General features: G+C 43.4%; 2 protein-coding genes across 4 annotated transcripts in view; both read right to left on the bottom strand.

Annotated features, from left to right (window-relative positions):
- Positions 1–6,448, bottom strand: part of LOC127675400 (uncharacterized) — a 22,300-nt gene extending 15,852 nt beyond the window's left edge. The window contains exons 1-4 of one of the 3 annotated variants that reach the window (XR_007975476.1): positions 6,129–6,448; positions 5,791–5,901; positions 5,384–5,588; positions 4,481–4,600 (exon numbers count right to left, since the gene is read on the bottom strand). Coding sequence is in view for 1 of the 3 variants with exons in the window: in XM_052171523.1 (XP_052027483.1) it covers positions 5,415–5,588; positions 5,791–5,901; positions 6,129–6,350 (507 nt within the window). In the remaining 2 variants the exon portion in view is untranslated. Of the gene's footprint in view, positions 1–2,884; positions 4,601–5,383; positions 5,589–5,790 lie in introns of those variants that run through there. The other 2 variants (XM_052171523.1, XR_007975477.1) reach the window with 2 other exon arrangements.
- Positions 6,449–16,889: 10,441 nt separating this feature from the next.
- Znf449 (zinc finger protein 449) lies at positions 16,890–39,704 on the bottom strand. Its single transcript, XM_052171585.1, has 5 exons — positions 39,668–39,704; positions 37,562–38,007; positions 32,361–32,565; positions 21,832–21,945; positions 16,890–19,825 (listed from the first exon to the last, which is right to left on the bottom strand). Exons 2-5 carry the CDS (start codon positions 37,913–37,915, stop codon positions 18,942–18,944), a joined length of 1,557 nt encoding a protein of 518 aa, XP_052027545.1. The 5' UTR covers positions 37,916–38,007; positions 39,668–39,704; the 3' UTR covers positions 16,890–18,941.
- Between the last annotated feature and the right edge of the window lie 32,385 nt (positions 39,705–72,089).

Genomic DNA, 72,089 nt, shown 5'->3' with positions numbered 1-72,089 from the left:
CTGTTTCTGACCCCAGAGTGTTCCTAAGGGATGACTTGCATTCTCACCATGTGTCAGACAGAGGGGTGAGGATGCAATGAGCTAGACTTGTCTACTGAGTAAGTCCAAGCTGACACCAGTGGCCGGACATTAGTTCCCATTAAATAATGATGGAAAAGGACACCCCATTTCCAATTTTTAAAAACATATTGCTTAAAAATATTAAAAAGAACATTACTGCTTGTGCCAGGGCAGTAGTGGCACATGCCTTTAATCTCAGCATTGGAGCGGCAGAGGCAGGTGCATCTCTGAGTTGGAGGCCAGCTGAGAGAGAGAGAGAGAGAGAGAGAGAGAGAGAGAGAGAGAGAGAGAGAGAGAGAGAGAACTGTACCTAGCCTGAGGCGATGAAAAGCAGTAGCATTCTTTTCTTTTTGGGGGGAGGGAGGGGTGGTTTCCAGACAGGGTGTCTCTGTGTAGCCCTGGCTGCTGTCCTGAAACTCACTCTGTAGACCAGGTTGGCCTCGAAGTGAAGTTATCCCTCTGCCTCTGCCTCCCAAGTGCTGGTGTGTGTGTGTTTGGGGGGGATACAGGTGTGCATCACCACTGCCCACCTGGCTGTAACATTCTTTAAAAAATATTGTGACTCAGAATTATCACCCTTTTCTCATAAATGATTCTCATCCCTAGCTCAGCCAAGGAAAGGAAGTTGGTATCCCAATGCTGGAAGTAAACAGAACACCCAGGCATGCCTGTCTTGGCCTTTCATCCACACCTAAAAGCATAGATTTAGAAACTGGTCATGCATATGCCACATATTTATCCTTGATGACAGCTGTCCTTTCACTGTCTATAAAATTGTATAACAACAAGTAAACAAAAATTATACCCCTCCAAAAAACCTAAAACCCCAAACCAAAAAGCTATGAAGAACACAGAGGAAAATGACAAAACACCTAGAAGCATCTAATACCTTCACACACGGAGCTGGAGCAGCTCTGCATGCAGACACTAACTCAATAATATGGAGTAGTAACAAGTGGGCAGAATGAGGTGCTCAGTTTTACATTCTGTCCCTGGCCCACCCCATTCATTCAAGCCTCCGCAGCTTGGACTACGTACTCTGGTGGGCGCAAAGTAGGGTAGAGGGGGATAAAACTTTGTTTGCTCTTCATCCTTCTCCCTTTCTTCAGACACTTGCTCTGTTTTCCCCAGCGCTGCCTGATTGCTGCCAACTTGTTATCCCCTGACTCAGTCACTTAGATTGGAAGATTCTGGAGGTGGTATGGAGAGATGATGTCCCATCTCAGCATGGCCCCAGCTGCACCCCATAAGGACTTTCACTAGGAGCAGGCCTGTTTGCCAAGACCCAGGCTTTCTTCTCTGAGTCCTAGACACAACACAGAGAGATCCTCTCAGCTTCGCTGTTCCAGGATTTTGCAACTCGCCTTTCAATTCCTACACAGGAACAAGGGTCAGGACATGTGCTTTCGCTTCATGATCTTCTAGATCCTTGCCCCCCTTTTGAACACAGGACAACAGTTGGGTGTGTAGAGAACTGTGCTGAAATTTAGAATGCTAAGCATGTGGCACAGTGTTATATCCCCACACACAAGATCACCCTGGGTGTCAGCTCCCATCAGGTGGTGCCTTTTACTCCTAGTCACAAGGCTGCCCCATGACCTGATGACAACTGTCAAAGCACACAAAGATTACTTAATGAATTAATGCAAGCTGTGTGTGGTAAGATCTCTGCTGTACCACAGATCACACACAACCGCGGAAGAGAGCTTGGCTCAGGCTTTCCAGTATCCCTTATCCCCACTGCAGCTCCACCCTGCCCTCTGTAGCCCGAGGTGGCCTTCTCTCATTACCATACCGGGGATCCTGGCTCTGGGCTGGGTATTCCACTCCTCCGTTTGCTGGGCCACGTGATCTGAGAGTGCTAGTACCATCAGCACCCTAAGGACGTAAGCAGGATGAAGAGAGCAGAGATGAGGGACTTGAGTCTGTGCATCTGGCGGATGCTACATGGACCAAGACGCAGCGGTGTTGGGAGTCCTCTCTGTTCATATTATGGTTCTCTGAGCAGTTGGGAGCCCTTGCAGACATGCAGTGAGTGTAGCCGGAGCCCCTTAACCCAGGCAGACAGTAGCCTTGAGTTCCCCCTTCCAGTCTGTGGCTGCCTCCCTATCCTGCCCTTGATCCCCACTCCCTCTCTTATCCTCCCCCACCTTCTTTTTATTTGGGGATGGTGTTTGAGAGATATGCCTGCTTCTGCCTACCAAGTGCTGGGACTAAAGGCACGAGCCACCACCACCTGGCTTCCCCAACTTAACCTCATCTAGTTCTTTTGAGATCTTCATCTGCATCCCTGACTCTGAGTGGGCAGTTGGGCCACTCCTTCCCCAACTTAATCTCATCTAGTTTTTTGATTGCTTGCCAAACCAGGAACCCTAGCAGTTTCTGGTTTCTCTGGGGGCAGCCCAAGACAGTGTTACTCTGAGTGGACAAATGTCAGATCCTAAGGCTAAGAGAAAACTTGCATGGAGCATCAATGTTATGCATGGTTTATCTTTTCAGAAGTCTCCTAGATGCAAAGGGGCCAGTGAATCACTTTTTTTTTAACATCAGTCTCTAGAAGCAAAGAGACGATCTATGCTTCTTAATCAACTAGAACCTTCTGGGCCTGGCTCCAATATTACTCATTTGGCCCATGAGGGTGGGGGGAGCAGAGTGTTCTGGTCCTGTCAAGGGTGATCTGGAAAGAGTTTCTGAAGGAGAGGGGTTTCCCTGCTCAGCTCTGGATTGCCCTCTTGGCTTGGACTTTGCTGCCCCATGTCCCACCCACTTCCCCACCAAGGGTATGATATGGCACTCAGCAGAAACAGGAGGGAGCCAGGCAGAGTTCAGTGTACAGATTTTCTTTGACCTTTGGGAGAGAGCAACATGTGACAACTTCAGAAACCACATCTCTGACCGGACAGTGCTGGCCATGCAGAGACCCATCACACATGGAAATGTAAACACAGGAATGTAAGGTCATCCGGGTTAATCTCTGAATTCGTTGAAGCCTCACTGCCTGCAATACAGACTGCAAATAAAGGGCACCGTGATATACAGCGAGGGTACCATGGAAGAACAGAAGTAGCCAAGGGGACAGGAAGAGCAGAAACTCACAGACTAACAGGGCCAGAATGGGACATGAACTCAATGCTGAGTCCTAGCTCTGCCCCTCTCCTGGCTGGCACCACTGGGCCCAAAGTCTAGCCTAGTCTCAGTGCCTCTGATCTCACACCATAGCCCATGCCTGAGCATGGGCAGGGACGGGCTTCCCTGTAGTGTGAGGTCTAAGAGGAAAGGGCCTCGGACTTCACACTCAAGTCTCCCAGTAGTCCATGTGATCCTTACTGTACCTGGAAAACAGGGGACTGTCAGGAGCTCCTCTCCCTACCCAATGGCTCCACCCCCATCACACACATTTCCATACAAGCTCGCACACACATGCACCCAAACACACATACGTGGACTATTAGTGAAACTCGGGAGAAGGAAGCCATCCGTCCTGCCCTATGGTGAGTAGCAGAGGCCATGTGGCAGCCACCTTTCAGTTTGTGCCCTTTGGGTGAGACAAACTGAGATCTTCATCTGTGTTCCTGACTCTGAGTGGGCAGTTGGGACACTCAGTCCCTGGGGCTGGTGGGTATGCTGAAGGTTTCCTTATCAAGAATGGAATAAATAGACCTTGAGATACCAGTGCCCGAGGAGCTGGGCGAGTGTGGGATATGTAGTAAAAGTATCCCTTGGGCCATTCTCGGGCATTTAGAGATCCAACTTCTAGCCTACATAGGGCCTCCTGGACAGGCTGTCCCCATCTTATCTGGATGAGACTGCCCATGTGATGCCAGGGATGGGCTGCAAGCCTGGGAACAGAGAAACAGGGCATACCATGGGTCTCAGCCCAAATGTCCTCAACTATCCAGTGACATCATGACCCTATAAACCACAATGCTGTTATCACTGCAGTCCACTAGCACACAAGTGCTCAGGAGCCCTTGGTCAAGCACCAGAGAAGTGGGGGGCTTGGTTCTGGTGGGGGACTAGACATTTTACAACATCCTTGAGCCTCCTCTGTTTATGAAATCAACTGTTCACCTGTCTTTCATACCACTCCAAGGAAATGCAGGTGCCTAGCTCCCCTATCTCATGGCCTCTCTTTCTCCCTAGCTCCCTTGGTAGCTCTCCACAACTTTCCAACCCCAGAGTCCTGCCAGGTCATGAAGAAAGTGCAGAAAGGGTGAAGGATTGACGGTCAGGGGCAGGCTGAGCTCTCTTCTCTGTGTAACAAGGGCAAATCCCAGTCCCTCCCTTGAGCCCATCGAGTTCATGAGGTGGGAGAACGCATATGCCTCACAGTGTTGCCAGGAGATATCAGTGTCCAAGGGTTCACACTTTTCTGTGGAGGGACCAGGAGACCTGAGCCACCTCACCCCTCTGGGCTCACCAGAAAGGCCCTTCTTCTAGGCAGGCTCTTCACACAGCTGCTCCCCAGAAACAGTGGCACCTCTAGGATGGAGTTGGAATGTTCAGTGAAGGTCTGAGCCACCACCCAGAAGACCGATGCCTGAAAAACAAAAGAGACTTCAGAGTTGACCTCCTGGCCATTCCCCTTCTCTGCCCTATCCTGAGAGCAGCTGCCTGCCCCTGGGGTCCTTCCCTCTTGTCCACATCCTGTGGCACACAGCAGCCATGCCTGTCATGTCTGGTAGATGGGCTTCTGGGTCTCCAGAGTGTCGTTGCAGGTCCTTCAGGGAGCCTGGGCAGACAGGAAGGGTGGGAGAAGCAGCTTGTGGGGGAAGAGATGGCTAGAACCAAGTATTTCCTGATCTTCCCTGTCTGCAGATGCAGAGCCTCAGGAATGCCTTCAGACAGGGTTAGGTGAGCAAGAGAGGGAGAGTCCAGTCCCCTGCCCCATCCCCAACAGTGCTGGAGGTAATTTGGGAAGGGCTGTGCACAGTTGCAGAGAATATCCTTGGGCCTCCCTGCCAAGAAGGGGACTGACCTGTGTGCAGATTGGGACTGACCTGTGTGCAGATTGGGACTGACCTGTGTGCAGATTGGGACTGACCTGTGTGCAGATTGGGACTGCCCCGTGTGCAGATTGGGACTGACCTGTGTGCAGATTGGGACTGCCCCGTGTGCAGATTGGGACTGACCTGTGTGCAGATTGGGACTGCCCTGTGTGCAGACTGGGACTGACCTGTGTGCAGATTGGGACTGACCTGTGTGCAGATTGGGACTGACCCGTGTGCAGATCGGGACTGACCCGTGTGCAGATCGGGACTGATCTGTGTGCAGATTGGGACTGCCCTGTGTGCAGATTGGGACTGACATTTTATCAGCTCACCTGACTTAGGTAGAGATGGATGGATAAACCTTTACTGTGTAGGGCCTTCCTGGGAGCTCACTGGCCCAATCCTCTTCCATTCGGAGTTCAGGTGACATCTCATGAGTCCTCTGCATGAAAAGGGACTGGATGCCTGCAGGGTGGGTGGGTGGGTCTCCCAGTCTGTGTGCTGGTGATGAGCTGAGTCTCCAAGAAGCTCCTCACCCTGTCAAGGAATCACACTATCAGGGAACATGGAACACTATCAGGGAACATGGGAGAGCCTCACCTACCTTTCTAGTTTCCCAGCTTGGCTGGGCAGCAGGTGTGCCCGGCTGTATTCTCTCTCCCCACAAACCATGTGTCTGGGCATGTAGATGCCATGGCCACATACCCACCTGCCCCCATTCCGACCTGTGGTCGCCTACCTTCAGGCATGGGGCCTGGTAAATCAAGTCCTGTGGTAGCATCCCTTCTTTTGGGTTCTTCTGCTTTCCGCCAAGGGGGAGGCAACAGGTTTGGCAGACTCTGGTGATTCTCTGGATGCAGAGGAAAAGGACCGGGCTGTGAAGGTTTTTGCGGTATGGGATGCGGTTCCTCAGGCCCTCCGCAGAGACCTAATATGGAGGGTCCGGGCCGTGCCGCCTGCGCCCCCCGCCGCAGTCTGTGCGGCCCCGCGGTCCTTCCTGCGGCCGCCAGGGTGGCGTGGAAGGCGCGGGTGGCCCTCTCCGCTGCGGCGGAGGGCGTCTGCTCACTCGATCCGCACCTGCAGGCGGACGTTGAGCATCACCGAGGCCACCATGTAGAAGTAGGGGAAGTTCACGCGCAGGCGCCAGGCCAGGTCGAAGAAGGTGAGTAGCGTGCGCGTGAGCCCCTTGCAGAAGGCACCGTAGGAGCTGCGCGTCGCCGCCCACCGCGACAGTCGCACGGCCAAGCCAGACAGGGCCGCCGCCGCCGCTGCAGCAGAGAGGGCCGCGGTCACCGCCATTGGCCTGGGTCACCGCTCACCTGCTGCAGAACCAGCTCAGTGCGCCGCGCCACGACACCCCACTCAGTCCGCAGCCCCGCCCGAGGACTCTGGGGTCCTTGCGGCGTCCAGTGCTCCACCCCCAGCACCGCCGCCTTTGTAGCTCTCCGCCCTCTCTCCAGACCTGCGGCTGCTCAGCTCCGCCCCCTCGCTGCAGGCTGGAGGCAGAAGCCCTTCTGCTAGCTCAGCAGGTATCTTTAACTCGTCCAGGGTCCTGCTGCTGCAGAATGGCTGTAGTGCTAAGACCAGACTTGCTTCACCCGACTGACACAGTCCCACGGGTAGGAACCCTCTCCACGAAGTCCCAAACCTTCCAAGTGCTTGTCCCACCTGTTTAGCTTGGTCTTTCTTCCTAGTGTGTACAAAGACAGGGTGGCCTGGCTTCTAGGATTCGCTGGGGAAATCAGCTAGGCTGGGGGAGTTAAGGGCTGGGGGAATTAAGGGCTAGCTCTTGGGGACTATTGCTATTTCGATAGGAAACTATATGCAGAAATTCTCTCCTATGTACGCTAACACCCTCCACTGTCTCCTCAGGAAGCCAGGTCAAAGGACTCACTGCACTTCTCTTTATTCTCATAGTGTCCTGTCCCACACAGTGCCATCAAATCATGGCATTTTGTTCGTGTTCTGTTGTATTTGCTGGTCGCTCTTTCATGTTAATATCTAATCTTTATATCAACAGGTTCAACCAAATCCAATCCAAAGCCAGATCATCTCTGGAGATGCAGGGCACTGTTCAGGCACCTCTGCAAAATTGAGGGCAAAACAGCCAAGATTCCACATTGCACTGTGATGCTCAACTGCTGTGTTCACTAGGTTAGGCACAGTAAGTGCAGTTTTGTTTTAGGATGTTTTCAACTTACAATTGGTCTGGCTAGATATAAGTAGGATAAATCAAAGGTTATTTGTATACATTGATATGGAGTGACCCCTCTGTTCTCATTTTTATTGTATAGCATGTTTTTAGTTATTCTTGAGGTTGTGTGTATCCATATAATTTAAAAATCAATGTGTCTGTGAATGCAAAAAGGCATTGCTGGAAAGTATGTTACATAAATAGACCAGTTTGAAAGAGAGACAAACACCATTTCTATGCTGATTGAACTAAGTCATGAGCAGAATCTTTGTTCATTAAGATTTTTTTTTATTTCTTTTATTGGCATTGAGATCCTTTACACAGTTGTTAAATGTACTGTAAGATACTAATTTTCTTTGAAGACATTATAAATGATTTTGGACTTGTGATCTCAGTTTCCATATGCTTGCCCATTATTAGTATATAGAAATATATTATGTGTGTATGCATGTATATGTATTCATGTGTGGTTACACAGGCATATGTAGGCATTCATGCATGTCTATATGTACAGGCAAGAGGACAAACAAGGAAGGCTATCCACTGTGTTTTATGGATAGTCTCTTAATGGCCAGGGCCCCTCCAAGTGGACCAGAAGGCCAGAGAGCCCCAGGGATCTGCCTGTCTTTGCCTTCTCAAGGTCTGGGATTAAAAACATATGCCACTTCCCAGTGTAATGGCACACGCCTTTGATCCTAGGCACTAGGGAGGCAAGGACAGGCAGACCTCTGCAAGCTTCCAGCCAGCCTGGTCTATATAACAAGTCCCAGGCCAGGCACGTCTGCCTGGTGAGGCTGTCTACAACAAAACCTCCAACAAACCAAAAAAAAACAAGCAAGCAAGCAACACCCCCCCCCCATCCCTCCATGCCTGACTTTTTACATGTGTCTGTGGATGTGAGTCAGGCCTTCTCCCTTTGTGCTTCACTTTCTGAGCCATCCTGCCATTGCAAAATAAATTTCTGTGTGTTTATCTTGTGTCCAATAAAGGAGTTAAACTCTTCCTTTGGATCTATGGATTTTTTCCCTCAGCACTGAGAAACTTTGCAACTTGAATATCATATCACATACAAATTAGGGCAGTTCTTTTTGTCCTTTCTAATCTTTATATCTATTCCTTGTCTCATTGCAGTGGCTAGAATTCACAGTCAGTGCTAGGCAGAATGATAAGACTTAGCTGCCCTAATGGAGGTGTAGCAGCAAATACATTTCCCAAGTCACTGATGCTGAATATCTTTAAAATTATTATTATAATAAACTTTCATATATCTAACTTTTTGATTCAGAGTCTCAATCTGTAACTCAGAGTTGCCTGGAACTCATTGTATAATCTAGTCTTGTGTGTTACTATTTTAAGTGACAGTATCTCATGTCAAATACACACAAAATATTTGAGTGTATATACATGCATCCTTGCAGGGGCACATGTGTATGTGTGTGTGTGTGTGTGTGAAAAGAGAGAGAGAAGAGAGAGAGAGAGAGAGAGAGAGAGAGAGAGAGAGAGAGAGAGAGAGAGAAAGAGAGATTGTATTTGCAGAGGCTGGAAGAACTTGTCAGGATCTGAGCACTAGAACTACTTACAGGTGTTGTCTAGACACCTGGATTGTTCTCTTTTCTTGGGATCTGATCTCCATTTTTCATTATTGACATCTTCATGATTGCACATCAAGTGCTTTTAACTGCTAAGCCAACTAGCTCTCCAGTTCCTAGTGAAAGTATTTGCATGTGAAGTAAAACTTAACCTCAACTCATTACAATTTCAGACTTTTCAATCTACAACACTAGTTTCAGATATTAGTACCTAGGCATGAAAATATAAAACACTCAAAGATACATGAATTGGTGTCATGGTTGTAGTTTAAAAAAAAAAACAAAAAACTTCAGTTGGACATGGTGGTGCATGCCTTTAGTCTCAGCACTCAGGAGGCAGAGGCAGGCAGATCTACTTGAGTTATGAGTTCAAGGTCAGTCTGATCTACAAAGCAAGTTCCAGGACAGCCAAAGCTACACAGAAAAACCCTGTCTCAAACACCCATCCCCAGAAAAAAATCAAACAAGCCATATATTTAAAGGAAGTAAGCAGAAAAGGTAGGCATGGTAGTACATACTTACAATCCCAGAATTTAAGAGACTGAGTTCGAACAAAGTCCAGCCTGCACCACATAGTAACACCTGAGGTTTAGACTGCTAATGAAGACACTTGCTAAGTTCTTCAAGGTTAGTTTCTTTGAATATTAGAAAATCAACCCTTGGATTACAAGAGTCAGTTAACTGAAATATAAATGTTTTGGGTATATTGTCCTTCCTGTTAGATTGGCACCTTTATTATAAAACTTACTTCAAATAGCCCTATTGAGATAAAATTTTCTATTGGGCGACCTCAACGTTTGGTCCAACACAACCCAACTTATAAGTGGGATCTTTCAAGGAGCTACTGAATAGATCAAATAATAACTGACTGTGAGACTTAAGCTTTCTATAAGTTTCCCTCCATTTGGCAACTCTGAGACTGCTGGGCTAGTGTTTGCAACCTAAATGTGGGCTGTTACTTCCTCAGACTGTGCTGGAAGTAGAGAGTGGGAGATAGAAGGAAGTATAAACGCCATAACAATTGCCGTTCATTTCCTGAGACACACAAGCCTTTTGTGGTCTTAAAAATGCTAATTTCAATGATTAGCCAATATCAAAATCTTATTGATATTTTGGAGAAGAGAAATTTTTGTGCTTTTACTCTGCCATTTTTATCTTGTTATGTTTTGATGAAAAATGAACACTTTAAATAATACTGTCCCTCTTGGACATACTGTTCTTCTTGCTTATTTGTTGAAGTAATTGACTAGACTATTTTAAGAACATTGATTTTCTTGTAACGCAAAGTAATGAGTAAATACTTTCTATAATATTAGAACAATTTAGTGATTATATAACATTGGAAAATGACATTTGGATTACTAGGACATACAAGTAACATTATACAGACCAAGATTATATTTAGGAATATATATGTAAATATACACACATATATGCATGCAGCAACAATTAATAAAGAAAAGAGGTCATGACTTTCAAAGAGAGCAAGGAGAGGTTAAGAGAGGAGGAAAGGGAAGGAAGAAATTATGTAATTGTATTATCTGAAAAAGAAATGAAAAGAAAAATAAAACATATATTATTCATGACATGAATATAGCAGTTCCAGCTTTCTTTTGGGTACCGTCTGGCATGCTTTTATTAAATATATTTTTGAATAGTATACAGTAATTATGTATTTGAAGGGATATATGTGATAATTCAGTATATTTTCCCAAACCTTTAAGTTTACCTTTTTGAGCATTGTGGACTTGACTACTTACCACTGCATTCACATTGTTTTCATTTCTTGTCCTCCCCTCTCAAGTCCATGGCCTTGTTTGAAATTGACATCGACACACACACACACACACACACACACACACACATGCATATTTAAAACCTATTGCTTTCTATACTTCTACTTTCTAAGTTATTTTGTGTTTAAATTTCAAGTGTGGCTCTTATTGACATTATTTGGTTGGATCATGCTTTTAAAAAAAATCCACTAAGGGGATTTTTTTTAAGCTAGAGATATGGTTAAGAGCACTGGCTGCTCTTCCAGAGGTCACAGGTTTAACTCCCAGCACTCCTATGGAAGCTCACGACTCTCTAACTCCAGTCCTAAGAGATCTCTTTACTGGCCTCTGTGGCCACTGCACACATGTGGTGTACCGACATATATGCAGGTAAAATCCCTATACATGTAACATCTTTAAAGAAGAAAATCCATTCAGCTAGTGTTTACATTTTCTTTCCTTTATTGTTTTTTTTTCCACAGCAGAGTTTCTCTGTGTAACCCCTGGGTGTCATGGAACTTTGTAGACTAGACTGGCCTTAGACTCAGAGATTCGCCTGTCTCTGCTCCGAGTGCTAGGATTAATAGGTGTGCACCACCGCCTGGATACATTTTCACTATTTAGCCCATTGAAATAGAATGTTATTGCGACCAGGGTAAGGTTCAGTTGTTTAAAGCCCTTCAAGAGGATTCTGGTTTGAGTCCCAGTATCCACATGGTGACTCACAGGTAGGTGATCTTGAGCTCTCTTCTGACGTCCTCAGGCAACAGACATGTACTTAGTACACAGACTAGACAGATATACTCAGGCAAAAGCCATTCCCATATTTTTTTTTAGTTAAATTAATGTGACTACTAATAAGATAGGGTTACAGTGGCCATTTTGCTATTTTCTGTATATTATATTGTTTGTGTCCTAAGTTCTTAATATTTATTTTGTTTCCTATTTTCTTGCCTTTTATTTGAAATAGATGCTTTTCTGGCACACAATTTCACTTTGTGTGTGTGTGTGTGTGGGGCATGTAAATATATGTGGGTGAGTGTGCTTGTCTGCACATGTGTATGTGGAGGCCAGAGATTGACATGGGATATCTTCCTCTCATGTCTTTCCTCTAATTTTTTGAGAAAAGGTCTCAATAGTGAAATTAGAGCTTGCTGATTCTTGGCTAGATTGGCTGCCAGCTAATGGCCCTTCCATGATCCACTTGTCCCCAACCACCCCACCTGATCTCCTGGTGCCTGGCTTACAAGTATGCCACCATGTCCAGCTTTTTACACAGGTGCTGGGGGTCTGAACTCAGGTCTTCATTCTTGTTCAGCAAACACTTTACCCACTCAGTCATCTTCCCAGCCTGCACCTTATGTTTTTGAAACTGGGTCACTCACTTGTCGGAGCTCAGTGAATATGCTAGGCATGCTCGCCTGTGAGCCCTGGAGATTGTCCTGTCTTTGCCTTCCTAGTGTGAATGTCATCAGCATGCCTGTGAGTCAGGCTTTTTACACTGGGTTCTAGGGATTCAATTCATGCTCTTAAGCAAACACTTTCCTCAAGGAGCGACTTCCCTGATCCCTTGCTATTTTCGTTTATTACATTATTTTTAGATGGGGGGGGTCTCACTACGTAGCATGAGTGCAAGCACGTGCACCCCCTTACTCAACCTGTTGAGTCCATTTGGTGTTGCTTGTCATGTACATGTGTTTGGGGCTAGTCACTTGGGATTGGATCACCTATAAGAGGGCTTATCCCAGCCGGGCAGTAGTGGTGCACGCCTGTAATCCCAGCACTCTGGGAGGCTTGAGTCCATTTGGTGTTGCTTGTCATGTACATGTGTTTGGGGCTAGTCACTTGGGATTGGATCACCTATAAGAGGGCTTATCCCAGCCGGGCAGTAGTGGTGCACGCCTGTAATCCCAGCACTCTGGGAGGCAGAGGCAGGCAGATTTTTGAGTTCGAGGCCAGCCTGCTCTACAGAATGCGTTCTAGGATAAGCAGGGCTATACAGAGAAACCCTGTCTTGGAAAAACAAAACAAGAGAGAGAGAGGGAGAGAGGGGGGGGGAATCCATGTTGGCATATCAACTGGTATTGTCATTCTGCAGGACTCTGGTCCAGCTTTGTGTTGGGTCTGGAAGCAGGTGCCATGGTCTTCTGGCTCTTAAAATAGTCCCTCCCTCTCTTTTGAGATGTTTCTTGAGCCTTACGTTTAGCAGTTGCATTGGAGGTTTAATAACTGGGCTTGAGATCCCCATGATTGACACTTGCTCACTGCATTTTGATCAGGTATAGATTTAAAAAAAAAACAAACCAAAACTGTCAGACGGTGGTGGCGCACACCTGTAATCCCAGCACTCTGGGAGGCAGAGGCAGGCAGATTTCTGAGTTCGAGGCCAGCCTGGTCTGCAGAGTGAGTTCCAGGACAGTCAGGGCTACACAGAGAAACCCTGTCACCAAAAAAAAAAAAAAAAAAAAAAAAAAAAAAAAAAAAAAAAAAAAAAAGAAAGAAAGAAACTGTAGTTTTTAGGCCAATTTCTCAGTACTAATCCTGGTGATTATAATTAATGTCAATTTAGAAGAATTGAGTTTAATTTGTATTGTAATTTCACAGCATGGTATTTTTTTTTCTTACTTTACGGCTATCCAGGAGTCTGTAATGTGCCCTCTTCATAATGCTGGTATTTAGTAAGACCTGTAACTTGGGATCCAAGTTTCTAATCGGTAAGTGTGTAAAGCTGTAATGTCTCCTTTGACCTCCTCTCAGAACACAACATCCTATCAAACACTTTCCTTCTGTAGCCATCTCAAACATGCTGAAATTCAAAGACAAAGGATATGTTGATGGAAACATAGCAAATAATTTGTAGAAATGCTTTGTAACTGTCACAACAGGTTAAGAACTCAAGTTGCTAGGTGGTAGTGACGAAAACCTTTTATCCCAGCACTTGGGAGGCAGTGGCAGGCAGCAGCAGCTCTGTGAGCTGGAGGCTAGCCTGGTCTACAGAATGAGTTCCAGGACAGCCAGAGCTACATAAAATCCAACCAACCAACCAACCAACCAACCAACTAATCAACCAACCAACCAACCAACCAACCAACCAACCAACCAACCAACCAACCAACCAAAAAATCAAGCCTTGGAGCCTTTGCTAAGGTTGTTTGTTTGATAAACATAGAACTTAAAACTAATCAAAACATTTGTTTCATGTGTTGGTGTGGGGATACCAGGGGTAGAGGGAATCCACCCTCTCACAGGACAAGGGACTGTGTGAAGAGGGGGTCTGGGAGAGGGGGTCAGCAATTGATATGTAAAATGTCTATGTGCGTCTGTGTGTGTCTGTGTATCTCTGTGTATGTTTCTGTGTTTGTCTATGTGCGTGTCTGTGTGTCTATGTGTGTCTGTGCCTGTGTCTATCTGTGTCTATGTGTGTGTCGGTGTGCCTGTGTCTGTGTGTCTGTGTGTGCGTGTATGTATGTGTGTATGTCTGTATGTGCCTGTATGTGTGTCTATTATGTATTTGTATGTATGTCTATGTCTCTGTGTGTCTGCATGTCTCTGTGTGTCTGTATATCTCTGTGTATGTGTCTGTGTGTCTGTGTCTATGTGTGTCTGTGTGTCTGTGTGTCTGTGTATCTGTGTCTACGTGTGTGTGTGCCTGTGTATGTCTGTGTGTCTATGTGTGTATGTCTGTGTCTATGTGTCTGTGTTTATGTGTCTGTATTTCTGTGTGTGCCTGTGTGTCTATGTGTGTTTGTGTGCATGTCTGTGTGTCTACGTGTCTGTATATCTCTGTGTATGTGTCTGTGTTTGTCTATGTGTGTGTCTGTGTGTATCTGTGTGTGCCTATGTGTCTGCATGTGTGTGTATGCCTGTATTTGTGTGTGTGTGTACATGCCTGTGTGTGTGTGTGTCCATCCATGTAAATAGCATTTTAGAATGAGAGACTCCAACTTTCCCAGGATAAGTTGTGTCTGGAGACAATGCAAACGTTTCCTTTCAGTCCAGATCAAGATGAAGGGCCTTGGTTTCTTCTCCTTTTACAATTACATAGGAAGGGAATCTAAGAGGGAATATATAGACAAAAATATGTAGAATGTATTTTTAAAATATGAGTAAATAGCTTTCATTTTAGGGTTAAGGTATGTTGTGATAGTCAGAAAGAGCTTCAAAAGAGCTGGAGAAGGTAACCTATATCGCTGAGTGGAGAAGGAAATCTAGTGCCTCACAGAAACTGGAGTGGTAAAGTACCTCAACTGGGGTCTAAGAAAAGAGATTATCAAGGCTGCAAGATTGAATTCCCTTCCCATCCCATTACACAGATGCTACAGATGACTACAGATGGTGATGGGCAGAAGGAGGGCAAGCCCTGACATAGGGAACGGACTGCAGCTTGTGCAGTTTCCTGGAAGAGTCCAGCACTGGCACCCTTCAGAATGCTATGGGGACTGCAGTGCAAGGGCGCCAGTATGCAGTGCTTCTTCTGCCACCTTTAGTGAGCCGCCAAGGGCCTGACTTCACTATTGTAGTCTTTGGATGAACAAACTTGGCATGCAAGGAAGCAAGCCCTGCTGATTCAGGAGGAAAGAGCTGTGGGAAATCTTAAAGGGACTCCTGTGGGTTCTGTCTGCTCTCAGGAGAGGCAAGGATCAGATCTTGGGGTGAATATGCAAAGCCTGCCTTGAGGAAGCACTGTTACATGTAGTCGGTTTGGCCTCCTCTGTTTACTCAGACAGTATTCAAATTGTAATATATAATTTCATAGAACATTAAAAAAAAGTCTCTTAACCAAGGGGAAGTAACATTCAAAGAGACCAAATTGGGAACAACCCAATCTCTATGTTCTGGATCTGTGACAAGAAAGATAACAAAGCCAGTAAAGCAACTGAGCGGCCAGGGCTCTACATGTTAGGTCCATACATGACATTCCTATATTCTATAGCTTTTAGGATGCATGCCAAATTTTATAAATTCATGTCATTTAAAAATGATGTTTAAGCTGGGCGGTCGTGGCACACGCCTGTAATCCCAGAGGCAGGTGGATTTCTGAGTTCGAGGCCAGCATGGTCTACAGAGTGAGTTCCAGGACAGCCAGGGCTACACAGAGAAGCCCTGTCTTGAAAACAAAAAACAAACAAACAAAAGTGATATTTAAGTTAAGCCCAGCAGTGGTGGCACACACTTTAATCCCAGCACTCAGGAGGCAGAGGCAGGTGAATCTCTGAGTTCAAAGTTATCCTGGTCTACAGAGCGAGTTCCAGGACAGCCAGGGCTATGTAGCGAAATGCTGTCTTTAAAACAAACAAACAAACAAACAAAAAGAAGTTTTAAAGTAGCAATAGAATGAAAACTATTTTTCAATTATAATACATCAAAACCAAAAATTAAAACTGAAAATGGTAAAAATAAAACTGAAAGTGGCTAAAAGGGGAAAAACTATCATAACAATTTTATAATCAAGAAAATTATGTATAAAAATTATAGACTGTGATCAAAACCATATTTAAGAGAAAATTCATAAACTCCAGTGTTTTTATTATTACACTAAAAAGAAATAAAGTACAATGCTGATACTGTGTAGGACCTGAATAAAATATATTTCATTTAAACTTTCTGATACTTACGAGGTGAGCCCTGCTTATTACCCTTTATGATAGGAGGTAAATCCTGCATATGCGGCAATTAGGCATGTGTATGTGATGTACTACCAATGTAGCCTGCATCCAAGAATTACTTCATATGCTTTTTGATTTAATGCCAAGAGTGGTTATTAATGGTTATTATTCTATACAGGGCATATTAAATAACAAAGGGATGAATATAAGATATTTTCTACCAAGCCAGGCATGGTGGCGCATGCCTGAAATCCCAGCACTCCGGAGGCAGAGGCAGGCAGAGTTCTGAGTTCGAGGCCAGCCTGGTCTACAGAGTGAGTTCCAGGACAGCCAGGGCTATATAGAGAAAACCTGTCTCAGAACAACAACACAACAACAACAAAAGCTGTTTTCTACCCTGTATAAATGTACTCATGATATAGAAGAGGGGAGGGATACAGTTCATATTATGCTTGCCACTAATCAGGTCAGGCTAGCTAAAGATGACCTTGTGAAAAGCTAGAGTAATGTCTTCCCACACTACTAGGGTTGCAGTCTGAAGAGTGATTCCAACTTGGGGTGGCCACATAGATGTCTATTGGGGTGCTTGTTGCCATGATTAGGGAAGTAGCTCTAATTTGTCCAAATAATTATTTAATGCAAGAGAATCAGAAAGAGCGTATATACATTTTCACTTTATTAAAATCGTGTATAAATACAGAGCAGTTGGGCACATCCATCCTAAGGCACTGTTCTGGTTTGAATGCAATTCCACAAGAGAGAAAGAGAAGCTATTACATTCTGTATTTTTAATCTCTACATTCAGACTCCTCCCATATTACTGGGGTCTAATTTTAATCCCAGAATTATTAGCAGCATCATACAGGGACCCGGATGCCAAGAAAAAAAGACACATCCTGGCTCTGGCACTTTCTATGATTTGGCACTTCGTCACAAGCTCTCTCTTGTATTGGTCTCCATTTGTTTCCCAACTCTTGTTTAAGTAGAGATATTATAAACTCTTTATGAGCCTTACATATGAATTATGTTTTGTTACTACTTTCCATTAAGACTAGGACAGGACAAGTTAGGCACATAATACATACCCGCCAAATACTTATAGATCACTCCCAAGAACTTCCTTAGTTCTACTTTACAGATGACTGTGTATCTTCATAAAGGGAATATACTTGAATGTCCCATTTCTTGTATCTAATAACAAGGACTAAGCTCAACGAGGATTTTCACGTGTCAACAGTTTTAATTGATAATGAGATTTTCTCCCTTACTATGAGATTTGAGTTGTTACTATGATTACACAAGAACACTTACATAAGTATCAACTCTGTGTGTGTGTGTGTGTGTGTGTGTATGTGTGTTTGTGTGTGAGACTATAAGTAAAATTCAAAAAGGTTAAGAATCACTACATAATTCATAAATTAAGTGAATTACTGATCTTCACCTCCTTAAAATGTGTGTGTCTACATATAATTAAAACTCAGAGGCTACAAATCACTAAGTAACCCATAAATTTTGTGAATTAGTGATTTTAACGTCTTTGAAATGATATGTGTATAATACAAAATATGTAAATCTTCAAATATTTTTTTCATAAAATCATTGAAACTAGAAATAACTAGGTTTAGAGCAACAGGTCTACACTGCTAGCTATAGATATACTGGGTTAAGGCAGTGTTTCCCAAGGGATACTTGCAGAATTCTACTGCAAGTTATTACTATGTGTACATGAAAACTGTTCTAGGGTCAAATAAGTTTGGAAAGCATTGAGCTGCAAGAGGTGCTTCCTTTCTAAACAAAGACCTGCCCAGGGGCCTCACATGCTCATGAGCACCAGGATTCTAGGAAGGACAAACAGCTAGAAGCAATTCCCAAAATTATTTGCAGAACATCTTGCAGAACAAAGTATTCTATGACACATACTTAGAAAAACACTGACTTAGAGAATGGATAAAATTTTAAAAGCACTGAAATAAACTGGAGAGAATCCCGAAGCAGAATGAAAATCCATGCAGACTTGTTCTTCAGTCCATCTAAATACAGTCAGATTCTACTTGTACAACATCAACTGCAAGTTACTTCTGCTAGACCTAGCATACAGTTATAAAGAGAACACTCCACTCTAGTCACCATCACCACCACAGACAGCCAACTAAGTCGACCAGCAAACTCCACAAAATTCCAAACTTAACATCCCAACTTCTCTAAGCATAAAACTGTAAATGGGAACAAGCCTGTTCCTTAGGCCAGTGACATCCTCTTCACCTAATCCCCCGACACAATTTTTTAATGTGTTGACAAAATTCATTGCCTCATTTCTTACCACTTGAGGCACATCTATCTACTGCTACTTTCATAATTACACAGGAAAACAAGTGTGGTAGGATTGTCACCGACACCAGTACTCATCCATTGATCGGTCCTACCTATAAGCGACTGCCACCGTTTATATGCTTTGTGCTTATGCTTATCATGGTTGCCTTGGAAGCAAACATTTCCACTGCAATTAAACACAAAAAGACAGAAGATATTAAATTCAGAGAAACTGCGAGAATAAGTGGACACTCTAGAACTCATCTACCTTGAAAGATGGTTTTTGAAAATAGCACCCCTCAAAGCTGCACTTATGTTCAGACAAAAGGCTTCTAAGACAAACAGCTACTGCAGCCTACACTGTTTCTGAGCTAGTGTTAAGGTAGATAGAAACTGTTCCAGGAAGTTAGCAGTTCTTAAAGAAGTCCTCTAAAGTGTGTTACCTGGTGCATAATGAGCCCCGCTCTCTGCCTGAAACTTTTAGAACATTGAGTGCACTTGTATGGCTTTTCCCCTGTATGGATTCTTAGATGAATTACAAGGCTTGGTCTCTGTCTAAAGCTCTTCCCACAATAACTACATTTAAAAGGTCTCTCTTCTGTGTGTGTTCTCTGGTGTAAAGTAAGTGCCGTCAGGCGACTAAAACTTTTCCCGCAATTATGACATCTGTGAGGCTTTTCACCTGTATGAGTCTTTAGATGTCTTTTAAGACTCGATCCATGACAAAAGGTTTTTCCACACTCAAGACATTTATATGTTTCTTCTTCAGAATGGGTTCTCTGGTGCCCGAGAAGGTGTGAGCGCCTAGTGAATCGCTTTTTACATACAGTGCATTCATAGGGTCTCTCTCCTGTGTGAAGCCGTTGGTGCCTGTAAAGGTCAGAGCTACGCAGGAACCTTTTTCCACATTCGGGGCATTTGTGAGGTTCCTCTCCTGAATGAATTCGCTGGTGCCCAGTAAGTTGTGACTTCCGAGCGAAACATTTGCCACACTGGGGACATCGGTGAGGTTTGTCCCCAGGACTCTTTTTCTTTGGAGGCTTCGGGTTGAGAGGTTCTTCCAGGTTGGGGCTCTCAGGTGTCTCTCCTGGAGTGGGGTTCTGAGGATCTACAAGTTTTGTTAAATCTGTCTGTAAATCCTCGGGGGATGTTTCCCACTGATTTTCTAACTGCACATAGTCTTTCTGCAGAATGGGACCATGGAGAGCATTCCCTTCTAAAGTTACAACAAATGGGTACAAATTTTCCAGTTTTTTCTGTTTTGAAGTATCGTCTTCATTTTCTATTCCCACCTCAAAACCTGGGAAGAAATGGAAACTGAAGATATCACTGTGTGTGGGGATAGGGAAGATGTCACTGTGTGGGGGAGGGAAGATGTCACTGTGTGGGGGTAAGGAAGATGTCACTATGTGGGGTAGGGAAGATGTCACTGTGTGGGGAGAGGGAAGATGTCACTGTGGGGGGGAGGGAAGATGTCACTGTGTGGGGGGAGGGAAGATGTCACTGTGTGGGAGGAGGGAAGATGTCACTGTGTGGGGAGAGGGAAGATGTCACTGTGGGGGGGAGGGAAGATGTCACTGTGTGGGGGGAGGGAAGATGTCACTGTGTGGGAGGAGGGAAGATGTCACCCTGTGGGAGGAGGGAAGATGTCACTGTGTGGGGTAGGGAAGATGTCACTGTGTGGGAGGAGGGAAGATGTCACTGTGTGGGAGGAGGGAAGATGTCACTGTGTGGGAGGAGGGAAGATGTCACTGTGTGGGAGGAGGGAAGATGTGGGGTAGGGAAGATGTCACCCTGTGGGTGGAGGGAAGATGTCACTGTGTGGGAGGAGGGAAGATATCACTGTGTGGGAGGAGGGAAGATGTCACCCTGTGGGAGGAGGGAAGATGTCACTGTGTGGGGTAGGGAAGATGTCACTGTGTGGGGTAGGGAAGATGTCACCCTGTGGGAGGGGGGAAGATGTCACTGTGTGTGGGAGGAGGGAAGATGTCACTGTGTGGGAGGAGGGAAGATGTCACCCTGTGGGAGGAGGGAAGATGTCACTGTGTGGGGTAGGGAAGATGTCACCGTGTGGGAGGAGGGAAGATGTCACTGTGTGTGGGGGAGGGAAGATGTCACTGTGTGGGGGTAGGGAAGATGTCACTGTGTGTGGGAGGAGGGAAGATGTCACTGTGTGTGGGAGGAGGGAAGATGTCACTGTGTGTGGGGGAGGGAAGATGTCACTGTGTGGGGGTAGGGAAGATGTCACTGTGTGTGGGAGGAGGGAAGATGTCACTGTGTGTGGGGGAGGGAAGATGTCACTGTGTGGGGGTAGGGAAGATGTCACTGTGTGTGGGAGGAGGGAAGATGTCACTGTGTGGGGTAGGGAAGATGTCACTGTGTGTGGGGGAGGGAAGATGTCACTGTGTGGGGGTAGGGAAGATGTCACTGTGTGTGGGAGGAGGGAAGATGTCACTGTGTGTGGGGGAGGGAAGATGTCACTGTGTGGGGGTAGGGAAGATGTCACTGTGTGTGGGAGGAGGGAAGATGTCACTGTGTGGGGTAGGGAAGATGTCACTGTGTGTGGGGGAGGGAAGATGTCACTGTGTGGGGGTAGGGAAGATGTCACTGTGTGGGAGGAGGGAAGATGTCACTGTGTGTGGGGGAGGGAAGATGTCACTGTGTGTGGGAGGAGGGAAGATGTCACTGTGTGTGGGGGAGGGAAGATGTCACTGTGTGGGAGGAGGGAAGATGTCACTGTGTGGGGTAGGGAAGATATCACTGTGTGTGGGAGGAGGGAAGATGTCACTGTGTGGGGTAGGGAAGATGTCACTGTGTGTGGGGGAGGGAAGATGTCACTGTGTGGGGGTAGGGAAGATGTCACTGTGTGTGGGAGGAGGGAAGATGTCACTGTGTGTGGGAGGAGGGAAGATGTCACTGTGTGTGGGAGGAGGGAAGATGTCACTGTGTGTGGGAGGAGGGAAGATGTCACTGTGTGTGGGAGGAGGGAAGATGTCACTGTGTGGGGTAGGGAAGATGTCACTGTGTGTGGGGGAGGGAAGATGTCACTGTGTGGGGGTAGGGAAGATGTCACTGTGTGTGGGAGGAGGGAAGATGTCACTGTGTGTGGGGGAGGGAAGATGTCACTGTGTGGGGTAGGGAAGATGTCACTGTGTGGGAGGAGGGAAGATGTCACTGTGTGGGGGTAGGGAAGGGAAGGTGCTCAGGAGTGAGAGGAGAGGCTCCTGAGCACAGCTCTGAGCTTCGCTCTTGGTTCCTGTTGACTCTTCCCCACCGTCCCAAGAATAGACATGAATCATTACTTACCAATCTTGGAATCAAGTAACTGTTTCATGTCTTTGGGATCCTCTAAGTCTTTTACCCACGGCTCTTCTCTATGATCCAATGGGAAGTTCATGTCAAGCTTTGGTAACTGATAACCTGGTCACAGAAGCAATAGGGAAGAAGCATGACAAGGTGCTTCCCCAAGGGATTTTCTAGAGTCAAGGCTAATTGCATGAACACATGCCTCCTTCCTCCTCATTACTGTTCCTGCATCTGCAGTCACTTAAAGAGTCATTTCTTAATGATAACAAAACAGCCATGGAGAAGGCCATCCTTCTGCATTTTCAGGTGAGTGAATCAATGTGCTGGAGCAATGCACTAAGTTAGTTCTGTATTTATTGCAACACAACACTTATTTATGCTAGAGCTAAAACATGGAGCAAAGCTGTATAAAATGTTGGTATACTAAAAACTGGGAAATACTGCTATTGACTGCTTAAAGAAGACTGGTCTAAACATATGTATCAAAGAAGAGTGGTATAAACATATCAAGGAGAGTGTTGTAAAGATACAAATCATACAAGAGTGGGATAAACATATATGTCAAAGCACAGTAGTGTAAACATACACGTCAAAGACTAGTGTAAACATACATGTCAAAGAACACTAGCGTAAACATACATGTTGAAGAATAGTATAAACATGTGTCAAAGAACAGTGATGTAAACATAGGTGTTAGAAAATTGTTTACTGGAATAAGTTCACTTGATCCTTCTTAGAAACAATTTCATTTTATTGAACTTAATTCGCAGCAGCAAAAAGTAATCTTTATGTATCAGCAGAAGTCCAGATAGGGCATTTAAAAAATAACACAAATTAACCGTCAGGTGTGTTTCTGTCTGACACCCTAAGTATAATCACGTCATTTCCATGACTTGCTTTCCCTCCATATCCAGCCTTCTTATTTTTTTCTGCCTCTTCCTCTCTATCCTCATTGTTGGTCACATATTCTACTGTATAGTAAGATATGGTCTGGAATGGTCAACCTGAGATAACAAATGGGTCAGATATTAGAACTATTAAAATGGCACTCGCAAGTAAATATTAATTCAAAGAAAAATTGTATTTCAGATTAAGACAGTAGAAATCAAAATTCCTTGTTTAACAAAAGGCCATATATTTCAATTTTAAGACTAAGAAATGAAAAGATAGAAGTCATATGGATTTCTGTGCTGGGTGTGATGTTGCATACTGTAATTCTACACTGAGATAGGGCAGTTGCAAATTCCACCCCAAACTTGGTTACAGAGTGAGACCCTGCCTCAAAAAGAAGAAAAATATATGTCACAGTTTACTATTTCATTTTTGTTTAGATTTCAAAGTTAAGATGAGGTGAGGGGTAATATGGAGTAGATCACATAAATCTGAGCGTCACAGTGCAAAAGGAAGCTGTAGGGAGGAAACATTGGGCACAAACTAAAAGTTGGATGAGATTAAAACCCTGCGCTATACAAGACTGATAGAGACCACTCCGAGATGGCAGATTATAACCACCCAATAATTATTGACCTTTCCTGGGGATAGGATTGACACAGCTAGAGAGGAACTAACTACCCTTTGTCATAGCTGGTGGCAGGAAGGCACTGATGTTAGTTGTGAAAAGACAGAGATGTGAGAAAATATAGATCCTTCTGGAGAGTAGAACAGAGGACCAGAAAGAACACCCTTGTACATGGTAATGGCACAGCAGAGAGTAAGGACTGAAGCAAAGAAAAGGAGAAACTCAGAAAACAGGCTTCAGGAGTATGCAAGAGCACAGCTCAAAAATACAGCTGCTGGGTGAGAAATGGGGAGACTCTCTAGGAAGTACCAGAAGCCTGGGATGGGGGAGGGGGGCTCCGTGGAGTCTATGGGGATGACCTGAGCTGAGAAGCATAGCAGTGGGGATATGAAACCTGAAAAGGTCGCTCCTGTAGCCAGGCAGGAACCTCAGTAGAGGAATGAGGACACCAACCCACCCACAAAGCTTTCAACCCAAAATGTATCCTGTCTACACAAATGCAGAGACAAAGAGCAGAGACTAAAGGAATGGCCAACCAGTAACCAGTGCAACCTGAGACCCACCCCATGGGCAAGCACCAATCCCTGACACTATTAATGATACTCTGTTATGTTTGCAGACAGGCTAGCATGGCTGTCCTCTGAGAGGTTCTACCCAGCAGCTGACTGAAACAGATGCAGAGACCCACAGCCAAAAACAGTGGAAGGAACCTCAAAAAGTCATATAGAAGAGTTGGGGAAAGGACTGAGGGTCCTAGAGACGATAAGAACGCCACAGGAAGACCAACAGAGTCAACTAACTTGGACCCTTGGGACTCTCAGAGACTGAACCACGAACCAAAGAGCACACATAGGCTGGACCTAGGCCTCCCTGTAGATATGTAGCAGATGCAGTGCAGCTAGGTTTTCATGTGAGTCTCCCAATAACTAGAGCATAAAATCTCCCTAAAGCTTTTGCTTGTCTATGGTAAATGTTCCCCCAAAGGGCTTCTCTGTCTGTCCCCAGTGGGAGAGGATGTGCCTAACCCTGTGAAGATGAAGATGATGTATGAGGGGGGTTATCCAGGGGGCCCCACCTTCTCAGAGGAGAAGGGGAAAGGGAAGGGGAGAGCGAAGGGACTCTGTGAGGGTTGACTGGGAGGGAGGAGCAATTGGGATGGTAAAAAAAAAAAAAACATGTTTAGAGCCGGGCAGTGGTGGTGCACGCCTTTAATCCCAGCACTTGGGAGGCAGAGGCAGGCAGATTTCTGAGTTCGAGGCCAGCCTGGTCTATAGAGTGAGTTCCAGGACAGCCAGGGCTACACAGAGAAACCTTGTCTCAAAAAACGAAAAACAAAAAAACTTTTAGAAAAAGTTGGGCTGAAGAGATGGCTCAGCTGTTAAAGGCCAGGCTCACAAACAAAAGAAAAAAGAAAAAGTCATTGAAGTGCAGCCTAGATGTGAACCATGAAACTTGCATAGCACACTGGCATTGGGGAAAATTCAATTTCCCACTGTATGGTTATGGTACAGTATTGGAAAGCCATCTTAAGGTCTTATCTGAACTGCCTCAGAATTCAAATATATCTACATTATTATTATTTTGTTTTGTCTCCAGAAACCCACAATAAACCCCACAAACCAATCTGTAAAGTGTTGGAGTAAGCACCAATCATCTGTACTGGCAAAGACTTACCCCAGACCACTGAAAGCTCTGTGCTCTGTCCTTTCTCATTACTCTTCAGATACAGCAAGAGGAAGAGGAAGACATTAAAGTTAAAGAAGCAGAAAAGGATGAAGCCGAAGTGCCCCATTTCCAGCTATGTTCATATATTTAAAACCCAAAGATAGAAGAATCTAAGATTTGATACAATTTCAGCAAAGCGGCAGGATACAAAGTCAACAAACAAGACAAACAAGAGCCAGTGGCTTTGAACAACATAAAACAGTGCCATCAACTATTACCATCAAAAAATAGTAGGGCTAGGGGCTGGAGAGATGGCATTGCTATCTGGCAGCAGACAGATGCTCATAATTCTAGGTCGGGGAATATGAGGCCTTCTTCTGGCCTCTGGGGGCACCAGAGTCATGCACTCCAATGCACAAATAGTTAAAAATAAAAATAAAATATTTTTAAGTATCTAGGACTAAACCTAATGAAAAAAGTAAAATATGTCTATAATGTAAACCATAAAACATGTATGAAGGAAACTGAGGAATATACTAGAAGACTAGTATATTCTATGTAGGGACTTCCTGCATTTACAATTTGGCATAAAATTATAAAAAAATGGCACTGTTACCCAAAGTGGCCTTCTGATTAATTGTAGTCTTCAAAATTCAAATTACATTTTCACAGAACTAGAAATCGACCCCCAAAATGTTCATCTAGAAGTACAATAAATAAAACAGTCAAAACAGTCCTAAATAAGGACAACATCAGAGGGTTGGAAGAGCTCCCAGAGAAACCATCTCAAAAAAAAAAAAAAAAAAAAAATCAAAGACCTTAATGTTAAATCCAACTCCTTTAAACTACTAGAAGAAAGTATGGTAAATACTTCCTGGTATAGGTATCAGTAAAATATTTCTATAAAGGACTCCAATATCTTGAAGAATAGAATGGGCCAATGGCATCAATCCTATCATGTGAAAAAAACAACCCTTGTGAACAGAATAGAAACAACAGAGTAATTTAATAGTTTAGAAAATGCGTAAAAAAAATCTCTGCTATTCATCTGAGATGAATACTATCCAGTGTGTATATAAAGAACTAAGAAAACAAAAGGGAAAAAAGAAGCAACAAAAGACTAAGTAATGCAATCAATAACTGGACAAATCCACTTAACAGATACTTTTAAAAGTATGAAAGAAAAATTACTAACCAGGTGTGGGCATTCCTGACTGTAACTGCAGTACCTGAGAATCTGAGGCAGAAGATTGCTCTCTGTTAGAAGCCAATATAAGCTACATAGTGAGTACCAGGTCACTCTGGGCTACAGTCCACATTCCAATATGTACATATTTTTCTGTTCACATGCATATTATTCATACATATTGATTTCCTGAGACAGGATTTCTCTTTGTAGCCCTGGCCACCCCAGGGCTGGTCTAAGGGCTCAGTAGGTAAAAGCCCTTACTGCCAAGCCAGATCTAACTTCCAGGATACATGTGATAGGTCCAGGAATATTTACACATATACATATAAATAAATGAATATAATAAAAATTTTAAAGTGAGTAGAGAGTAAATTTAGTAAAACATCAAACTCCAAAATAGTTAGAGATTTAATCATACCAATTTAGTTTGAGTTGAAAGTTTCAGTTCTCATTAGAAGCAAGGGAGACTAAAATGCAGTGGGATAACACAGTCCAAGTGCGTAAAGAAAAATGAAAACTGTCAACGAAGAACTCTACAGTCAATACATCTGTCTGTAATCAGAAATGAATACACAATAAAGAGAAATAAAACAGAATTCACTGCTAGCCAACCTGCCTGAAAACAGTTATATAGTTTTAAAGATAGCAAGGTTGTTCTTCAGAATGTGAGTGAGAGGCTCCAAGATGGGAACTTAAAGCCACAGGAAAAAATAGCGCAAATAAAAGTAGCCATATGATCAGGAGAGACATTATAAATCAAAGGCTCTGTTTCTTTTCTCTCAAAGATTTAAGAAAACAAGCATGGTGCCAGTTAGAAAGGCAATCTAGTTATCAATAATAGCATGTATGAGGAGGGGCCTAAGAAATGTCTGGAGTTGCCTGCTCAAACCCATCTAAAGAAATAAAAACAAAAAATGTTCAAAAACAAAAGCTATAATGTTTTTTCCTTTCTCCTTTTAGTTTCTTTAAAATTCTTAAAACTATGTATAGTAATAATTATAGCATGTATTGTGGGGCTTATAAAATATTTGATATAATGATTGGAATATAATACCAGATGTAAAGAATATAGTTCTATATAGGACTAATGTGTCTGTATTTCAATGACATGAATATTTAAAGCAGAATAGTAAACTATAGTGAGGAATTAACTTAGAGGCAGTGAATGCTCATTAAAGCAAGTAGGATCTTACACTGTACATATTCACCTAACATGAAAGAAAGCAGTGAGAGGGAGGAATGAAAGAGTCACGTGACATCGAAGATGAAAGCAGCATATGTAATTCCAACCGTCTACTCCAAAGAACACTAAGTATGAGTGGACCAAACAATTCAATGCAAAGGCAAAGTTCTAACTCGAGGTTTGTATTCCTATTTGTATGGCTTGTCTCTTTTGTTTTCTTTTTAAAGATTTATTTATTATATGTGAGTACACTGTAGCTGTCTTTATAGACACCATCAGATTTCCTTACAGATGGTTGTGAGCCACCATGTTGTTGCTGGGATTTGAACTCAGGACCTTCAGAAGAGCAGTCAGTGCTATTAAACACTGAGCCATCTCTCCAGCCCTTCTCTTTTGTTTTTCGAGACAGGGTTTCTCTGTGTAGCCCTGGCTGTCCTGGAACTCACTCTGTAGAGCAGACTGGATTCTAACCCATAGAGATCCACCTGCCTCTGCCTCCAAGTGCTGGAATAGGGGATATTTTATAAGCAATATTCATAAAACACCTAGACAACATAGATATGAAAACAAAAATGATACCAAAGGGTATCTTTTTATAGTGAGTTAAAGAGCAATCTATTAATAAGACATAATTCAAAACATTGCTACCTAAATTATAAAAACTATGATATCTATGAAAGACCCACAGCTAATACCAAAGAAATGATGGAAGAACAAATACATTTTTCCTGAGACCAGGAACAGGACAAGATACTCACTACTTCTATTCAATATTGCTGTGAAGGCTCTAGCCAGGGAAACTACACAACAAAACCAATAAAGGCATTTAGACTAAAGCATATGATATAAAATTATTACCTTCCGTAAAGACATAGGTTTATATATATAAAACCCTAAATATTCTATCATAATAAACAAGCTAAGTATGTTTGTAGCCTACATGGCCAATACACACACACACACAAAAAAAACCCCAAAATAATTCTATATATTTTCAAAGGACAATCCAAAATACAGTGAATAAGATAATTCCATTAATAATGTTAATAAGACCAAAATAATTTAAGAGTAAATTTAATAAGCTCAGTATAAAACTTGTACTTTGAAAACTATAAAACACTGTTCAAACTATCTGAGAAAAGTCTAAGTAAACAGAACCACATCTCAGGTTAAGGCATCACCAAATGTAGTATCATTAATATAGCAGTGTTCTCCAAACTGTCTTCAGACTTAACATAATCCCTCACAGTGAACCAACTGATTCTAAACCTTAGTAAAACCAACAAGAATGGACACAATATACATGTAGTCCTTTCTTGAGAACAGACATTCAACAATAAACCTATGGGGCTTTGGTCACCTGAGTTTCAGGAAACGTAAGAACATTCAATGCGATGAACAGGCCTTTGTACTCTTAGGCTCTTCATGAAATCATGTGCTTAAACCTCGCTAACCACACCCAAGTAAATGCCTGGTAAATTATTGTTGAAAACTGATACAATTTTTAAATTCAAGAATGAATGGGTGAATACTTGGTTTAAAATAAGCTCTTGAAGTATTTTCCATTCTTCTTTCCATCAAGTGAGGTTTTTTCCCCTTTTAAGTGTGGGTTGGATCTGTGACCTTGTTCTAATGAGAATAGTGCACAAGTGATGGCATGTGGCCAGGTTACTAACAACATTACTGGCACAAGTCTTCCTATGAGGGAATCCTCCTGCCTGTCATGAGGACAAACATATGAAGAGGTCCCCTTAGCAAGGAATTGACGGTTCTGCCAGCTCTCAGACACCAAGCCAGAAACCTTGTAAACTTGAAATTCCCAACTTGTAGGAATTGTATTGTTTTTAAAAGCACGCCCCTCTTCATTTTCTCCATTAATCTGTTAAACTTCAGAGGTGATTTATAATTGTGGAATGTGATGTGAAAAAAATCATATAGTAGAATGGATGAGAGATAAACAAATAAAGTTTAAGAAAGAAGGTACTTTGGGCTGGAGAAATGGCTCAGTGGTTAAGAGCACTGACTGCTTTTCCAAAGGTCCTGAATTCAAATCCCAGCAACCACATGGTGGCTCACAACCATTTGTAATGAGATCTGATGCCCTCTTCTGAAGTGTCTGAAGAGAGCGACAGTGTACTCACATATAATAATAAACAAATCTTTGGGCCGGAGTGAGTGGGGCCAGAGAAAGAAGAAAAAGTGTCTGAAGACAGCTACAGTGTACTTACATATAATAATAAAGAAATCTTTAAAACAAAGAAAGAAGGTACTTGAGGAATGCCATTCTCATCCTATGTTCATTTAATCTATGTGAGTACACTGTAGCTGTCTTCAGACACACCAGAAGAGGGCATCAGATCACGTTACAGATGGTTGTGAGCCACCATGTGGTTGCTGGGATTTGAACTCAGGACCTTTGGAAGAGCAGTCAGTGCTCTTAACCACTGAGCCATCTCTCCAGCCCAAAGGCTCTACTTCTATATGAGGTATCATTATTATAGCTGGGCATATATATATACATATATCTCCCCAAAGTTTTTTTTTTTTTTTTTACTGACAAGGTATATATTCTACACTTTAAGGTAGACTCAACTGATTTCTTGTATGATTTTTACATTTATTTTCTCAGCCATTATCTTATGATTTTTCACCCAATTTCTAATATATCTATCATATATTACTAAGATGCTTTCATTTTTTTTTAAAAAGCAAAACTTTAAATATTAAAAAAAAGCAAAACTTTAAGTAAATTTTAAATAAATAATGGGATAATAAGTCTTGCATCACTTTGTAAGGCATTTTATATAATTTTAAACAGGATAATTTTTTTCTGAGTTTTATTGTTACTTGATTCATTAATACATTATATCTATTTTTTTAAATGCACTGAATGGCAATGTGCTTTAGAGAGTAAAGTATGAAAATGGACATGAATAGTAATATCAATACCGTTGCTTGGTGATTATTTTCCTACAATATTAAGACCAGAAAGAAATCACATGCAAATCAGAATGAGTAATATGGATTTATAATTGAGTAAGATGGCCACATTCTAAAATTAAGTGTAAATATACATGCACAAAAATTTAGATTTCTTATAAGAATATAAAATTAAGGTAATACAAAGACTAGAAAATAAATGGCAACATTATATAGTATTGCTTTAACACATATGCAAAAGTATGGAATTTTTCTTTCTTGCCATCATTTAAAAATATTCTGGCCTAGTGTAGTGCTGCATAACTGTGATCTCAGCACTCAGGAGGCAGGGGCAGGCAGATCTCTGTGAGTTCGAGGCCACTCTGGACTACAAAGTGAGTGCTAGATGACACAGAGCTGAATAGTGAGACCCTGTCTCAAATAAATAATAAAATCAATTCTGAAAATACATAAGCTCTACAAATTCCTGTGGTCAAAGCTCAGCTTACCCTGACCTATGAGGTAGTCTTCGTCTGGGTTCTGTACAGCAGACGCTTAGGCAGCACCCTTCACCTTGTTCGTTACACAACACCCACCCAGTCATCAGATCCTGTTCCACACATGCTACATAGTTTTTTGGACTTGCTTCTTCCTCTCAGTGATCACCACCTTGACTCCTCTGCTCCCGTTGGCCCTCCACACTGCATTCTTTTTGCCCCTAGAGCTTCTGGATATGGTGTTTCTGGTTCCTTTTATGGCATAGCAAGCCCCATTCAAGAAGAATACTTTGCATCATGCACTCTTGCGATTCTTCAAAAGGATCTAGTCACTCATGGGGTGAACAAATGTCACTGTAGAACAGTCACAAACTGGAGTAGTGTTTCTATAATTCTGTGAGACCTCCTGCACCAGCCTAATCCAGATAAGTGCTACACACACCAATGTCTGCTCACCTCTTGGCTGGGGGAAGTTGACTCTCCTACATGTACCATTATGATATATGGAATTTGGTATATGGAACATATGGTATATGGAATTTGTCAACTGCCTACCAGACTTTGAGTTCCAGGATGACTAAGGCTACTTTTCTGCTTTGTGTAACAACAAATCCCCAGTGTCTGTCCTGGCTCCTCACTGGTTCTCCTAATGTCAGCCAAATTCATACATACGATGTTGTAAGAAGGAATTCTGGGCCTCAGCTCTGTGTTAGTTGTTCATGCATCAGGCATTCCATTTTGTAACTCTGGTTAGTCTCAGCAATGTCCATTTTCTGGCTCTCTTTTGTTGTCTCAGGATCCTACAGTTTAGTCCAAGTGCTAACATACTGAAGCTGTGCTCATGAGAAAATTGGTTCTGGCCACACTTGGGCCAAATCTTTCATGGGAGGCAAGGGGAGAGATGGGGCAGAGAACACGGATAATGATGTGACAGAACCCCACAAGGAAGGGAAGCACAAAGGCATGCAGGCCCCAGGGTTCAGCTGCCTCTCTCTATTGGCCCTAACTCCTTGCTGGCAGAGCCAGCTGGCTTCAAACACCAGTTTGGGTAGCACTTATCTGGATTAAGTTGATGCAGAGGCTCTCAACACATCTAGAAACACTCGTGTGGGATTCTAGTACATGGACTTTTTTTCACCCCCTATAAATGCCTGGCTCATTTTAAAGATCAAAGGAGAGCATATTGCAAAGTATTCTACTTGAATGGGCTTTTTATACCTTAAAGGCAAATGTTTCTTTGGGTCTCACATCCGAGGCTCAAAATTTGGTGGACAACTGTTTCATTACTGGAGGGTCTGAACTCCCATGAGAGGCTTTCCCAAGTCACATCCTTGGTGAAAATCCCCTTGGGCAAGACCATCATTATAACCAGTTCCTCAGGATATTCTAGTCAAGGTGCTTCAGTCCCAGGTGTTCTCATGTTCTCAGTCCTCTACCTCGTTAGGTCAGTGATCCAGAGGCATTGGAGGATTCATATTTCTAACCCAAACTGAAAACCCCTGAGCTCTTTGGCTCTCACACAGAAACACCTAACTAAAAAGAAAGCCCTTGCCTTACCAGGGTCCAGAAAGGACTGGCATTCACCATCAGCACTGTAGTTCAGATCCTGGGGTCCAGCTTGTGGGATCCAGGCATCTGGCACCGGAGGCTCCTGAACAGGTTCCATCACCTGGAGTGCAGGTTCCTCCAGGTGCAAGTTGGGTGGCATGGGTACTGTTCCAACTGGTGCCAGTTCTTCCAAGAGCATGTCATCCATGTCAATCTGAGAGAGAGGCCAAAACACATCACTTCAAAGTCAAGACTTCACTAGAAGGAAGGCTAGTCTCTAAGTCAGACATTCCTCACCAACAAGTATGAGGCACCATGAGCTTTCAAGCTCCCAGGGGCTCCAGTAGGCAATGCATTAAACAAACAAACAAACAAAAACCACCACCACCAACTAACCAACCAAACCCACAACAAAACAGCTGTGTTGCCTATACTAGGATGGACAAAGTACCAGGCTTTCAATAGTAACCAACAAATAATTACTAACAAGTTATTCCACCCGGTCCTTCCTCTGCATAGCTGCACGGTATTGGTATAGAAACAGACAGGTGAATCAATGGAACTGAATCGAAGACCCAGAAGTAAATCCACATACCTATGGAAAATTGATTTTTGACAAAGGAGTCAAACCATCCAGTGGAAAAGGGAGAGCATTTTCAACAAATGATGCTGGTCTAACTGGTCTGCATATAGAAGAATGCAAATAGATCCATATTTATCACCACATACAAAATTTAAGTCCAAATGGAACAAAGAACTCATAAAACCAGACACACTTAGTGTACTAGAACAGAAAGTGGGGAATAGCCTTGAACTCATCAGTACAGGAGACAACTTCCCAAACAGAACACCAGTGGCCCGGGCTCTAAGAGCAACAGTTGATAAATGGGACTTCATGAAACTAAAAAGCTTCTGTAAGGCAAAGGATACTGTCATCAGGACAAAATGGCAATCTACAGAATGGGAAATATTTGAAAGAGGACTAATATCAAAAATATATAAAGAACTCAGAAAATCCAAATAACCCAATTAAAAAATGGGGTACAGAGCTAAACAGAGAATTCTCAACAGAGGAGTCCCAAATGGCCAAGAAGCACTTAAAGACATGGCTAGCCTCAGAGAAGCCTAACAAGCAGTTGACTGAAGCATACACAGATACTTACAGCCAACCAATGGGCTGAAGTTGGGTACCTCTGTGATGGAATTAGGGAAAAGCTGGAAGAAGCTGAGGAGGAGGGCACCCCCATAGGAAAACCAGCAATCTCAATTAACCTGGACCCCTGCGATCTCTCAGACACTGAGCCACCAACCAGGCAGCATACACCAGCTAATATGAGACCCCTGATACATGTACAGCAGAGGATTGCCTGGTCTGGAATCAGTCAGAGAAGCTGTACCTAATCCTCAAGAGACTGGAGGCCCCAGGGAATGGGAAGGTGTGGTGGGGTGGGGGATGGGGACATTCTCTTGGAGAGGGGTGGGGAGGAGGAATAGAATGAGGAACTGTGGGAGGGCGACCAGGAGGAGGTTAACGACCTAAGTGTAAAAAAACAAAAATAATAAAAAATAAAGTAAAATAAAAAGAAATGTTCAACGTTTTTAGTTATCATGGAAATGCAAATCAAAATGACTTAAGATTCCACTTTACACTCATCAGAATGGCTAAGATTAAAAACTTAAAGGACAGCTCATGCTGGTGAGGTTGTGGAGCAAAGGGAGCACTCCTCCACTGCTGGTGGGATTGCTGACTTGTACAACCACTCTGGAAATCAATTTGGTAGTTTCTCAGAAGATTGGGAATAGTTCTACCTCAAGTCTCACCTGCACCACTCCTGGGCATATACCCAAAAGATGCTCCACTATCCCACAAGGACACATGCTCAACTATGTTCATAGCAGCTTTATTTGTAATAGCCAGAAACTGGAAACAACCTAGATGCCCTTCAACTGAAGAGTGAATACAGGAAATGTGGTATATCTACACAATGAGAGATATCAGCTATTAAAAACAAGAACATTATGAATTTCGCAGACAAATGGATGGAACTAGAAAATATCATGCTGAGTGAGGTAACCCAGTAACAAAAGGACAGTCATGGTATGTACTCACTGATAAGCAGATAGTAGCCATAAAGTAGAGGATAATTAGCAGACCCAAAGAAGCCAAAAAACAAGAACACAAGGGAGGAAGGTTGAATCTTTCTCAGAAGAGGAAATAAATAGATATTGGAGGTTGATGGAAGGAGGGAACAGGTTGGAAGAGGGGATGGGGAGGGGAGCAGGGAAGGGAGGGGAGATCATATGTAGGGAGAGCAGGGGAGAGGGAAAGGAGATTGGTTGAGGGTGGGGACAATCCCTAGATGTACCAGAGACCTGAGCTAGGGGTAGGCCCTAGAGGGTTTAAGTGGAAGACTAGATGGGATTGCTAGCAGTGGGGGATATGGATCCTGAAGTGGCCACTTCCTGTAGCCAGGCAGGACTCCTGGTGGAGAGATAAGGACAGAAACCCACCCACAAATCCTTTGACCCAAACTGTGTTTCTGTCTATGAGATATGCAGGGACAAAGATGGAGCAGAGACTGAGGGAATGGCTAACTAATGACTACCCCAACTTGAGACCCATCCCATGGGCAAGCACCAGTCCCTCACACTAATACTGATACTCTGTTATGCTTACAGACAGGAGTCTAGCATGGCTGTCTCCATGGTGTGTAGCCATGGTCTAGCATGGGCTGTCTCCTGAGAGGCTCCACCTAGCATCCAATGGAAAGAGATGCAGAGACCTGAAGCCAAACAGTAGATGGAGCTCAGGGAATCTTCTAAAAGAGTTGAGAGTAGGACTGGTGAGATGGCTCAGCAGGTAAGAGCACTGACTGTTCTCCCGAAGGTCCTGAGTTCAAATCCCAGCAACCATATGGTGGCTCACAATCATCTGTAATGAAATCTGGTGCCCTCTTCTGGTGTGTCTGAAGACAGCTACAGTGTACTCACATATAATAATTAATAAATCTTAAAAAAAAAAAAAAAGACTGGTGAGATGGCTGAGCAGGTAAGAGCACTGACTGTTCTCCCGAAGGTCCTGAGTTCAAATCCCAGCAACCATATGGTGGCTCACAATCATCTGTAATGAAATCTGGTGCCCTCTTCTGGTATATCTAAAGACAGCTACAGTATACTTACATATAATAATAAATAAATCTTTAAAAAAAAGATTTGAGAGAAAAGTCTGAGGAATCTGAAGAGAACATGGACTCCACAAAAGACTAACTTTTGGCCCTTGGGAACTCCCAGAGATTGAATCATCAACCAAAGAGATAGACCTAGGCTCCTGCACATAGGTAGCAGATGAGCAACTTGGTCTTCATGTGGGTTCCCCAACAACTGGAGCAGGGGCCGTCCCTGAGCCTGTTGCCTGCCTGCCTGTGGATCCTGTACGCCTAAATGGACAGCCTTGTCTGGCCTCAGTGGGAGAGGATGTGCCTATGATGTGCAGGGTGGGGAAGTGGGAGGTGTGGGACGATGGGAGTGGGGGGTTGACACCCAGAGAGGGGCTTCTTCTTCTAAGGGGAATGGGGGGGAGGACTTACATGACAGGTTACTGGGAGGAGAGGAAGTGCTGATACTGTGTGCTGTAATATGAATAAATAAATTTAATGAAAGAAAAACAAAACCAGAACAACTAACCAAACAACCAACAACAAAACAGGCCTGTTGACTCTACTAGGATGTGCTTATTGCAGAATATTACCAACAAATAATTACTAGCAAATTATTCCACCTGCTCCTTCCTCTGTACAAAGTCTCTACAGGGAGTATGCAGTTCACACTCACAGCTAATTCCAGCTGCACTGGCTACATTGTAAGCACTCAAGTGCCAGGGATGGCTTACAACTCCTGAGATATGCAATGCCTAGATCTCCCAAAGACAAAAATGGCATATTTTTCCAAACCAAGGAAGCTAAAGGCAACTACTCAATCATACTGCCCTTGAGATGCACAGACTTTCAGTGACTTCCTATGCAAGCCACTACTTGTGCTGAAGTCAACAGCTCCAGCAAACCCAAGCTCCAAGCCATGTCAGGTGGAAGCTCTTGCTACTTCCTTATGGGAAGACTGCTCTGCGTTCAGCTTGCCCTGGGCTCACCTATGCCCTCCCTGAATAGAAGCTTCCAAAAGGTAGTTCTGAATGGAAGGCAATATGCTGGCAGGCAGTACTACTGGAATGTAATGGGCCAGAGACAGGCACATCATTTACAATGCAGAGCTCTTCGTACACTCTCCCAAACGTGAAACTCCTTCAAAGCTTCATGGAGATGAAAAGAACGTAGCACGAACCCCTAAATGGACAGCCTTGTCTGGCCTCAGTGGGAGAGGATGTGCCTATTCTTGCAGCAACTTGATTTGCAGGGTGGGGAAGTGGGAGGTGTGGGACGATGTGCTTATTGCAGAATATACAAAGAATATTCACCCTGCTGATTGGGAAGAAACTAAGTAACTTTTGCATATTTTATCACTTTTGCACAAATCAGAGAAAACCCACAGAATTTATTCCCCTTTACCAAGACTCTTTTTTTTTTTTGGCTACTTTGTAAAATCACATCATCGGGGACAACACTGCTCAAAGTCCTGGAACTCTGGTCAGAATTCCTGCCTCTCCCAACACTGTAATTGAAAGCAGAGGGGCTGGCGTGTGACCACTTCATGATGTCTTCCCCTGAAGTGAAGAGCAGACATGCTGTAGAAAATGTGTATCAGTTGAAACTAAACTATACTGCCTTCCTTTGTATTCTTTCTAGATTCTACTTGACTCAGTGCCAGCCAGATCACTCTGGAAAAAACCAAATAATAGTTTAGAATGTGCGGGCCACACTTAACTCTTTCCTCTCCTCCTCCTTCTGTTTTGAAAAGCAATTCATTTAGAAAGTAGACATGACTAGAAACCCAGAGGTCACAGTCAATCACACTGTGGCAGGAACTGGTAAGCAAGCCATAGAGCCAAGCACTGGTAACTGTCTGACATTTCTAGATGTGGATACACTGGAGAACCTCAGAGCCATATGCTGATTCCAGCAGAAGAGATCACTGGAAAAAGTCTCTGATGAAGTCTTGGGGCTGTGGAATCAGAATCCAAATGTTGGATACAGACCCAACAGCCTGGGCACCTCTTTTTGTTCCCCTAAGAACAGAGACCCCCACATTTGTTTTCTCACCTGTGGTTCTGGTATCTCAAGCTCTCTTTGTAAGTCTTCAATGAGTGACACAACTCTTTCTCTATTGTCTGGGCAGTGTTCCCTCACCCAGGTCTCTATTTCTGTGGGCAGAATAGTTAGGAATTGCTCTAGCACAAGCAGTTCCAGGATTTGTTCCTTAGAACGCATCTTTGGCTTCAGCCACTGACAGCAAAGCTCCCAGAGTTTGTTGAATGCTTCATGAGGCCCAGCAGCTTCTGTGTACTGGAACTGCCTGAAACGCTGTCGAAAAACTTCACAGTCTGTATCATACTCTTGCAGCACAGAGCCCTGATTCAGGGAGGCCTGGATTGCACAGCCCAGGGCCACAGCCATCACCTCTTCTAGAAGTTTACAGTTTATCTGGGGTCTATGTCTCAGATTCCAGGTTTTTCCTCTCTGTAATAATCTGGGGGAGCCACTTACAGCTGAAGACAGGAAAACATGAAAAGGAGAGAAAGCAAAGGTTACAACATGGCATACTCACCGCCCTTAACTCAGCGTGCTTGCTTTTCTCCCACAGAGACTTAAGGAGCACCTCACAGTCTTTCTGGTGGTTTCGAGAATCAGATCAAAGCTGGGGACTTACTTCCCAGAAGAACATTTATAGGCACAATCAATTATAGATACATTTCAAATATTTACAAAATCTCCAGGAAACCCACATAGCCTCTAAATTCTAGAAAGCACTATTCTATAAGACAATGACACCATATGGTATTGTAAGTTTAACCAAAAGCTCCATTTGCTTCCTCAGATATGCCAGATAAATGTAAGGGGCTCGGTAAATAGCATTAGCCAAAGCACTTCTCTAAAATCTTACAGAGACAGGTAAGAACTCCACCTTTTCATAAGGTCCCACTGATTTAATATAATTCCATTCCTACTCTAATTCCATTAATTTTATTTTTCTATATGGAGATTTCGAAAGAAATGTAGGAGGGATAAGATAATACTTCTGAAAGAACTGAAAGTGTCAAGAGATTTTTAGTGCAATCTCTTGAGGTCAGAGGGTTGGTTATAAACAAACATGTCTATACAGGGGTCAGGACCTGAATATGCATATGCACCCCCAATTGCTGAGACAACTCTTATACCTGTCCTCTTTAAGGTTTTTTAAGACGATTCAAGAAAAAGAGTCCTGAACCTCTTTCCACTCTGTCAACTGGACTGAAACTAACTTCATATCACCCATTACTATAACAGTAACCTGTCCTTCTGTGCCAGATGTATTTAGGCATAATTTGCTGTGCAATCCTCACGCCCAAATGCCTCTGCCTACAACAAGCATGTAACGATAGCATCAAGTTCATAAAAAAATATCCTTCGAGGATCAAATGGCACAGAACGTGAATAGCAGCCTGCCTGGCTCGAGGCGAGAGCGCAAGTGAAGTTTATTGCTGGTCAAGACTCCTTCCTAGGAAGCTTCTAGTTTCCTGAGCCCAGGCATGTAACCGTTGCTGGAGAACATCCAAGAATCTGCAGTCTTTTGGCTGTGGACCCACTAGTTAATCTTCTCCAGTCTCACAGCTGGCTAGAGAAGCTTCTTCTGGCTGACCCAAAACCCTCCACCACGTCTACCAGGGAAGTGATTCTCTAGGTTTCTTTCCTGGGCCCTACATAGTAAAAACTTCACTTCATCAAAGCACAGTGTTCGCCCCCTCCCACCAAAGCTGGCCTCTGAATCCACCCTCACAGGGCCTACCCGTAAGGCACCCGTTAAGAAAAGAGGGCACTTGGGGAAACAGCAGGAGTGACATGTCCCTGAAAAGCCTAAAAGCTGTTTTAAAACCCCATGCCAGTGTTAGGGACGTGGTGTCCAAGAGCTTTTGGATGACAATGTCCGACCACCCAGATGGGCACTCCCAGCCATCGTGGACTCCCAGCAAGGCCTGGCCAGGTCGCAGGGAGTGGCGGCGGGGTCCCTGAACGAATAGGGGCCCGCCGCTCCTCGTTGCTCCTGGGGCCTGGTACCCAGGGCACAAATGAAATTTGCCAGTTTGCGTGGCCCCAGCCAGCAAAAAGAGCCCCGCTACCCGCGCCCGCGCCCCAGGGACAGCCACGCCCTCTGTCCGCTCCGGGACTCACCGCCTCTGCGCCCACGGCTCTCCCAAGCTCACCGGCAACTGCCCAAGGCGCAGGCGCACAGGCGCCTTGAGTACTACAGCTCCCGGCAGGCTCCACTCCGCCCGCCGCTCTTATAGCCCACAAGGATGCTGACGTGGGAATGGCTGGGACTCTCCTAGTCTTCCACCTAGTTTCAAGTTGCTTTGGAAGCGCTCCTATTTCCGGTCTTATAGCTTCTTGGTCCTAGGGGATTGGGTGGGACGAGCCCCGAGTAGTGAGTCAAGTACTTCCCAACAGCTTTAGCTTAATTGATGCAGGTGGGGGAACAACTGTTTAAAACAGCCCCTACCCACTCAGTGATTCTCAAGCCTGGGGGTGGGCGGTTCTTGGGGAAGCATGTTTTAAAACTCAGATTTCTGGGTCCCTAACGACACCCTGGAGAGCAAAAGAGCTTAGAGCCATTTTAATAAAAAAAATTTTTTTTGGGGGGGTGCTAACTCTGATCTGTATGCAACAGTGACCTTGAATAGACTTGTTAGTTTTTTTCTCTTGAAAGCTTACAGCTTCCATCTAAGGAAGCCCTCCTATTCCTCTCCACCTTCAACAGCCCCCAGGAGTCTCTGGAGTTTTAGGATTAGCCTTCTGGCACTATTTCAAGCCTTCTAATGGTTCCCTGCCTTTCCTGTCCTTGAAAGCAAACTCTCCCTTCTCCTTTGTCAGAGAGTTGTAGTGAGACTTGGTCCAAGGGCCACTAAATGCAATAGTGCTGATTGGGAAAAAATGCTCATTTTTGGTCCCGGGCTGGGGCTATTGGTCTGTGTGTGCCAGATTTTTTAGCACTAGGACTTTGTTTCTGCCCGGGAACCTGTATCTAGACCTGAGTGTGTCCAAGATAGCAAGAGAAAATCTGCCTGTTCTTGTGCCTCCTTGAGGATCGGGTGGAAGCAAGGCAGACGTGGGAGGAGCGGTGTTGTTGGCAGGCACTGAAGCCAAAGTTGTTCTCATTAGCTGAGGCCTGGAGCCCCTGACTCTCAAGCCCTGCACAGCCACTGTTACTCTCATCAGGGCCCTAGTCATTTTTGACAGCAAGGGTAGCTGATCTCAACCAAGGTGTTATGGGGTCTGAGAGTCAAATAGAACTGCACCGAGGCAGGACACACCTCCATCCTAGAGGCTGCCCACCTATGCTTCTGAGGATTCAAAGGAGCTACAATTTAAAAAAATTGTGATTTGTTTAGAGAGAGCTTGGAAGCCTTGGAAACTATATTAAGAGGGAAGATTTCTCTGCTTCAAAGTTGGCCCTAAGGTCAGAGACAGTTCTGGGTTCTGAGTTCATGGTGCTGTTATTTTTTTCTTTTCCCGGCAATTGAACCTAGAACCTTACACATGCCCTTTTTTCTTTTTTTTTTTTTAATATTCTTTGAAAATTTCATACCTTTATACAATATATTTGTATCCTGTTATCCATCCACCATTTTAAATTAACACACACTAATTGTACAAGTCAAGATGTTTCTTATGCCATCTTCATGCATTGTTAGGAGGTAGTTTCCTGAGTTCGGCCATCTCTGGACTGAGTTCCACCTTGCTGACAGGGTCAAAACTGAGTTTAGGTTCCCAGGCCCCAGAACCCAACTCCTGCTTCTTCAGATGTCTCATGACCAGTAAGGGATGCAAAGATGGAAGACGCTGCTATCTAAACTAAGGCACAGAAGTCAAGAATGTGAAGCCTGTCTTGACTTTATTGACTATGTGCTGTTCATCCACTCCTTTGTGCCTTTATCTCTCTAGATTCCAGGTCAGAGTGAAGGAGTTAATGAAGGAGTCAGGGTTACTAGGATGAAGGATTCAGCAGGATGATGAGGCTTAAAGGTGGGGAGGATAGGGGTTAGGTGAGTGTGGCTAGGCGGCGTGGGGGAAGGTGTCCAGGCGGGCCCTGCACTGGGCACCTCTGCCCCTGAGGGACCACACACACACAGACATGGTATAGAATAGAGTTTATTCAGAATAGGGGATGGGAGTTAGTGGTAGAGAGAGAGAGGTAGAGAGAGAGAGAAAGAGAGAGAGAGAGGAGGGAGTGGAGGCCGGCCATGACCACGTGGAGGGGGGAAGAGCCCCAGGGGCAGAGAGCTGAGAGTATGTGGGAGAGCAGTGAGCAAAAGAGAAAGAGGAGGGGCAAGTAGCCCCTCTTATAGTGGGCCAGATCTCTGGGGCGGGGCATATCTGGCTATTGCCGGGTAGCTGTGGGGTGGAGCTTAGACAAAACCCCAACACAGAGTCCAGGAGGGGACCTGACTGCAAAAGCTGACTCAAGGACCCTGGAACCAGGTGACCCAGATAAGGCCCAGTCACCAACAGCAACCTCCTTGCTTAACCCCTTGTGGCAGAGTATGATTGGCCAATGCACAGCCCACACGCACCCCCCTTGCTTAGTGCTCACATCCTGTAATAACATTGTATGTACACATCCCTAACAGGCCGCCCCCCCCCCAGCACTCAGTAAACAGAGCTTTCATTTTTATGCTTCTGAATCTTTTTTATTGAATATAATCTTCATTTACATTTCAAATGCTAAAACCTTTCCCGGTTCTACCTCCCTGAAAAACCCCAACCCCTCCCCCCACCCCCTGCCTCCAAGTATATGCCCCTCAGTCCAACCTACTCCCACCTCCCTCCTTCCTTGATTTCCCTTTGTTGGGGCCTCTATTGAGTCTTTATAGGACCAAGGACCACTCCTCCCGCTGATGCCCAACAAGGCCTTCCTCTGCCACAGTTTTGGCTGGAACCACGTGGTTGATGGTTCAGTCCCTGGGAGTCTTGGGGCATCTGGGTAGCTGAGATCATTGTTCTTCCCATGGGGCTGTGAACCCCTTCAGCTTCTCCGGACCACCCTCCAACTCCTCCGTTGGACCCCATGCTCAGACCAATGGTTCACCTGTCTTTTCTTTACCCTTCCACGTTCCTAATAACCTTCCTTTCACATTAATGTTCTTTTATTTTTCTCTAGATGTCACATATGAAAATAGCTTATTTTGCTTAATGTTATAATCTTCACTTCTATCAATTTTGTGACAATGCCTTAATTCAATTTTGTATGTTTTTGTTTCTTAATTTTTTAGAAGATCCTCTTGTGTTGGCCTCCTAAATTGTAGGATTACAGGTGTGCACCCTCACATCTAGTTATAATTTCATTTATGTTGACTGAAACTTCATTGTGTGTATATATCACCCTTTCTTTACCCACAGACTCACCCTTTTTCCATTCAGATTTTCTGGATTACTCTAAGAAGACCTATCTCTAGCTGTGATGGTTTAATAGCTTTAGTCTGGAAGATTCCACGCCCAGATTCCTCCCTAAATCCCAAGTGTAGTAAATAGTGTGGTATTGTTTTTGGCTTCCGTAGGAAGTCAGGGTTACTTCAATAAAAATACCAGCCAAGCCTTTAGATCAAAAGGTGCTTTCAAACCCTGCCTATTGACTGCTATCTACACGATCTACGATCTACGGAAGTTGTAAAGCACTGAGGCAAAGCAGGCTCTGCATATTCATGAACCCACAGCAATTGAGACTGCCTACACAGTACCTGTGTGAGATCAAGCCAGTCCACATTCCAGTACGGAGGAGGGGCTTCTCCCCTTAATTGAAGAGCTATGAACAGTGGATGGCTCCTAGGGGAGGAAGAGTCAGTTTTCTTTAAGCATGTGGTACCTGGTAAGTCAAACAAGCTCTAGTGGATTTCCCCTCACCCCTGAGACTGTGCAACACAAATTGGATCTGTGTGGGTTATTAAATAAGAGGACGTAAATTTGTTGGGGGGTAGGAGTGACTCTTGGAGAGGAATTGGGAGTGAATATAGTCAAAATATATTGTATGCATATATGAAAATGTCAAAGAATTGATAACATATTTTATTTAAAATGAATTTTGTGAAGTAATTATGACATAGGATCAGAAAGTTGAAGAAAGCCCCTCTGTAATAGGGTAGTGGCTATGAATTGCCAGTCTTACCACCCCGGAAGCAAGCCGCTCCCGTAGTCTTTAGTCTTCAGTAACAATTATGGTGAAGATACTTACTAGATGCATAGCTGCATACCAAGTTCTAGGGGTATCTCAACTTGTTCAAGTCAGCAAAATCACTTGTGGAACAGCAGCTACTGTTGGGATTGCCACCTTATTAAATTTACAATGATCCACTGCTGTCTTCCAAAATCTGCCTGGCTTCCACAGAGACCAAATAGGCAAGTCGAATGGAAAGATGGGGGAGGGGGGGTCATTGCCTCTGCATGCTTCAAGTCCTTAATGCGAGGCCAATGTTTGTCATTCTTTCAGGAATGGGACACTGGTGTTGCTTTAGTATTTACCCCAAAAAGTCAGTTCTAATGGTTTCCACGTGGGTTAATCGTTGGCAATAGTGCTCATTGTACAGGCGAAGGTAAGGGTGTGGAAATTTTGACTAGTGTATCTATTCCAACTAAACATTTGGAAGTGGGGAAGTAACTGTAGGGTGGATTCAGAGACCCATTGGACCCACAGACCCAGAATGGAGCTCCATCATCCTGACCTCTATAATCCTCCACTCTGACTGGTCAATCACAGTGATGCCTTAGGTCTCCTGTAAGAACTGTCATTTCATATTCAAGGACGACTACCCAACTGCCCAGTTGTGTCATTTTTGGTTTTTCTGATTCATCTAGTAAAAGGCCATGCTTCCCTTTAGGGATATCTGGCAGAATGATCGGCAGAATTATGTTCTTGAGACTGCAGCAGGAAACGAAGCCTTTCCTTTCTCACGGGAGCATGGCCTTCTGTTTCATTCAAGAGGCTGTAAGTACAAAACTGGCTTAAATCTGAAAAGTGGCTGAGAGTTTGATGATGACAATTACTCTATGAATTCTAAGACTTGTTTGCTTACATACACCCAGTAAGAATGTAGGTACCAGGTAGTGGTGGCAAACACCTTTAAACCCAGCACTTGAGAGGCAGAGGCAGTCTCTGAGTTTGAGGGCAATGTGGTTTGCAGAGTGAGTTCCAGGGCAGCCAGGGATGTTACACAGAGAAACCCTGTCTCAAAAAAAAAAACAGATAGATAGATAGATAGAGATAGATAGATAGATGGATAGATAGATAGATAGATAGATATAGATAGATAGATAGATAGAGAGAGATAGATAGATAGATAGATAGATAGATAGATAGATAGATAGGTGTCATCTCACCTAGTCGCCTCACCTATTTCTATTTAAGGGACATTATGAACATAAATTTCTTTACTTGGAGCCAGTCAGTGATGGCGCACGCCTGTAATCCCAGCACTCTGGGAGGCAGAGGCAGGTGGATTTCTGAGTTCGAGGCCAGCCTGGTCTACAAAGTGAGTTCCAGGACAGCCAGGGCTACACAGAGAAACCCTGTCTCGAAAAAACCAAAAAAAAAAATTTTTTTTCTTCACTTGGTTGATGGTACCCTAATAATTTCTCCAATTCCTCCATTGCTTTCTGTACACAGGTTCACAGGGAGCAGTTCCCACTGAACTTCCTGATCTGCAGAGAAACAACCACAGAGTTCCTAAATGTTTAGTTAGTGAGAGGGGATGAGGTGGGGTGGGGGCTGGGTGTGGGGGTATATTTTAAAAACCTGCCTGGTGGGTAAGTAGATCTCCCTAAGCCTTCGTATACAGTATACCAAGACATTTCTACTCTATTTAAAGCAAGCTTCCCTTTGGTTCACATTCTAGTGAAACTCCTAGAGCTTGTTCTACAGCCCGTGTACTGTTTACAATAGTTTTTGGCAGTAACCCTCACTCCGCAGATGAATGAGACTGCCTCCTGGCCATTGAACCTAGTTTTGCACGTGCTAAACAATAGCTCCATGGAGTTAGTTTCCCCAGCTCTTCCTATCTCCTTGAGTTCTATTATTACATTCAGAATCGCTATGTCCTGGCCCAGTATCAGTACATTCAACTTGACCCAACTTCATGTGCCTCTCACGTTATCTCAATTTTTTTTGGAACTGCTGTTCCAAAAAAAAGTTTTGGTTTAAAAAAAAAATAGTTTTTTGTAACAAAAATTAAAAAGAAACTGTAAAATTTGAATGAAAAGCAAGGAGGGGCACATGGGATGATTTGGAGGGAGAAAAGAGTACAGGGGTTTTCATAAGCATATTCTTTCTTTCCTTTCTGTTACTATGTAAGTACACTGTAGCTGTCTTCGGACACCAGAAGAGGGCGTTAGATCCCCTTACAGGTGGTTGTAAGCCAGTATGTGGTTGCTGGGATTTGAACTCAGGACCTCTGGAGGAACAGTCAGTGCTCTTACCAGCTGAGCCATCTCTCCAACCCCAGTTTCCTTTGGATAAGTGTTTTTGTCCACCACATCCATGCGTATTACCCAAAGAGCCCAGAAGAGGGCAGCAAATCCCACAAAACTGGAGTTAATGTGTGGTTATGAGCCACTTGAGTTCAGAGAACCTGATCTTCTTGATCAGTGCTCTTACCAGCTGAGTCATCCAGGACCTGTCCCACACTCTTAACTTCTGCTCACAGTGTCTAAATTTGTGTGTTTATGAGTTGGAAAGCAAACTGATGTTTAACTGTAGTATATTTTGTCCAAATATCTCACCTTTTGAGGGCTGCTAGAACTTAAGACTCCTTTTCAGTCTAGAGATAGGTAAAGTTGTTTATGAGGGAGATCCTGAGGCAAATCATCATTGTCTTGCAAAGCAATTGACTAATAGAAACCATTAAAGTTTCTTCAGGGTTCAACTCAAACAGGTAGAGAGATACATTTGTTTTGTTTTGTGTTGTGTTGTGTTGTGTTAGGAGGCAAGGTATCTCTAGGCTATGGCTGTCCTGAAACTCACTAAGTAGACCAAGCAGGCTATCTTCAAACTCACGGGGACCTGCCTGCCTTTTTCTCAGCCTCCTGAGTTACAGGATTAAAGGCCCGAGCCACCATGTCTGGCTTGAAATGTACTTTTTTGTCAAAGAAGACTCCTTAGAGTTTAGAGATTCAGTACACACAGTCTTACCAGGATCTTCCCTTAAGTCCACATACCAGAGTTACAGACTAGCTTTTCCATCAATGCTTTTCTCAAGAGTCATTCCATTCAGCTTCTAGCCTGTGGCTATAGGAGAAAAGGGCTTCCTTTGGAGCACGCATAGAAACTTCCTGGTATTTTTTGTGGTGTTGGATCTGGGAATTTGAATACCAGAGTTTTTCTTTTTCTGTTCTCATTCTCTCTAGCTCAGTTAAGATCAACTAGCTAGCCTCATCATATACCTTAGTTATAATAAAATGTTCTAAGATGCCCAGTATGTGATCACCTCAAATCTTAACCTTTCATAAGTATTTTGCTAAAATAACCTAAACTGACATTTCACTTACCTGTATTTCTTACCATATCTCAGACAGTCATGGTCTTCTTTCACTCAGGAAATTGAGTCATTGCAATCAGATTAAAGAAACAGTGCAAAGAATCTAAACTTAAGATTCTGTTCTTGTGGAGCCACTCAGTACTAAAATGTGATTCAGAGAAAACAGGACTGGAAGGATATGGCACACACACACACACACACACACACACACACACACACACACACACACATGTATAGCTGTTGAAATATGAATTCATACTAGTACAGGACCATACACATATAAACAACATATCTATACTTATATATACAGGGACATTTATTTTAAGGAGTTGGTTTATGTGATTATGGGGTTGGCAAGCCTGAAAACTATTGGCAGGCTGACAGGGTGAAACCTGTAATATAAGCAAAAATGTTGGCAACTAGAGGCAGAATTTCTTCTTTCTCTAGGACAATTCATTTGTTCTCAAACTCATTGCATGAGATCCATCTGTCTTATGAGAAGTTATCTTTAATATTTTACTTTAAGCAGCTAATTGTAGAAGGACCAATCTACAAAGTGCTATCATACTAATACTTAGATGACTGTTTGACCCTTGACTACTATAGCCTGCCCAAACTGACACATGGTAAAATCATCAAAATAGTGGCTTATTGAAACCCAGAGTGGTTATGCACACCCTTAATCCCAACACTCTGGAGGTAGAGGCCAGCCAAACATAGCGAGACACTTGTCTCACAGAACAAAGCTGTATACTTAATTTTGTAAGGGATAGTTACATTATTTTCCAGAACGAATATATCATTTTATATTACAGGCAGTAATGTATGAATAAGTCAGTTTCTCTGCATTGTTACTAGCATTTAGTGTTAGCAGTATTTCTTTTCTTTTTTTTTTTTTTAAAGATTTATTTATTATTATGTAAGTGCACTGTAGCCGTCTTCAGACACCCCAGAAGAGGGCATCAAATCTCATTACAGATGGTTGTGAGCCACCATGTGGTTGCTGGGATTTGAACTCAGGACCTTCAGGGGAGAACAGTCAGTGCTCTTAACCACTGAGTCATCTCTCTAGCCCTGTCAGCAGTGTTTCTTGCTTTAGCCTTTATCATACTGTGCATGTATTATCTTCTTTTTAAAAAAGATTTTATTTATTATATGTGAATATACTGTAGCTGTCTTCAGACACTCCAGAAGAGGGAGTCAGATCTTGTTAGGGATGGTTGTGAGCCACAATGTGGTTGCTGGGATTTGAACTCAGGACCTTCGGAAGAGCACTTGGTGCTCTTAACCGCTGAGCCATCTCTCTAGCCCAATGTATCATTTTTTTATAGTTCTGGTTTGTACTTCTAAAGCAGTGTCTTACTATTGTTACTATGTGGTCTGCTTGGCTTGGAACTTGTTTTGTGGATCAAATTTGTTTTGAATTCACATTGATCTGCCTGTCTCTGCTTCTCATGTGCTGGGATCAACACTTTATGCACTAATGAGTTATATTTTCATAAGTTTATTTGCTGAATTTTCCCATAAAATACCTCTGATATATTTCCATTATTTAATGCAGTTTTTAAATTAAATTTTGAAATATCTTTTATATACCTTTGGCATTATGCATTTTTGGACATGAGGTTTTAAATAATTGATTCCAGTATGTAGCTTATTTTTTATGTTATTGGCATGATCTTTCACAGAGTAAAATCCTTTACAGTTTTATGTTTAATATATGTTTGTACCAGGCTGCGGTGGTGCATGCCTTTAATCCCAACATTTGGGACGCAGATGCAGGCTGATCTCTGTGAGTTCAAGGCCAGCCTGGTCTACAGAGTGAGTTTCAGGACAGCCTCAGAAAGGTTAAGCCTACACAGAGAAACCCTGTCTCGAAAAATATCAGTGTTTTCTTTGATGGTTCATGCTTATGCTATCAAACTTTTGTCTAAAGAGGAACTCACTCATGGCTACATTACTAACAACAATGGCTTCCTCTGGCTCATGAGCCCTACAGTACCTTTGCTGATGTAAGTAGCCTGTGATGACACTGATAACTGTGACGTTAGACTTCGCCACCATCTCTCTGTGACTCAGTTCCACACTGCCTTGATTTCAGATTTTAGTTCTACTAAAAAGAACTTAGGATGCTCTTTAGCATTCTGTTTCAGTTTTATTTTCTCTCTCCCAGGGCCTGTGCCTTTCCATGTAACTGTTAGAATAAGCTTGCTTTGTTTCTAGAGGTGATGTCTATAGGACAGGATCCACTGAGCATATGAGCAGGTCATCTGCCCCTGGAACAGCAGGATCAGGATTCTTCAGCCTTTGAACTCTGGATTTTGCATGCGTGACCCTTTCAGGAACTCTCATGCACTCTCCCTTGAACCAGAGGCTTTCTAACCAGGCCTCTAGGTTCCAGGACTGAGTTTATCCCAACTTCACTGATTCTCCATGTTGTGGCTGGCTATAAGAGAACTTTTCAGTCTTTGCCATCATGTAAAGCGTGTGTGTGTGTGTGTGTGTGTGTGTGTGTGTGTCTGTGTGTGTGTCTGTGTGTGTGTGTTATGAGACATGTACATGGTCTGTGGTGTGTGTGTGTGTGTGGTGTCTGTGTGTGCGAACATGTAAGATTCATGTGTGTGTGATCATATAAGGTGAATGTATGGTGTGTGTATGTGTATACATATTTGTGTGTATTGTATGTGTGTGCGTGGTATATGCATAGTGTGTGTATATATGCAGTGTCTGTATGGTGTGAAGTGTGTGTATGTAGTGTGTATATGTGATATGTCTGTGTGTGTGCATGTGTGTGCATGTGTGTGCCTGTGTATGTATGGTATGTATGTGTATGGTGTGTGTGGTGTATGTGGTGTGTGTGTGTGGTATGTAGTGTGGTGTGTGTGCAAGTTTTTGTGGTATGTGTGTGTGGTGAGTATGTGGTGAGTGGTATGTGTATGGTTTGTGTGGTGTGTAGTATACAGATATGATGTGTGTGTGTGATGTGTATAGTGTGTGTACATGTGTGTATGGTATATATGTCGTGTGTGTAGTTTGTGTGGAGTGTATATGTGGTGTGTGTGTGTGGTGTGGTATGTGTGGTATGTTATGTGTGTGGTGTGTGTGTAGTGTATAGTGTATGTGGTATGTGTATGTGTTATGTGTATGCTGTGTATCCCCATGCATGTGTGTAGTATGTGCATGTATATGTGTGTGTGTGGTGTTTATGGTATATGTATCTATGTGTGTGGTGTATGTGGTGTGTATGTGGTGTATGTGTGTGTGGTTTGTGTGGTATGTGGCTTGTATGGTGTGTGGTGTGTGTATGTGGTATGTGTTTGTGTGTGGTTTGTGTGGTCTGTGGCATGTGTGTGGTGTGTGTGCTTGTGTGTGTGGTATGTATGTGCATGTTTACGTGTTCTATGTATGTTGTATGTGTGTGCATGTTTGTGTGGTGTGCGTATGCTGTGTTTGTACATATGGTGTATAGTGTGTATATGTGGTATGTGGTATGTGTGTGTTGTTTGTGTGGTGTGTGAATATGATATGTTCCTGTGCATGTGGGTGTGGTATGTATGTGGTATGTGGTGTATGTATGTGTGGTATGTGTGTATGTGTGTGTGGTGTGTGTGTGCATGTGTATGGTATGTGTAGTATGTATATGTGCTATGTGTGTGGTGTGTAGTGTGGTGTATATGTAGTGTATATATGTGGTATGGTCTGTGTGTGATGTGTGTAGTGTGCAGTATGTGTATGTGGTGTGTGTGTGGTGTATGGTGTGTGTGTAGTGTGGTTGTATGTGTGTGGTATGTGTGTATGGTGTATGTGTAGTGTATGTAGTGTGTGCATGTGTATGTGGTTTGTGTATGTGTTGTGTTCTGTGTGTGTAATATGTGGTGTGTGTGGTGTGTGGTATGTGGTATCTGTGTATATGTGTGTGTAGTGTGTGTATGTGATGTGTGGTATGTTGTGTGTGGTATGTACAGTGTGTATGTGATATGGTGTGGTATATGTGTGTAGTATGGCATGTGTATGTGTATGTATATGGTGTGTGTAGTATGGTATGGTGTGTATGTGTGTGTGCTGTGTGGTGTGTATGGTGTGATCTGTTTATGTATGTATATATGTGGTGTGGTGTATGTGTGTTGTGATGTGGTATGTGTGTATGGTGTCTGATGTGTGTGTGTGTACGTGTGTGTGTGTGGTGTGGTATGGTTTGGTACGTGGGGGTGTGGGGGTGTGCTATGCTGTGTGGTATGGGGTGTGGGGTATATATATATGTGGTTGGGGGTGTATGGATGTGTGGAGGTGGGGAGTGGTATTTGTGGTATGTGTGTCTGTTTGTCTTTGTGTAGTGTATATATATGAGCGCAGGAGCCTGTGGAAGCCTTCTGGAGCTGCAGGTGATTGTAAACCAGGGTTGAACAAGAGCAATGTGCTCTCTGAACTGCTGAGTCATTTCTCCAACACGGCCCCCCACTTTTACATGATTTATTGCATACTTGCTATGTGGATATGCATGTGCAAACATGTGGAAGTCAAAGAAGTTTCAGGAGTCCAAGTTTTCTTTCCGCCACCTATATTTCACAGCCTTAGACTGACCACAAGAGTTTTCACCAACGGAGCCATCTTGCTGGCTCTGATAAGTCAGGAGTGGGGGAAAGCCTTGAGAGAGGGGACACTCGACCCATCGGACAACTGCAATTCAAATGACAGTGCATATGTCACCTATACTATGAAGGCCACAAGTAAGTACGTGACAGTTAAAAAACTGAGAATAAAGGCCACAAATTCTGTATCAGACAAATGTGTAGATCAGAGTGAAGAGGGTCTCAGAACAAAGTAAAAGTGGAAGAACTTGCCAACCATAGGATGGCCCTGAAAGAGCTCCGAATGGTGCTCTTGATAAAGCAGGACTTTGTGGAGGGAGCATCAGGAAGAGAAACAACAGTGGGGCACTGTCCTCCTGAGCTTTCTGAATCACACATGGTGTCTGAACAATAGCTGATGCTCAAGAGGATTGCAGTTAAAAGCAGAAGACACGAACGGGTGTGTGTGGGAGTCAAGTTGCTGTACTTCATGAGCTACGCTGGAAACACTGATATATGTTTATATAAGTAAATTGTAAGGAATCCCCTGTATTCATCAGAGGAAGGGAATCTATTTTCAGTAAAACAACAACAAAGATCCACCAGAGAAACAAAACTAGTAACACACACCACACACACATACTGCATACACATGCACACCACACACACACAAACACCACACACACATACGACACACATGCACATACTAACTACATACACCCCACACCCCACATACCACAACACACAGATACCACATATACACACCCCTACCACACAAATCACACACGTACACCATATACTACATATACATACTATACACACTTACCACAAACGTACACATACACCACACACATGCACACACCACACACATATGCACACACTGCATGCACACTACACACACGATACACACAAACTACACATATACCACACACACAAAAATCATGCACACATATCACATGCACACACATCACATACACCACACACACTATACACACACCATAGACACAACACATACACACACACACACACACACACACACACACACACAGTTCTGGAACTGCTGATATGACTCAGTGAGTACAGGCACTTGCAACCAAACCTGAGGACCCAAGTTTGATCATTGGATCCAACATAATAGAAGACAGCCCCATCAGCTGTCCTCTAACCTTTACATCCAGGCCATGGTACATATGCCCCTCCTCCAAATTATTAAATGCAATTGTTTAAAATGTACAGTTTCCATTTCACATGTCTGTGCACACATTACTTCAACAGATGCATGTCTTTCCCTTCCAGGCCTGCTCTCTTCTCTGGGACAATGACCAGTATAGATGTCAGGGGCTTTCATATCACCCCAAAGGTTCTGAGTCTGTTACTTATTTAGTCTATTTTTTAATATGTTCCTCCTGTCAGGTAAATTCTATTGTTGAATCTCCAAGTTCATTGCTTTGATTCTTTATCATCTGCACTCTACAACTGAGTATATCCTGGAAGTTTGTTCCCCAGACCCAGTTCTTGGATGTTATATATAGTTCTGCAGTTCTCATATTTATTTTTTATTTTGTTTTGTTCTTGTTTTTTGATTGAGGGTTTTTCTGTATAACAGCCCTGACTGTCCTGGAATTCTTTATAGACCAGGCTGGCCTCAAACCTGCCTCTGCCTCGTGAGTATTGCAATTTGGAACTCATCTTTTATATTATTTGTATGCTATGTTAATATATTATCAGTGGGAGCCGGCCAGTGGTGGCACACACCTTTAATCCCAGCACTCTGGGAGGCAGAGGCAGGCAGATTTCTGAGTTCGAGGCCAGCCTGGTCTACAGAGTGAGTTCCAGGACAGCCAGGGCTACACAGAGAAAACCTGTCTCAAAAAACCAAACCAAAATAAATAAAACAAAACAAGCTATTGGTCAGTGTATCCTAATATCTGGTTAATTTTGAAATGAAGGTTAGCTGATTGTTTTCTCTCATTATAACTTTTCTGGGTTTTTATTATTGTTGCTGTTTGTTTATTTGTTTGTTTGTTTGTTTTTTGTTTGTTTTTTGTTTGAGACAGGGTTCCTCTGTGTATCCCTGACTTGTCCTGAAGCTCTATCTATAAATCAGGCTGGTCTCAAACTCAGAGATCCTCCTGCCTCTGCCTCCTGAGTGCTGGATTAGAGGTGTGTGCCACCACTCACCTAGGCTATTTTGTATATGAGACATCTGGGTTGTGTTGAAAGACACCAGTTCATCCTTATATTTTTACATTAGGAGTTTGTCACATATTTAGGTTGGACATGCAGATACTGCTTTAATTTTTGAACAATGAGTTTAGAGACAGTAAATTTCAGTGACTTTGTGGTACTTTGCTGGGTTATCACATGGTTTTTCTGTCAGTGCTGCCTGAAGATGTGAAATGCGCTTTTCTGCAGACTGCACTCCCTAATAGCTACAGGGAATAGTGACTTTTAAAAGAAGAATGTAATGTTAGGAGCTTCTGGAGGCCTGTGTCTACGTGGTCGACATTTTCTAAGCCTTGCATTTGTAACCTGATTCATTGTGCTGTGCTTCCAAGTGAGATGGTGACTGTAGTTGATGACGTTAGTCTTGGTCCCAAAGGTGAAGATGATTCTTATACTAAGCAGTTCCCTGTGGTGAATCTGCTTTTCCTATGCTCCCAGTCACAAAGGGTTTCTGCATGGGACAAGGAAGCCTTGGACCTGGTAGAAAGGGTCTTTTCTATGTAGTGGAAGGGTTAGCCAACTGAATGGAAGTCTAGGTTGGCACTGTTTTTGCCTAGCACATGGGAAACCTTGGGATGAGAATTTTAGCATAACAAATACAGAAGAGGGAGAAAAGGAGGGAGAAATCTGCCAATATTATTTTTCTGTGAATCCATAATTTTGGATATTTTGTTGCCTTTTTTTTGTAGCTTGTTTAATCCCAAGGATGTACTTTCATTTGGCCTTAGCAGTTACATTGCTGTTTATCATGAAAGGAAGTCAGGACTGGAACTCACAGGGCAGGAACCTGGAGTCAGGAGCTGACGCAGGGGGCATGGACAGATGTTTCTTACTGGCTTGCTTCCCCTGGCTTGCTCAGCTTCCTTTCTTATAAAACCTGGGACTACCAGCCCAGGGATGGCACCACTCACAATGGGTCCTCCCACCCTTGATCACTAGTGGTGAAATGCCTTACAGTTGGATCTCATGGAGGCATTTCCTCAACTGAAACTCCTTTCTCTGTGTTAATTCCAGCTCGCGTCAAGAATGACACACAAACCAGCCAGTGCAACTGACCTCTTGTCACCTTGACACAAAAACACATCGCTAGTAAGCCTCAATCCTTACTTTCTTATTCATCCCAAGATCTAAATAACTTTAAAAGTCCCATAGTATTTACAAATTCTTACATATTAAATTTTCAATCCGGGGCTGAAGAGATGGCTCAGTGGTTAAGAGCACTGGCTGCTAGTCTAGAGGTTCTGAGTTCAATTCCCAGCAACAACTTGGTGTTTACAACCATCTGTAATGGGATTTGATGCTCTCTTCTGGTATGTCTAAAGACAGTTACACAGTACTCATACAAATAAAATAAATAAATCTTTAAAAAAATTTTCAATGCCTTTAAAATATCCAATATCTTTTAAAATTCAAAGTCTTTTCACAATTCAAAGACTGTTATCTGTGGGCTCCACTAAAATACTTTTGTATTTCAAGAAGGAAAAATACCAGGGCAAAGTCACAATCAAAATCAAAATCAAACTCTAACTGCCCAATGTCTGGGATCCACACATGATCTGGGCTCCTCCAAGGGCTGGCGTCACTTCTCCAGCTCTGCCCTCTGTAGCACTCTAAGCTCAGGTGGATGCCCTCCACTGCTGCTGCTGTTCTTGGTGATCATCCCATGGAACTGGCATCTCCAATACACTGGGGTCTTCTGCTGCAAATAGGCTTCACCAATAGCCTCTCATAGACTCTCTTCATGGTACCAAGCCTCAAATCCTTTGCATGACCCCTTCAGTCCTGGGCCATCAACTGCAACTGAGGCTGCACCTTCACCAATGGCCTTCCATGGCCTCTCACAGTGCCGAGAGCCTCAGCTGCTCTTCATGACCCCTTCATGCCTTCAAAGCCAGTACCACCTGGGTGACTCTTACCAAGTCCAGCCACAGCACAAAAATACAACTGTGGCTATCTCTGGAACACAGCCTCTGTGCTCTCAGAAAACACTTCCCAGAAGATTTCACCTCAGTGATGCTAGTCTCTTCTTAATCACCACTAATTTCTTAGCTCCAGCCAACCAGCATCAGTTGTCCCAGTAGTCTCTTCTATTCTGGACTCTAAAGCCAGAGCCATGTGGCCAAAGCTGCCATGTTCTGCTGCTTGCTGGGGCTGGAACATGGCCCCCTTGTTCTATTACATTATCACCAGCTTCCTGTTTCGCAGCTCCTTCACTGCCTAAGCTTGGCTGTCCTGGAACTTGCTCTGTAGCCTGACTTTGAACTCAGATATCTGCATGCCTGTGTCCTAAGCACTAGCATCAAAGGTGTGGTCCACCAAGCTTGGATTTAAATTTTGCTTCACTTAGAACTTGTTCTAGGCTGGCCTTGAACTCAGAGATCTGCTTGTCATTGCCTCCTGCCATTAAAGGCTTGTATTACCATGCCTGGACCTAAATTTAGCTGGGTGGGATCTTGCCCCAAGGTCATTGTTTCCTTAATTCAATTTAATATCCTTGAACAAAGGATTCAGCTCCATTTTACTTCCTGGTGACCCTTTAATACTTAATGTTAGCATTCTGTCTAAGCTCTGCCTCCACAGTTACCTAGCAACAGCCAGGTAAGCTCCATCCCACAATTACCTAGCAACAGTCAGGTATGCTCTGCCTCACAGTTGCCTGGCAACAGTCAGGTAGGCCTGACCCACTATAAAAGGAGCTTCTTGTTCCCTTGCTCTCTTGCTTTCTCTTGTTCTTGCTCTTCCCCCCCCCACTCCCTTCCCCCCTCTCTGTCCAAGTGCTCATGGCCAGCCTCTACTCCTTCACTCCTCTACTTCTCTTCTCTCTCCTCTCCTCTCCTCTCCTCTCCTGTCCTCTCCTCTCCTGTCCTCTCCTCTCCTCTCCTGTCCTCTCCTCTCCTCTCCTCCCCTCTCCTTCCCTCCCCTCTCCTCTCTCTCTCTCTCCCTCTCCCCCCCCCCCCCTCTCTGCCTCTACTACCCTCTTGACTCCCCTCCCATGCCCTGAATAAACTCTACTCTACACTATACCATCATGTGGCTGGTCCCTCAGGGGAAGGGATGCCTCGGCATGGGCCCTCTGAGACACCCCCTTCCCCCATACCTGACCACACCTCCATAAAACTTACCTCCCCTCTCTTTATCTTTTTATAAACACAGCACTTAAAACATATATTTTGTATTTTTCCTTTCTCATCTTGCTACGCTTGTCCAAAATGTTCTTCATGAGACTTAACTAGAGACAAAGTCTCTGCTGGGCTTTTTTGAGACTTTTTTGTCAATGCAATTAATATAAATCTCTTTACCTTAGCCTCAGGTAGACTCTTCAGACAAAGGCAAAAAGCAGCCACATTCTTCACCAAAATGTCATAAAACAGTCTCTAGGACACATACTGAAATTCTTCCCCCTGAAACTTCTTGGGCTGTGTCTGCACAGTTCAAATCTCTCAGCAGCAAAGCCTTCCACAGTCCTACTAGGCCAACCCATTAAGCTCTGTTTAAAGCATTCCACCACTTTCCAAAGCTAAAGTCCACATTCTTCCAAACAAAACTATAGTCAGGCCTATGACAGCAATATCCCAGTTCCTGGTACCAACTTGTCTTAGTCAGTGTTTCTATTCCTGAACAAACATCATGACCAAGAGGCAAGTTGGGGAGGAAAGGGTTTATTGAGCTTACACTTCCATGCTGCAGTTCATCACCAAAGGAAGTCAGGACTGGAACTCAAGCAGGTCAGGAAGCAGGGGCTGATGCAGAGGCCATGGAGGGATGTTTCTTACTGGCTTGCTTCCCCTGGCTTGCTCAGCCTGCTCTCTTATAGAACCCAAGAGCACCAGCCCAGGGATGGCACCACCCACAAGGGGCCCTCCCCCCTTGATCACTAATTGAGAAAATGCCCCACAGCTGGATCTCATGGAGGCACTTCCACAACTGAAACTCCTTTCTCTGTGATAACTCCAGTCTGTGCCAAGTTGACACACAAAACCAGCCAGTACACACCTAGTCCTTTCATCACTATGGTAGCAATAGGCTAGGCAGACGTGCCAGCTCCCTCCTGCTCCTTATTCTTCCATGGGATAATGCTGGATTGAGGATCATTGATCAATGCAGGTATGAAGCCAGGAAGCCCTCTGCTGTGGATTGCCCTGGTGCTATTTATATTTTCATATTAACTCCAACGAGGCACATACTCAGGTGACTTCACGTGAAACTTTTCCCCATTTTAACTTGTGAAATAAAGGCTAGAACCAGTGATTGGGCAGTGGAAGGGAAGGTGGAGCTGAAAAGTTTTAGGGAGGAGGAGGAAGGGGAGAGGAGGGAGGATAGTGGAGGGGGGGGAGGAGGTAGTGGAAGGAGAATGGAGCAGAAGCACGAGGCCTGGAGAAACTGGAAGTTACCAGGGCAGTTTATAAGCCTTGTGTCTCAAGGCTTCTCTGTAAGGAAGAAGCTTCGCCACCATCATGGAAGCTTTTGGCAGAAGCCCTAACTCAAGACATGCTTAGAATTTTATTTCATTCTCCTTCCAACACTTTTCTCCACACACTGTGCCACTGTTGGCCGTTTTGAGCTGTTAGGACAGAAATCTCTTAGCCTGGGTGTGTTATAAACCACAGATATTACTCAGGGTGCTGCTGACTGGGAAGCCTAAGGTCAAAGCACTGGCAGGTTTGAGCCTTGGTGAGGACTCACTCTGCTTCCTAGACGGGTTTGCTGCTGTGCCTTTCCAAAGCACAGAAGGGGGAGGGCTTACTGGAGCCTGTTTGTAAAGATACTAATCTTATCCACAAGAACAGAGTCCTCAGAACCTAATCACTCCCCAAAACTTCCATTTCTTTTTCTTTGCTTATTTTATGTATGTGAATACACTGTATTCACATTCAGGCACACTCCAGAAGAGGGCATCAGATCTCCTTACAGATGGTTGTGAGCCACCATGTACTTGTAGGGAATTGAAGTCAGGACCTCGGGAAGAGCAGCCAGTGCTCTTAACTGCTGAGCCATCTTGATGCTAGGTTCTAAACTGCATATTTTGGGAGAATATCGACACTGGTGACTTTTGAAAGGAAGGAATGGAGTTTCAAGGTTGCTGTATGTTGTATTTCTTTTGGGGGTTTTAGTTCTAGGTTTGGTTTGTGTGTGTGTGATAGCTCATTGAACTATGCATATATGCAAGGTACTGTTTTACAAACATGTATATCACAATGATGTGTGTGTGTGTGTGTGTGTGTGTTTCTTCAGGATTTAAAAGTTAAATTGCCTTTAGTTGCCATGCCATAGCAGGCCACAGACTCATCTTTACATCTTTTCTCCCCCACACTCAGAAAAGACCTGGCCTACCTTTTCAAGTAAACAGCTTTATCATTTCCTTAGAACTGCCCAAGAGGTCAATTCTGTGACACAGCTCTGAAGAAAGAAGAGCTGGGGGCTAACTTAGCTGAGAGGAAGCTAGCTGAGTCAGAGGATGGCCCCAGGAAGTTATTAGGCAAAGCCTGGTGTTTGAGCCTCTGCAAATCAGGAACTACGTGCCTTTTAGAGAGGCCGCATATGGGATCTCCTCCCCCAACAGTGCACAGAATGGGGAGGGGGAAATTCAGTGTTGTTTGTCTATTGCTTGAACAGTTCTAAACTTTTACAAACACAATGAGGTCCTATAAGAATATACTCTAAGCGCATGCAAGATGGTGGGGATGGGTGAGGGGATGTGGGGGTGGGGGCTGGAAGGTGTCCTTTTAATCCCTGCACTCAGGAGGAAGAAGGAAGTGGGTTTCTGTAAATTTGAGGCCAGCCTGGACTACAGAGGGAGTTCTAGGATGGCCAGGGCTACACACAGAGAAACCCTGTCTCAGAACAGCAGCAAAGAAAGAAAACAAAACAAAAGGCTTCATAGATCTTATTTTTTAATCTCACACTAAACAATAATGCAAGGAATTTATAATGTTTTCATGGTGGAGCCTCCTGTCCTTGCATTTCACTTTAATCTTTAAGGGATTCAACATTTGGGATCTCTCATTGTTTCCCCTCCGTCCGTCCATCCGTCCGTCCGTCCGTCCGTTGTTCTTATCACCCGGACTACCCACACTCCATGGCTCGGATTTTTAGCCCTCTTCCTTCCTGTTCAGTTTCCCTCTCATTTTGCAATGCTCGCGTGCTGTACAATACCTATTTCATGTCTGTAAGAGTTCCAGGGATGTTCAGTACATTGCTTTTAGGGGTAAAGTTGTTATTGTTTTATTTTACTTTTGTATATATGAATGTTTGCCTGTAACTGCACTCTTGGTGCCTGGGGAGGCCAGAAGAAAGCACTGGATCTCCTGGAACTGAAGTTACAGGCAGTACTGAAACACAGTATGGATAATGGGAACTGAACCCAGGTCCTCTGCAAGAGCAGCAAGTGCTCTTAACATATGAGCCATTTCTCTCTAGCCCTAAGATAGAGATTAATATTTTTTTAAGCAGGAGCCATTCCTCAAGTCTTTTTTGACTGTGAGGTAGCTTCATGTTGGTCAGAAGAATCCTACTCAATCCAGTATGGGCTTGACAGATATATTCCTGTTGTTGTGATCATAAAAAGAGAAAGCAGCAAAAGATTATGTTGTATGGGCATGTAGGGAAAGGGGGTGTCCATGCTGAGGCATCCCTTCCCTCTGAGGGAACACACACACACACACACACACACACACACACACACAGACACACACACACTCACTCACTCACACATGACAGTATAGAATAGAGTAGCCGGGCAGTGGTGGCGCACAACTTTAATCCCAGCACTTGGGAGGCAGAGGCAGGTGGGTTTCTTAGTTCGAGGCCAGCCTGGTCTAAAGAGTGAGTTGTTCCAGGACAGCCAGGACTATACAGAGAAACCCTGTCTCGAAAACCAAAAAAAGGAGTTTATTTGGGGCATGGGGAGGGGAGTTAAAGGGGTAATAGAGGCAGAGAAAGGCAGAGAGAGTAGAGAAATAGAGGCCGGCCATGACCACATGGAGAGAGAGGGGAAGAGAATGGGAAGGGGGAAGGGAAGAGCCGAAGAGGGCCAGAGAGAAGCAAGCAGGAAACAGGAGTAAGAGAGGGAGGAGGGCCAGGCCTACCTGGCTGTTGCCAGATAACTGAGGGGTGGAGCTTAGATAGAACTCTAACATCTGTGTCTTTCTCCAACAAAAACTGACACCTGGGGTTTCCACTTCTTTGAAAAGGAAAATAGACTTTAATAAGTTTCTCTTTTTAAAGATGTATTTATTTATTTTATGTAAGTACACTGTAGCTGTCTTCAGACACTCCAAGACACACAAACCAAAAGAAATGAAAATACAGCTTGCCCTCAACAAGCGAAACAAAGAGAAGTTTTATTTTCCACTCTTTTGGAAGCGTTTTGAATGATTTGGGATGGGCATAACCATGTAAGTAATGTGGTGTTTTGGCAAAGGCCAATTCCACCCTGGGGTTGCTCGTGTCAGCAGCCACAGCCACTTTAACATTTCTGCCTCATTCTTCTGCCTTCCCAGCTGTCTGCCTACTAAAAAGCTCAGCAAATTTTTCTTGCCCTGGCCGGGCATTAGGTATTCATCTGTCTTCCTGCTGGTGCTCGCTCTCGCTGGTCTGGGAACAGCTTCACGTTGTCTTTTATCCATGACTGATAGATCACACACAGCACACTGCACAACTGAGGGCGCCTATAAAAGATAACAAGATCCACATAACCAAATGCGCCCATCCATAGTTTCAAGTTCCATGGCTTCAAGACCCACTGCTCAACAACAATCTGACAATGATAAATGGAAAATTCCAGAAATAAAGCAGTTTCTACGTTTCAAATTATGTGCCTTTGTGAAGTGGAATGATGGATGTATATGTCCCACTTCTGGGGATATATCCAAAAAGAAATAAAATCAGAATGTCAAAGAGACACCTATGTCCCACGTTTACAGTGGCACTATTTAAATAGCGAAGATCTAGAATCACCCTAGGTGTCCACAAACAGATGAATGGATAATAAGTGTGGAATAGTTATAATAAGAATAAAATCCTTATTAGTTAATAATAAAATAAAATAGTTATCATAAGAATACATAAATTTTTAGCAAACTAATTAGAACTGGAAGATGTATTTAAGTGAAATAATCAAGACACAAAGATAAATCATGCATGTTGTCTCTCATATGTGAAAGCTTTTTTGAAATGATTTAACATTTTCTTTTTTTTTAAGTTTTATTTATTATTATATGTAAGTACGCTGTAGCTGTCTTCAGACACACCCATTACAGATCCCATTACAGATGGTTGTGAGCCACCATGTGGTTGCTGGGATTTGAACTCAGGACCTCTGAAAGAGCAGTCAGTGCTCTTAACCACTGAGTCATCTCTCCAGACCCATGTGAAAGCTTTTTTTAAAAGAGTTAATATACGATTCTTTTGCCATCCCTCTGCCCACTTTCATCAGACCTGTGGATCCTGAAACATATAGACAGGAGCCTAGCATGGTTGTCCTCTGAGAGGCTCCACCCAGCAGCTGACTCAGACAGATGTAGACACCCATAGCCAAGTGGTGGATAGAGCTTGGGGACTCTTATGGAAGAAAAGGAGGAAGGATTGAAGCCCCTGAGGGGATAGGAACTCCACAGGAAGACCAACAGACTCAACTAACCTAGATCCTTGGGGCTCTCAGAGTCTGAAACACCAATCTAAGAACTTAACACAGGCTACACCTAGGCCTCCCCACACACATGTAGCTTGGTCTTCATGTGGGTTCTGAAGAACTGGAGTGGGGGCTATCCCTAAAGCTGTTGCCTGTCTGTGGGGTATGCTCTTCTAGCTGGCCTGTCTTGTCTGGCCTCAGTGCGAAAAGAATTCTCAGTGGGAGAGATTTGATATACCAGTGTAGGAGACTACCTGGGCCCCCCCCTCTTGCTCAGAGAAACAGGGGAGGGGAAATGGGGGGAAGGATTGTGGGAGGAGTTGACAAGGAGGGGTGCAGTAAGCAGGACTTTAAATGGATAAGTAAAATACAAAATAAAATAAATATATTTTTATGGATGGTTGTGAGCTACCATGCTGGGATTTGAACTCAGGACCTTTGGAAGAATAGTCAGTGCTCTTACCCACTGAGCTATCTCTTCAGCCCCAATAAATATATTTTTGAAAGAGCTTCGAGAAGTTAGAGATACTAAATTCAGACCATGGAATTTCACAATAATATTTTCTAGCCTCTTTTTATTGATATTAGAAGTTCTGCTTTACTAATTTTATTTCTCAAAGTCAAACCACTTTAATAGAACCCCTGTTATAATTACATATGGGCCATAGTGGGAAACGTTGGGGAAGTTCATTTTTCAGAAGTTATGATCCCCATGAGATTACAGAGTCCCCCTCTGCAATATGGTGCTAAGATGTGCTTTTATCAGACCTTTATCAACACCAGAATTAAACTGATGTTGAATAGTCTCATATAATTATTCTAGAATGTAAAATGGGGGGAAGAAAGCAGATAGTCATTATCAGTTGTAGGTTCATAATGTTATTCTCATGTGTATTTCTGGTGCAAGCATGAACTGTGCACAAACCAGTTCTACCAATGCTTTTGAGATGACGTCAAGGTTCTCTGAAGGCATAGATAGATTTGAGACACAGAAAGACAGAACTGAGGCTAGTTAGTCCACAGATGTTTCCTCAGCTCTTTCTTCTAAAACAGTGGCTCTCAACCTTCCTATTGCTGTGACACTTTAAGTTTCTCATGTTGTAGTGACTCCCCAAATTATTTTCATTGCTACCTCATAACTCTAATTTTGCTATGGTTATGAATCATAATGTAAATATCTGATGTGAAGGATAGCTGATATGTGACCCCACCCAAAGGAATCGCTAGCACTGGAGCACAAGAGAGGAATCCAAGCACAGAAAAGGTACCCAAACAATGAACACATAAAAACCATCTGGGAACCTGACAGTTCAAGGTAACGTGTCAGCGTTACTGGAGAATAATCTCAACCCCATCTTTATCTCTAAAATGCTCTTATTCAGGAGAAGAAAACAAAAGAGAATCTTACCTGAGACTGAAGTCTCTCTTGCAGCTCACTGGATGATTGAATTCTGAAGGCCAGTTAAGCTGTGAAAATACAATGAACACTGTTAGGGCATTTTAGTAACTCCTACTAAAGAATAAATTAAAATCAAAAGAGCTCTCATGATCCAAGAGAGAATCTGGGAGCACGATAACTGAGCATCCCAAGAACAAGCATGGGAATCAGATGGAAGCGCAGGAACCACCCCAGCCTTCTAGTACCTTCCACGTACTGTTTTCACTCCTAAATTAAAAGTAACCTAGGTGGTGGTGGCCAGGGTGAAAATCTTCCCATTGTATTCAGTCCCAAGGTTCTTAGTTCCATTGTGAGTCACGACTTCTTAACCAATCAGGTCCCAGAACGTAGAGGAAGAAAGTATGGAGACTGGAGGAATGCAACTTCCCCTCTCCATTTTTACCCTCTCTCCCAGATAAGTAGTGCTCCTTCAGGCTTCAACTGCCTACTCAGTTGTGGGGGGGGGGGAGGGGGACGAATCCACAGGAATTAAAATAATTAGAGCAATTTTGCTCATTATAAACAAATTAACTGAACTGATAAACACCAACCTTCCTGCTTAGTGGAAAGTGGGGGGTTATCATTTGCCCAAATTAGTCATTGCATCCAAGTGATTAGGAAGGCATTTTTGTTTGTTTGTTTTTCCAGACAGGGTTTCTCTGTGTAGCTTGGGCTGTCCTAGAACTCACTCTGTAGACCAGGCTGGCCTCAAACTCACAGAGATCTGACTCTGGAGTGTTGAGATTAGAGTTGTGCCCCAGTACCTCCCAGCTTAGGAATATGGTTTTAAGTAAAGAAGGTTCTGGTTTCTAACCCCGCCCTGTATGGCTTACCATAATCGTTAAAACACTATTGTCCTCAGGTCTGTCTTCTATAATATAAGGACACCTGAAACTTTGGGCATAAGGAGTTACTGAGGTGTTATCACAAAGTCCTCAGAAACAATGAGGATTCACGTCATTACCACTCCTCACTATGGTCATCTCCACCAGCCTCAGAATGAAGCAGTTTCTACTGGGCTCATTTATTTTCTTGAAGGTTCTCCTTGTTGGTGGCGTTGCTCCCTGCCTCCACTCTCAAGCAACAGTATGTGGGATAAGGGAAGGCTCATGGTACTTACAATATCAAAGTCGAAGGTCTCCTGAGTCTCAAGCTGGTCTTGAGTCCGTGGTTGAGAGGCAAGTTCTTGGCAACACTTGCCTTGGAGAACTTCAGCTTTGCTCTGAATTTTCTCTGCCTTTGAGAAAAAATCAGCATGTACGTAACTCCCAGAATGCTAAGGTAGACCGCCCTTGTTTATGCATGAGCTTAATTCCAGTTCTTACTGGAACAGTGGCTCCTGAGGTCTGGCTTTGGACACAGTGGGCCCTAGTTTATGAAGCATTAGCCTGCAGCACTGCTGCTGGTATTCTGGTGAGTCACATCGAAGATCACGAAATCCTACAGCCTACAGCTAAACTGACTTTCAGCCTGACTAGAGGACTGCTGAAGGCAGAGATGGATATCTCTCCTCAGGCAAACAACTGCATTTTCGTTCCTGCTGTGAGAGGCACTGACAAGATGGTGGATTTCATGTCTAACTGGAACTTAGGACACTAGCAAGAACATCCTGTATTTTAAAAGGTAGTTATAGATGGTATGAAATGTGAGCAAGTTTATTACTAGTCCATAGAAATCAACATATAGCAAGTTTGTTCCCTTGCTTTGAAAGTGAACTTGTGCCGGGTGGTGGTGGCGCATGCCTGTCATCCCAGCACTTGGGAGGCAGTGGCAGGCAGATTTCTGAGTTCGAGGCCAGCCTGGTCTACAGAGTGAGTTCCAGGACAGCCAGGGTTATACAGAGAAACTCTGTCTCGAAAAAAAAACCAAATCCAAAAAACCAAAAAAAAAAAAAAAAAAAAAAAAGAAAAAGAAAGAAAATGAACTTGTTAGCTGGGCGGTGGTGGCACACACCTTTAATCCCATCAACTGGGACAGGGTTTCTCTGTATATTACTGTCTGTCTTGGAACTCACTCTGTATTCCAGGCTGGCCTTGAAGTTACAGAGTTTGGCCTGCCTCTGCCTGAGTACTGGGATTAAAGATGTGTGCCACCACTGCCTAGCTTAACTCTTATTTTCTTATCCATAAAGGATGAGGGTCATACTTATCTTAGAATCTGTTAAGAAAATGCCTGTCATGAAGTGTCTTATATTGCTATTAATATTTAATTCCTGAAAGAGTTCTATTTTCACCTTAGGAGTCTTGCCCTGTTCTTCACAGAAACCTGTGATGTATGAGTAACAACTGTTAGTATACCTACTTGGTGCATGGTGCCCTATCATAATATTTTTTTTGTTTTGTTTTGTTTTCCGAGATAGGGTTTCTCTGTGTAGCCCTGCCTGTCCTGGAACTCGCTCTGTAGACAATGCTGGCCTACCTCAGAACTCAGAAATCCGCCTGCCTCTGCCTCCCAGAGTGCTGGGATTAAAGGCGTGTGTCACCACCACCCGGCCATAAGTTTTAATAGTACCCATTGCATCTCTGCGGGGTTGCAATAGGCACTAGGATCCTAAGCAGATTGTCTGGCCAGTGCCTACTGTCACTGGATGTCATTCATATCTTGGTTTGGTTTTATCTCTGACTTAGGTGCCTGTGGAAAGAATATAGTAGGGGCTGCTTCTTCCTAACTTTTGGACTTTTGTGTTTCCTATAGTCTATTTATATTCTTCTTAGCATCCTTCTCTAGACACCCAATATCTGCTCTGGATTTCCAAAATGTGGCACAGCTATGGACTGACTCAGCAACAAAAACATTAGAACAACACAAGCATGCTCTCTCTAGTCATTTGGGGAAATCTGGAGAGAACACATTCTTATTTAGAATTTTGTATACTCTGCTCATCCTTTCAAATTGGCCCATCGTGAAATGAAGAGAGTTCCATCCAACATAAGGAACTAAAATCTGTGACTTTTATCAGTTCACATGCCAGGTGTTCAGGGGAAAAATATCATTTGTACTACAGTGAAAGGCACCCTGGGAGAGGGGTATCATACCTCCAGGAGTCTAGACGGTCCAAAAAGGACACACACACAAGCATTGTCTTCTGTATTAGTCAGGGTTCTCTAGAGTCACAGAACTTATGGAATGTCTATATATTAAGAGAAGTTGTTATGAAGACTTATGGTTTGTAGTCCAAGTCCCCAACAATGGGCAGCTGTGGATGGAAGTCCAAGAATCTAGTAGTTGTCCCACGAGGCTAGTTGTTTCAGCTGGTCTTTTGTAGAAGAAAGTTCCAACAGATGTGCTGGCAAGTAACTGTAAGCAGGCAAAGAGGAGCACATCTTCTTTCTTCCACTGTCCTTAGGTAGGTTTCCAGCCGAAGGTGTGGCCACCATGTCTAGATATGGGACTTGTTTTGTTCCAGACAGACCTCGAACTCAGAGATCTCCATGCTTCAATCTCCTGGGATTAGGGTATGTACTACCTTGCCTGGGCCTAAGATGTTCATAGCCACTATGCCTCAAGACCTCCATGCCAAGATCTAGGTCAATAACTTGTGTCTTCTAGTTTCAAGATCTGGATCACAGGCATGCCCTCCATTTCTGACTGTAGTTCATTCCAGATAAAGTCAAGTTGACAACCAGAAAGAGCCATTACACCCTCCTTAGTTCTACAAGGTATAGCACAAGACTGGAAACTATTATTCAACTACTGGATTCTCTTGGAAGTAGGGTCCGAGACTGTGACTACCCTCAATAGCTATTTGAGTCTTTTTCTGTAGAGGTTGCAACCCACAAACTTGGGTACTTTTGTCCCACATTGAAACAGGGTCAAAAGAATGACCCATGGAGAACAGTGCCTTGGGGAACTGTGAGAGGGAGGCTCCAGGAAAAGAGGCAGAGGGCCTTTTACCTCAGGTGCATTTCGTTCCCTGGATTGTTCATGTCTCCGGTGACAAACATTTACATTCAATTTATAAGACATGTTTATTGTTGTTGGATGTCAGCTAATCGCTGTGGAACCCAATCTGGTCAGTGCACCTTAAATATGGATATGGCTTTCTGTCTTGCCTTTCATGCCTTCCCAGGTTTAATCTATGATCTGTGGCAGGCAATTGCATTTAATTGGTCTGTCCTGAGGAAGCTCAATTCTCGCTGTTACTATGTAGTATGTGCTTACTGGTGTTTATTTACATGTTTTTCTGATCATGTTTTTCTAAACTCAAACAGCCTTCATTGGATCGTTGCTTTCTTTGTTCACTCGTGTATAATAGTACACTAAAACTAGAGTAAGGTTGTCTACATTATCAGACTGTAGTACATTATCAGACTCCATTTTTTCAGGTCCTCAGATCCCAGGTCCAGCAGACAGGATCTGCATAGGACCGGAAAAGTCAACATCCTGCTGCAGAAATACAGAAAAAAGTGGCTTAGAGGTATATCCTCCATTTAGAGAGGGGTAACCGTCTCTGTCTTTAGCAGCTGTTAGATCCCACAGTGCTAAAGAGATTGTTGACTTAACAGGCTCTTGCAAATCAATTAAGGCATGGCAGGGACATTGACTTGGTAAATATTGGGAAGCCATGAGTTGGTATGACTTCCTTCAACTTGAAAGTGGAAATCCTATAAAAAGAAGCACAGTTATCTTTCAGTCTTTATGCTTTGATTCACGGGAAAGAAGTGGGAGGGGCTCCTTAGGAAGTGCAGTATTACAGCAGAGGAACTCGCTTCCCACTGCAGATAGAGGGGGCAATTCTTGTCCTTCTCTGCCTCCCTTCTGTATTACCTCCTTATGCTGGGAACTTGGCTGGGAAAAGATGGAGGAAGAAAGCTCCTGTAAAGTGCAAGAACTTTTACTGGCCTATAAGAGGGACATAACATGTGGCTACTTGAAGTCATTGTCAGTCATTCACATATTCAGCATTAGAAGCGTCAGTTGAAGACATTTAATATCTATTAACACAGTTGAAATATTTTACTGTTCCATGTCATTAAACAACATGGGCCTAACCTGTGCTGGGTCTCCGAGAAGTAATCTCTGACAGCATAGATGGAAACAGCCGGCTATCTAAGTGGCTAACAAGCTTGAGATCTAGGAAAGAAGCAGGCACTGCGTTCGGGCTGAGGTGGAAGTTCTTGTTATTATGGAGAATATTCATCCTAGATCAGGAGGCAAGGACTGTTAAAGTGTGAAGAATGCAGGGATTGAATTTCATGTCATTTCTCAGAGGGGCCCAAGACCATTACCCTTCATAATTACTTTATTTTTTTTTATCTAAGGTCCCCCCTTTCTCTTGTTCTCTCACTCTCTTTCTTTCCTCCCGAGGTGAGGTTCTGTCTAGCCCTGAGTGTCCTGAAATTTACCCTGTGGACCAGGTTGGGTATGAATTTGCAGTCTGTATGCCTCAGCCTCCTATAATGGTGGGATTTTCCACACTTGCCATCACACCTGGAGATTTTATCTTCAGAATGTCAAGAGTAGGGTGGGGGAAGGCTGCAGAAGCCAGGGGGCAAATTGCAGGACTGGGCTACTTAGTGAGACCTTGTCACAAGAAACTTAAATAAAATTCAGGCAGTCATGGCCTATGTATTTAATCCCAGCATACAGTAAACAGAGACAGATGGATCTCTAAAGTCCTTCATTGGAGTTTGTACCACAGGTGTTGTAAGGGGATGATGTGTGTGATGATGTAAGGGGAGGCAGATTTCTATGTCCCCTCTAGTCCCGGGTTAACAACAATGGCACTCTTAAGATGCAAAATCCCAGCAGAATTCCTGCTAGGTTTGGAAGATCAAGTGGCAAAAGCTGCTCTAGATTTTTTTCTCTACACTCAGGATGGAAGGCTAGGATCAAATCCTGAGTGACGGTGGGTGTGGAATGGTACAAAGAGGTCAGGCTACTCCTAAGTCTGAAAATTATCCTTCCTTATTTGCAGCTAGCATAAAAGCTGGGAAGCTGTTTAAGAAAACTGATCTTCAAAACCTGTATGAAGAGTGACTAGAAACATGGCTCAGAGGTTAAGAACACTTAAGAACTGCTCTTCCAGCCGGGCTGTGGCGGCACACGCCTGTAATCCCAGCACTTGGGAGGCAGAGGCCGGCAGATTTCTGAGTTCGAGGCCAGCCTGGTCTGCAGAGTGAGTTCCAGGACAGCCAGGGCTACACAGAGAAACCCTGTCTCGAAAAAGCCAACAAACAAACAAACAAACAAAACAAAACAAAAAACAAAAAAAGATCTGCTCTTCCAGAAAACCCAAGTTTCTTTCATTCCTAGCACCCACATGGTGGTTCACAACATTCTGTAATTCCAAATCCAGGGGATCTGAAGCCTTTTTCTAGCTTCCATAGGCACCAGTTACATATTTTACACAAACATAAATATGGGCAAAACATTATACATGTAAAATATTTTTCTGATTCCATTAGTTTTTTTTTTAATTTTATTTAACTTTTTCTTGATTTTGTGTGAATCACAGAATGCATTCCAATCCTGCTCTCCTCGTCCCTTAGTGCCCTCTCTCAGCCCTTGCAACTCCCCATACCCAAGGTAAAATTAAGAAATAAAAATTGAAAATACCATAAAAACCATCTTGTCTCATCATGGAAGCTACAGTGTGTCATGGTATGTCACACACTATACCATTTTCTTTATACATCTTTACTTGCAGATGTTCATGGTAATGAGTCATTCACTGGTTTGGTTTGAGGCCTCTGGCTTCAGCTACACATAATGGATCCCCACCGGGACTCCCCTGGGATACCCTGTTATTGCCATATGTCATAGAGATCATGCAGCTTTGGATCTACACTGTCTGTTCCTTGGGGTAGAGGAAGTACTGCTCTTTTTTTTTTTTTTTTTTTTTTGGCTTTTTGGATTTGTTTTTTTTGAGACCGGGTTTCTCTGTGTAGCCCTGGCTGTCCTGGAACTCACTCTGTAGACCAGGCTGGCCTTGAACTCAGAAATGCGCCTGCCTCTGCCTCCCAAGTGCTGGGATTACAGGTGTGAGCCACCACGCCTGGCAATTAAATACTTAAAATTCTTAAAATTAAAATTAATCAGTCAAAACAATTAATCAGAACAATTAAAATAATTAATTAATCAAAATAATTAATTAAAATTAGTTAAATTAACCAATTAATAAAATAATTAATTAAAATAAAATAAAACAATTAATCAAAATAATTAGCTAAAATAATTGAATTAATTAATCAGTCAAAACAATTAATCAGAACAATTAAAATAATTAATCAATCAAAATAATTAATTAATCAAAATAATTAATCAATCAAAATAATTAATTAATCAAAAATAATTAGTTAAATTAGTTAAATTAACCAATTAATAAAATAATTAATTAAAATCAAATAAAATAATTAATCAAAATAATTAGCTTAATTAATTAATTAATTAATTAATTGTTATTTTGAGACAGAATTCCTCTCTTCAAGTTCCCTGGTTGTCCTGGAACTCACTTAGAAGACCAAACTGGCTTCAAAATCACAGAGATCCATCTGTCTCCATTTCCCAAGTGCTGGGATTAAAAACATGAGCCATCATTGCCAGAGTAATAAACTTAATTAAACTGAGAGGACAGAGAAAGGAGGGAGGGCCACTCACTCATCCTATCAGTAAACAGAAGCCTTTGGTAGCTTCCTGTGTAGGCCGCCACCCACCCTCCAGGCAACAGCTCCTGCGCAGCAGCCCTTGCTCACGTAGAATGAAAGACTAGCGAAAGAATCCTGTTGATCAGGTAGAAACATGATCTTTTTGCATATTTGAGAATGACCTGGTTTTCTCAGAAACATATAACAGAGAAGTTGATGGAACAACATATTACTTATATCTTCTGCTCACCAAGACTTGTTTGCCACCTTGAGAATTCATGTGACTGAAGGCAATACTGCACAGCGTACTGGGGCATTGGTCTGAGTTCCTGGCTTGACCCATCACCGTGATTATAAGCAGAGAAACAACATGTGAACATTTGATGATGTCAGATATGGAGAAGAAACCCAAACATGTTTATGATGAAAAACCTAATAGTTTATAAAGCTTATGTTTTCTTCCCTTATATCATTTCTATGTACTATTCCACAGAGAATAAGCCAGATATTTATAAAAATAATCCACAAATTACTATTTTTAGATATAGAAGATATAGGGACTATCTTTTTTTTTTTTTTTCCGAGACAGGATTTCTCTGTATAGCCCTGGCTGTCCTGGAACTCAC

This window comes from Apodemus sylvaticus, chromosome X, assembly GCF_947179515.1.
Source record: "Apodemus sylvaticus chromosome X, mApoSyl1.1, whole genome shotgun sequence".
Lineage (NCBI taxonomy): Eukaryota > Metazoa > Chordata > Mammalia > Rodentia > Muridae > Apodemus > Apodemus sylvaticus.
Note: the sequence above shows the minus strand (reverse complement) of the source record. Positions and strands in the feature narration are given on the sequence as shown.

Coding starts and splice junctions, on each gene's coding strand:
- Znf449 (XM_052171585.1), bottom strand. CDS start 37,915: ATGGCTGTGGCCCTGGGCTGTGCAATCCAGGCCTCCCTGAATCAGGGC. Junction 21,946..32,360: donor CCAGTCCTTTCTGGACCCTG/GTAAGGCAAGGG, acceptor TTCTGTGACCAG/GTTATCAGTTACCAAAGCTT. Junction 19,826..21,831: donor GTTACTTGATTCCAAGATTG/GTAAGTAATGAT, acceptor ATTTCTTCCCAG/GTTTTGAGGTGGGAATAGAA.